This window comes from Odontesthes bonariensis, chromosome 13, assembly GCF_027942865.1.
Source record: "Odontesthes bonariensis isolate fOdoBon6 chromosome 13, fOdoBon6.hap1, whole genome shotgun sequence".
In the NCBI taxonomy this organism is placed as follows: Eukaryota; Metazoa; Chordata; class Actinopteri; order Atheriniformes; family Atherinopsidae; genus Odontesthes; species Odontesthes bonariensis.
Genome location: NC_134518.1, coordinates 11,576,279 through 11,646,031, shown reverse-complemented (window position 1 = coordinate 11,646,031; position 69,753 = coordinate 11,576,279). Strand labels below are relative to the sequence as shown.

The 69,753-nt window shown below is 41.7% G+C and overlaps 6 protein-coding genes across 10 annotated transcripts in view; 3 read left to right on the top strand and 3 right to left on the bottom strand.

Annotated features, from left to right (window-relative positions):
• The window catches only part of polr1d (RNA polymerase I and III subunit D), a 6,736-nt gene extending 2,687 nt beyond the window's left edge, over positions 1-4,049 (bottom strand). The window contains exons 1-3 of the mRNA XM_075480965.1: positions 3,982-4,049; positions 1,957-2,054; positions 1,465-1,541 (exon numbers count right to left, since the gene is read on the bottom strand). Of these exons, the coding sequence (XP_075337080.1) occupies positions 1,465-1,541; positions 1,957-2,054; positions 3,982-4,020 (214 nt within the window). The 5' untranslated portion in view covers positions 4,021-4,049. The remainder of the gene's footprint in view (positions 1-1,464; positions 1,542-1,956; positions 2,055-3,981) is intronic.
• A 998-nt stretch (positions 4,050-5,047) lies between these two features.
• sybl1 (synaptobrevin-like 1) lies at positions 5,048-10,167 on the top strand. Its single transcript, XM_075480964.1, has 8 exons — positions 5,048-5,175; positions 5,521-5,698; positions 5,837-5,894; positions 6,044-6,181; positions 7,643-7,733; positions 8,569-8,636; positions 8,786-8,878; positions 9,030-10,167. The coding sequence occupies exons 2-8, from the start codon at positions 5,553-5,555 to the stop codon at positions 9,096-9,098; spliced, it is 663 nt and encodes a 220-aa protein (XP_075337079.1). The 5' UTR covers positions 5,048-5,175; positions 5,521-5,552; the 3' UTR covers positions 9,099-10,167.
• Positions 10,168-16,928: 6,761 nt separating this feature from the next.
• LOC142397140 (uncharacterized) lies at positions 16,929-21,784 on the top strand. Its single transcript, XM_075480481.1, has 4 exons — positions 16,929-17,334; positions 18,728-20,728; positions 20,895-21,111; positions 21,552-21,784. Exons 2-4 carry the CDS (start codon positions 18,824-18,826, stop codon positions 21,782-21,784), a joined length of 2,355 nt encoding a protein of 784 aa, XP_075336596.1. The 5' UTR covers positions 16,929-17,334; positions 18,728-18,823.
• A 476-nt stretch (positions 21,785-22,260) lies between these two features.
• mtus1a (microtubule associated tumor suppressor 1a) lies at positions 22,261-39,513 on the top strand. 4 transcript variants are annotated; one of them, XM_075480975.1, is made up of 12 exons: positions 22,261-22,403; positions 23,612-23,680; positions 24,075-24,194; positions 28,814-29,007; positions 34,130-34,196; positions 36,090-36,304; positions 36,551-36,656; positions 36,833-36,906; positions 37,018-37,113; positions 37,800-37,913; positions 38,003-38,100; positions 38,412-39,513. In XM_075480975.1, exons 1-12 carry the CDS (start codon positions 22,286-22,288, stop codon positions 38,638-38,640), a joined length of 1,500 nt encoding a protein of 499 aa, XP_075337090.1. In that variant the 5' UTR covers positions 22,261-22,285; the 3' UTR covers positions 38,641-39,513. The 4 variants fall into 4 exon arrangements, with proteins under 4 accessions (XP_075337090.1, XP_075337089.1, XP_075337091.1 ...); XM_075480974.1 differs by lacking the exon at positions 22,261-22,403 and adding an exon at positions 23,055-23,274; XM_075480976.1 differs by lacking the exons at positions 22,261-22,403; positions 23,612-23,680; positions 24,075-24,194 and adding an exon at positions 25,188-25,323.
• Positions 39,514-39,913: 400 nt separating this feature from the next.
• pdgfrl (platelet-derived growth factor receptor-like) lies at positions 39,914-45,103 on the bottom strand. Its single transcript, XM_075480978.1, has 6 exons — positions 44,906-45,103; positions 44,000-44,273; positions 43,768-43,919; positions 41,673-41,966; positions 41,008-41,144; positions 39,914-40,374 (listed from the first exon to the last, which is right to left on the bottom strand). The coding sequence occupies exons 1-6, from the start codon at positions 44,958-44,960 to the stop codon at positions 40,186-40,188; spliced, it is 1,101 nt and encodes a 366-aa protein (XP_075337093.1). The 5' UTR covers positions 44,961-45,103; the 3' UTR covers positions 39,914-40,185.
• Positions 45,104-47,202: 2,099 nt separating this feature from the next.
• On the bottom strand, positions 47,203-61,181 carry slc7a2 (solute carrier family 7 member 2). 2 transcript variants are annotated; one of them, XM_075480962.1, is made up of 12 exons: positions 61,023-61,181; positions 59,467-59,844; positions 59,232-59,387; positions 57,215-57,380; positions 56,962-57,098; positions 56,650-56,872; positions 55,672-55,811; positions 51,166-51,268; positions 50,370-50,581; positions 50,111-50,277; positions 49,888-49,996; positions 47,203-48,741 (listed from the first exon to the last, which is right to left on the bottom strand). In XM_075480962.1, the coding sequence occupies exons 2-12, from the start codon at positions 59,834-59,836 to the stop codon at positions 48,554-48,556; spliced, it is 1,971 nt and encodes a 656-aa protein (XP_075337077.1). In that variant the 5' UTR covers positions 59,837-59,844; positions 61,023-61,181; the 3' UTR covers positions 47,203-48,553. The 2 variants fall into 2 exon arrangements, with proteins under 2 accessions (XP_075337077.1, XP_075337078.1); XM_075480963.1 differs by lacking the exon at positions 55,672-55,811 and adding an exon at positions 55,270-55,406.
• Between the last annotated feature and the right edge of the window lie 8,572 nt (positions 61,182-69,753).

Genomic DNA, 69,753 nt, shown 5'->3' with positions numbered 1-69,753 from the left:
CAGAAGCCCAGACGTGGACGTGGCACGTATAAACTTTTTTCTAATGGTTTTCTCGAGATAATGAGTTAATTTACCAATGGTTCTCGAGGCCACTTTTCGTCTCCAGTCCGCCCCTGTGTATATGTGTTTATATGTATTTCTGGCAAAGGTGTACCCATTTTGACCCCCCTTTTATTGAAAACTGAATAAGGTAGCCGGAGACGGCTGGCTCGACTGCAGCTCAATAGGCGTTTACACCTAAGTGATCCTGCTGATATAGTCAACTTCATCAGTGACCAGCTGAGGGGACCAGTCAGTCTCCATGGTTACCGAATAGTGCACGAGAGGTGCCGTTATCGTTTTCTCGAGATAACCAGATAAATAACTCATTATCTCGAGAAAACGATAACGGCCTGGTTGGTGTGTGTTAAACCTGATTCCATTCTTCAAATGCTTGTCACACCAGCGGGATTTGCTTTGTGCATTTTCACAAGCAGAATTGTTACACAAACGCTCCACATTGGCTACTTTATTAAGTTTTCAATGAAAGGGGGGTAAAATGGGTACACCTTTGCCAGAAATACATATATACACATATAAACAGGGGCGGACTGGGGAGAAAAAGTGGCCTCGAAAACCATCGGTAAATTAACTCCTTATCTCCAGAAAACGATCATGGTTTTCTCGAGATCTCGAATTAATTATCTCGTTATCACGGGAAAACGGATGGAATAAAATGTATGCATCTATGGCCGTTTAGGGCTTCCGTAGAAAAGTCTACCCAAAACCAAACTAAGGGGATCGAAACATTATTGAAGTTATCCTGAAATATCTCTTGGAAAGATGTTTCATACACAGGAAAACAACCAAATGGAGCCGTTGATGCCTTAACAGAATATGGGAAATCTGTGTGGCCCGAGCGTAAAAGGCTGCAACTCTCATCCTTACAAACTTAATATGTTTGGTTTTAGGATGCAGTATTTGTCAGTATTTATATTGTGGTCATAGAGGGGAACAAAAAACCCAGTGTGCTGTCTAAAGGCGGTGGACAAACTGTTTTTGTTTTTTTTCCCTGAAGCCTGGCAGGTTTCTGTGTTTTGCTGCGAGGAGAGATCCTCCGTCCATCCAGAAACTCAGTGAAACAACAACAAGAAGTTGTTTTCTCTCTCTTGTGGAGTCCTTTCATGTGATGGGGCTGCTGTTCAATGGCAAAGTGCCTGACAAATAATTCCCCCCCCCCTCCGGCTCTTAACGAGAGGGCGTGTAAGAGCACGTAAGCGACTCGGGAGTCCCGACACTGGTCCTACTTGTGCAACCGAGTGACCTAAGTAAATGCACCAGACTCCAATCAGCATGTTTACTTTGCAGCGCAGCCTGAAAATATTCGTTCTCTGGCCGTCCTACACGTGTGCAAACAAGCAAGCCTTGAACATGAGAGTTTGACAAGTAGGGTGGCGCGAAGATTGGCAAAGGCTCGCCTCTCACCTCGCGTCTGAATGCGAAAGTTGATCTTGCTCTCAGACGGATGGGTGATGGTGTAGCCGCAGAACTCCACATCCGTGCTGACAAAAGAAAACAGGAAAGTCAAAGTGAGATGTGTGATTATCATCAATGTTTTTTTGTTTTTTTTGAAAGGCGTGTCAGTGGAAAAATGTTAATCATTCTTTCGCCTCATTCTGGCAGGCTGGACCAAAACACAGGGAACAACGAGAACTCACGTACAGAGTCGGGATCGTGAACTGACATAATCATCCCCACGCATTGTGAGAGGGCAAGGCCCCTTGACACATGCACATTCGGTCATACTCTTCACACAAATGAGCCTCTCTTGTTTGTGTGTGTGTGTGTGTGTGTTTGGTTAAAGAGAGGGAGGGGAGGATAGGGGAGGGTGTCATATGCAAAAAGGAAAAGAGCTCAAACCTGTGACCTCTACATGCCGAGTTTAAAGATAGTGTGAAAAAAAAAAAAAACACTGACTTCTTCATGATCATGTATCTGAGGGAGTTGCCCAGTGTATGGTCTTCATTATGCATCACGAATGTCACACAGCCCTCGTCGGCCCCATCCGCTTGGACCTTTAACACAAAAGAAACACTTCCTTAAGAAAACAAAAATCCCTTACAAATGTACACAGAAATGGTCTTTTTTCCCCTCTCACTTTTACAACCCCTTTATCATCTGCTGGCCTCGCGCACCCATTATCGCTTACCCAGGTTAAGTAAACTCTGTGTTTTTTGGGCAAGTGGAAAGTCTCGTGCAGCTGTCCGATGGAGCAGTAAAAAAAAAAAACAACTGGCTTCATTATTATTCTTTATTTGGAAATTGTGCTGTTTTTGTAGCCACCCATGATGCTTTGTGCCAACTTTTTCTGACAGCTGCAGACTGGGTTCGCATTTTCAGGACCAATCGGAGCACGTTGTTATCATGCATTGGGGGGGGGGGTTAAACGAACCACCAAAAAGCAGTACGTCGCAATTATGAACCAAATCGACAAAGGAAATTCCTTTGGACAGGAAAGTTTCCCTGAGTCAGCTATGACCAGAAGACGACAAAACGCATCACTTCTAAGCGTCCTTGAAGGAGACAGATGTGTAAGTTTGAATAGAAATATGACAGTTCACCTCATTTCTATGCTCATCAGTCGGATGATGATCATCGCGTTGAAAACTACGAAGGCAAAGTAATAAGTTAAATAAACAAAGTAAATAAACAAATGAATAAGGTAGAGGGAGAATGGGCATGCTCAACTTTCAGACGGGTGCTGGCTCGGGACTCCAGCATATTAAATAAAACAGTCAGCAAACAAGACAGTATTATTTAAAAAAATAAAAATAAATAAACCGTTTCATCCACACTGCTGTAAAACAGGAGTGCTGCAGTTTCTTTAACGTGTGCGTAAGTATCGAGCTGCTTTCGAGCAAGCAGAGCAGCCAGCTAAGCCCGTGGTTACAGCACAGGATAGATGAACGTGCAAGGAAATTCTAATAATGTTACTAAACTGTCAGAGAACGTTTTCATGTCAAGATTTTTGACAAAACAGTAAGGTCAAACTTCGCAACTTGACACTTGCCATTTCATTTAATTTCATTTCTCCTACAATGTGGGGGGGGGGGGGGAGGAAGCAACAGGGCATTCCATCCTTTCATTTTAGTGACACAACAGTGAGGAAATTAAGCTGAAGTGGGTTTGACCAAACTTAAATCGTTTTATCTAAAGAATGGAGAAAGTTTAGGGGTTCAAAAAGGCCTTGTTTCCAGCCAATCCCACAAATGGGGCAAGGGGCTTGATGTCTCCAACTGAGAGGTCAGTGAACCATAAAACTAAACAAAGTGATTGCTGTTCGCTTTAATGTCGTGGCTGATCAGTGTACATTTGCACTGGGTCAATGGAGCCACCATTATATTCAGGGATGGATGTCACCGTTTTAAACTAGTGTGTTATTCTACAAAGGGCTGAAATAACATCCCAGTGGTTCTAATACCCTCTGATTTCTGCATTACAAAATGTATCTGAAAGAAACCCTCTTTGGCTAGAAATGATAGCTTTCCTCTAAAATGTATAAGATGAAGAACTCAGAGGCAGTTATTATGCATTACAGCATTACATGTCTATCCAACTCAATGACGAACATGACGATGAAGTGGGGGAACATTAAGTTTCCTTTAAAATATTGACCCCTCGTGGAGAAACTCTGAGCTAGCCAAGGACCAAGAAAGAAGTAGGATACTAAACACATATACTGACGGCCTTAACTACACACTAACATTAAAATGTGCCCGACTTTAAAACTGCAGCAATCAAGAATGTTTTTAGGGTAGTTTGTGTTTAGGTGGAATAACCGTTTTATCTTTGCTAGCTACTGTAGCTACCCACGTGAGGCGGTCGAGATACTCCTATTAGCTTATTATTTTTGAAAGGTTAGCTCCCCAACGCAGTTTAAATATCTCGAAGTGTACATTAGGTCAATACGCCACCAAAACATAAGCAATTGTAGCTTCTTACCATTTCTAGAACTGGTTTCTTTTCGCTTTCTCCGGCCATGCTTCACGTTCCTGTTACGTTTGTCAATAAGGTTTTGTGAGATTTTACCCATAACTCTGTCTAACAGGCAGGCATCCACTGAAAACCGTTTGTCTAATCTTTTTTTTTTTACGTTTTGTTTTTTTTTTTGTTTTTTTTTACAGTTTCCTCGTTCTGGTTTTGCTGATACCTGAGCCACTGATTAGTATTTGTTGGCCTGATTTTGGAAACGTGTAAAATTTTTGTAGTTGGTACAAAAGCTCATTAATAAAATAGGAGTTGAAGAATTACTTTGTTTAAATGAAAAATAACTAGCACAGAGACTGGGTGACCACTTCATCTCTTTGATAGTCTGTTCTGACAGCCACTGATTGTCTGTGAATGATACTGTATTTAAACCTACAGTTAACCTTAGTTGTATTTTGCCAGTGAAGTGTGTTAATCATTATAAAGCAGCAATATAGTGTTACTATAAAAACAGCAGCCAAACGCATTATGATTGACATTATGATGTTCATAACACAAATGGCTATAATAGTAGAGTGGATAATGCTGATTAAACTGTTTTTACAGAAGTAAACATTTAAGCAATGTGATTCATTACTGACACACCAATGGCATTTATTTGCATATTGACTGCGCATTCTTTCACCATAGAAGTTGCCTATGTAAGCAACCTTTTATGTGAAACAGTAATGTATTGTAGTAGTAATCGAACTGTATGATAAACTGCTGTAAAAGGTTAGGTGTTCTTACAACCATATTAAGATTAATTCACTGATTACCATGCGTATAAATGTAGTACATGTGATGCCAGCATTATCCATAATCTTTACTACAAAATTAACTGGAAAAAAATTCCTTGCCTGTAAGACCTAAACGGGGTCTAAACAAAACGTGTTTTCCATCCAGTCACATGGGCATACGGACGAAGCTACGTCACAGGTAGACTGAAAAACTGTAGTTCTGAGTGAATCAATAGCATTATAACCCACGGCGAGGAACCGAGTAAGAACTACATTACCCAGCGATAGTCTGACTTTGTTTCCGGTTTGAAGGATTTGCGAAGCAGAAGTCACTCGAAAGGGATTAGCTAGCTTGCTAGCAGCTGGAAGATTTTTAGATGTGGGAATTTGAGCTTAAATGAGCTACTTGGAACATCGCTGACACATCGAGGTAACACATTTGTGCTTGTGTATCAGTTAAGTTCATTAGCTCGGTCTCTGGAAGAATGGCAACCGGTATTTTCTTAAACAACTAACTGTCTGCCCAACGCTACTCTCTATCTTGGTCAACATCACTAAAAAGCTTGTTGTCTCCCAGCCACCCGTTATCTTACTTTCGTTTTTGTTCCTCGTGATTATCCTGTCCGTACAAACATAGGTGGCAGTAATAAGTTCATTGGCTTATAAGGCCAGTAACTACGACGCGACTCTGTTTGGCAATAGCTCCTCTTTTCCGAGCTCATTCTTCTTGCTTCAGCTCCATCAGTAACAACGTATTGTATTAATTTGCCAACAGCAAGTGATAGAGCTGAAAGCCCAGCTGTTGCCATGGCGATCCTGTTTGCTGTGGTGGCTCGTGGAACCACTATTCTGGCCAAACATGCATGGTGTGGCGGGAACTTCCTGGAAGTCACTGAGCAGATTTTAGCCAAAATTCCGTCAGAGAACAACAAACTGACATACAGCCACGGCAGGTAGGAGTTTCTGGGTGATACACGACGTCACCCATGCGTACTATTGTGTACCAGTGCGAAAAGCAATTGATAAAGGAAATATCCTTCTGTGTGACACACCTCTCACCTTATGACAAACCCTCTTCTTTTTCTTTTTAGCTATCTCTTTCATTACGTCTGCCATGACAGAATCATATACCTGTGCATCACTGATGATGTAAGTACACGCTTGGTTTAGACATGATAAATGCATTTGTTGCCATTGACGAGGATTGATATCCGTTTATGAGGGTGTGAGGTGCATTGATATTGCACGACAGGTTGAGGCTATTAAACCTTTACACATTTAACTCTTGTCTCTGGAAGGACTTTGAGAGGTCGCGTGCATTCAGCTTCCTTGGTGAAGTCAGGAAGCGCTTCCAGACAACGTACGGGTCCCGAGCCCAAACGGCTCTGCCTTACGCCATGAACAGTGAGTTCTCCTCTACGCTGGCAGCTCAGATGGTGAGTACCAGAAACAAATGCCAATGTGCCGCATTAGTGTAATCGTAATGTTTTAAGAAAACCAGAAGCTAAAACTAAACTTAAACATTCATAGAGAAGCCACACTCTCTTTTGAATAACTAAAGACCAAATGCACCTTATCCAATAAGTCCCTTTACCATTCTCTCCAGTTTAAGATCCTTTCTGAAAGCAAAGTTTGAATCCTGCATGGTCAGAAAGGTGTTTCAGATAGTGCATTGAGTTTGGCTCTTCTTTTTTTTTTAACACTACACCTGGGTCCGCACGAAGGTGAGGACCCTTTCTTACCGATTACCGTTGTCGAGATGAACAAAGCCCTGACCTCAGATGCGTTTTTGTAGCTACCCTTATGTGTGGTCAGGTGACTGAAATCTGATAATCCCTCCTCTCTGTGCGACATGGTCATTGGAAATAAACAACTATATACCTCTTGCAAAGATCACCTATAATTTGGGGGAAAGATTTTTCTACAAATTTTGCAATCTTTTTTTAAATGATATGGAACTTCACTGGTTCAACCGAAAGGCTGTAGAGCACAGAAGCCTCTTTGGAAGGAAGGTAGTGCTACACTGATTAAACAGTTAAAAGGGAGTAGTTTTAAACAGTGTATTTGGTCTACTGTTGTAAAAACTAGGATTTAAGTATTTGATTGATCAGAATTATTATCAGAAGGCTATTGAGGCATTTTCACTTCCACTACAGAAAACCCTCAGGAACCAGCACCTAACAGCCCATGTTGGGAGGTGGTACTTTTAAAAGTACCCAGTACTTTCAGGGAGGGGGCTTGCAGCCCTGAACATTTTTGATCCGATTGAACACTTTCAGTGTCTTGTATCCGCCTCATTTTCTTCTGAGGAGATAAGAGGCTTTTATAATAATATCTTGCAAGAGAGAACAGCACAGTACAAAATACAGAGTTGTTCTGACCACTGAGACAAAGACACTCAGTTATATTGCCCATTGTCACATCATCACTCATTGGGTATCTTAACGCTCATTGGGTATAGGTGTCTTTCTTCTACCTTTCCTCCCCCAACTATAGTTGAGGTTACCCAGACATAGTCGTAAAACTCAGCTTCATCCCCTTAAAGTGCAGCTATCTCATTCTCTATCTATTCTAACAAGCCCACCGTTGTAAAACAGGAATTAAAAGAAAACAGGACAGGGTGGTATCTTACAGCAAGGTCATTTGCAGGTTATACACAGTAACACTCAATACAATGCATATAAGAATTAATTTTCCATAACACTGCCGCATAATGAATGAAGCAAGGTTGTAAAGTCAAGGCGTTATTTTCAGCGAATAACAATCTCCGCATTTTTAGCCGCCATTGCCACCAATGGCTTTGCTACCAAATATTAGCTTTTGTAGCGTTTTCATTGTCAGATTCAGTCATCACGAAGTACACTTAGAGGTTTTCTCTGTCTTCTTTTCCTTTGTAGAAACACCACGCAGACCCACGGGGTTCAGATCGCGTCACCGAGACTCAGATGCAAGTGGATGACCTTAAGGGCATCATGGTCCGCAACATAGGTGAACTTCTCTCCAGTTTCCTCATTTATCTAGCCTGGGCGAAAGCCGACTGTTGACTCTGTCAAACAGTCTGGGAAAACCCAAGAGGAATCCGTTTCCATGGAGGGCGGGACCTTACCCAGCAACTTAAATTCATTGGAGTAACGGAGTTCCCTTAACCAATCATAATGTTTAGAAATGACGTTGGTTATGCGCCGAGGTTCATGCTTACTCTCGCGAGGCTCTAGCTCGCGAATCACGCTTCCCACATCCGCTTTCATTATACCGGTACCATTTGATAAATCAAACTTTTCCCAAAGCCAGTTGGAAGGGGAGCTACGACATCCTTGCCACTAACAAAATTGACGAGGCATTCCTCTTGCTCTCGTTTGTCTCAGAGTTGAGACAACTTCATGGATAGCTTCTAGCGTTCTTCCGTCGCCATGTTTATTTCCGCTGCAGTTGAACTACAATTATATGGACTACAATGGACTCCGCGCGTGAGTTCTGCGTCACCACTCGCAACTGTTTGCTGATTGGCAAAACACTGAGCGAACCGAGGTAGGGGGATTTGGCCAGACTATGTGCGGAGCCAAAATCTTTGGGCGGAAGTACGTAGGATGGCGTCGCCAGGCTACATTTACACCCCCCGCCCCATGCAAAAATACAGACTTTTCTTCTCGTCTGTATTAGTTTTTAATTCACCGAGACTGCTTATGTCTGTCCTCTGTTGAATACAAACGCACTGCACTACACTCGGCTTGTGCAGCTCAAAGCCTATTGATAGATACGTCATCACACAGAACTTTCTGTCTTTCACAGGTTAACCTCGCCTCTCTCTGTGTTCTTTTTACAGACCTGGTAGCTCAGAGAGGAGAGAAGTTGGAGCTGCTGATTGACAAGACAGAAAATCTTGTTGATTCAGTGAGTTTGAAAAAGTATTAATTGTGCTGCGTTCACCCTGTGTATTTCCTGGTGCATGATATTCAAATAAATGTATATTTTGACAGCCGTTTGGTGAGCTACCTATCCACATAATATTCTTCTTTTTTTTTCGCTCCTCGCCCCACCAGTCGGTCACGTTTAAGACCACAAGTCGTAACCTTGCTCGGGCCATGTGTATGAAGAACCTGAAGCTCACGATTGTTATCGTGCTGGCGTGTCTGGTACGTATAGACAGCAATGAGTATGGTTGAAGTAGAAATCAACTGTAACCTAATAGTCTTGATTTTTTTTTTTTTTTTTTTTTTTTAAAGGAATTTGTGCTCAGTGTGTGGAAAAATCCAACAGTCAGTGAACTTTGCGTGCTCTTTTCAGGTGGTCCTTTACATAATCGTCTCCGCTGCCTGTGGAGGCCTGAGCTGGCCCTCGTGTGTCAAGAAATGAGGCGTGTGGAGATTAAAGAGGGAGATGAAGGAAGAGGGATGAGGGGGGAGAAGTGCCTGTTCAACTTTGCTTGCCAATGGACTAAAGGAAATGCAGCTTAACCCTTGCTTTACTCCCCTACCTTCAACATCGCAGGAAGACATCGGCTTATTCTCCTCCTCCTGCTTCCTTACTCACCCTCACTTCAAAAGTCTGCACATTTATTTGCCTTCTGGACCGGGAGTCCCACCTCATGCCCACACTGATGGACAGCCTCGACGTGGCCTAACACTGATGTGGAACAATAAATTTTGTTTTTCTGGTACTTTCATCCTGTAATATGCACTTGTTGGCCTGATGTATCCATCTGCGATACGTCCCTGCACCTGTCTGTGTAATCGATCCATTTATACTGATGAACCACAGATGGCAAAGTTAAAAAATTTTTCGCTTTATTTTTGGTGTCAGCGGAAACATGGGGAATGTGCCTGTAGCATCCATGTTGGGCTGCAGGTCCGTCAGGAAGGACTCATACAATGTTTGTGTTTGGCCCTCAGTTAGGCACCTGAAAGATTGATTTTGACTAAACTCATGCAGTATATATATTTTCTGAGTTAGTTTTACCACAGAGCACAACGGTATCTTTTCAAATAGATGTTTTAAAATGATAGGATCATAAACATGAATAGTGTACATTTGATCAATAGTATTGATATTTAATGGTTCTGTTAAAGTAAGTCTGATTCGTGAGAAGATATCCCCTCTTCCTGCCTGTGAATTTGGTTGGAGACTTTTTACTTTTTACCTCTCTTAGGCTGTTCATTGTGCCCATGTTTTCTTTTCGTTAACACAATGCACTTTTTCATTGTACATAGATTGGCTTCCTAGCATCTAATCGCTTATGATCATGTAATTATTTAATAAATGTACATCCAGGTTTAAATGAATAAAATCTGATGGCATCGAGTGTCTGATCAGGAACACCAAAAAAAGCTGCTACGGCATGTTATTTTCAAGTTGAAACAAATCTTGTGATCAACATATTGTTGAAATTTTAGGGTGCATTATATTACTTAAATGTTTTGTAATACTTTACATTTCATTGTTTCATTGGGATAGGTGTATGTAGCCGATATTGTAGCGGCTCACACTGAAAATAACAGCAACATTTTGTCACATTTAGCTTCAAACAATGTTTAAAAAACTGGTGTGATTGGTTTTTTGAGCTTCACTTTTTTTGCACATTTACAACAATATTTGTCAACTAAGATATTTTAAATATTTAGATCTAAATCTAAATGTTTAATGGTAAATCTAAATGTTAAATGTAAATCTAAATGTTTCGGGTGAAACTAAATATTTAGCTAATATGCAAATTCAAATGGCGGTAACAGGAAGTACCAAAATAAAAGCTCGTGGAGATCAGAGAGTGTTTAGTGGTAAATAACGAATAAAACCCATCTTATCCGGGGAAATGGACTCTTGGACATGGATTATCGTAATAATAGCTACCAAAAATAACAAATACGGTTGGAGAAACTTTATTTGAAGAGTACTGTGAGTTTTTAGTGTCACTTTTATGAAGGGTGCTGGACTTATGACCTGTAGCCACCACAGAGCTCCATGAGGTTTTATTTTGGTACTTCCTGTTACTGCCATTTGAATTTGCATATTAGCTAAATATTTAGTTTCACCCGAAATATTTAGATTTAACATTTAGATTTAGATTTAACATTTAGATTTAAATGTAACATTTAGATTTAGATTTAACATTTAGATTTAAATGTAACATTTAGATTTAACATTTAACATTTAGATTTAGATTTAGCATTTAAATTTAACATTTAACATTTAGATTTAAATGTTTAAAATAATGTATCTCTAAGTTGACAAATATTGTTGTAAATGTGCAAAAAAGTGAAGCTCAAAAATTCAGACAATTTTACAATTATATCAAAATGGTAGTCCGGGCCTTTCACATAAAGGTTTTTAAATTAACGCAAAATAATATATATGGTTTAATAACGTTTGCCATTTTCAAAGTCGTGTTCATATTTTACAGTCAATATGTTTCTGATAACTGCTGACTGAATATGGACAAGTAATACGCCTTTGTGTCTTTAAATGGCAGTTGGTTCAAGGGGGATGCTGTGAAAAGGGGAAAAGTGACCAGGTGAAACTAATTGTTCACTGAAACCTCGTCGCTGTTCGGGTGTGACGGGCAGTTTACAAACTTGTCTTGCTCATTTCCGTACGTAATTTTTTTTCAGGATTTTATAAACCAAATTGCCTACTGCAACACTTAAATGTTGGACAGATGGTAAGGCAATTGATTTTTTTTCTTATATTTTCTCAAATGTACATTGGGGTATAAACAAATCAGGCAATAGACAGAAATTGGCAATGCTTGATATCTTAAAGAAAACTAGCAAATAGTTATGAGTCGACTTTCAACCGCTGTCGGCGCCATTTTCTTTTTTCTTTTTTTTCTCCACCGTTGAAATTCACGTTTTTTTTTTGGCAGCTCTTACAACGAGTCAGGATATATGAGACATCTCAGAGGTTAAAGCACGTAAGGACTTTAAAGAGTATTTTACTAGCTATTTGTAGTTACATACTATGTTTACTTCTAATCTAAATTTAAACCCCACTGCCTTGAGGAAGAGGCCTCACATAGGGATTATCTGTCTCTCAGGTGCAAGGGGCGAAGTTGTTTTGATCAGACGTTGACCTCAAGAGAGTACCAGGGACAGATGAGGTACCACAAACGGACCCGACAGGATTTGTTCATGTTATTCTATGCTTTTCAAATGTATTGCAATGCCTGCACGAGTGCAGTCATCTCACTGCTGTTAGACAACCAACCTGCGCTCTGACCAATATGGAACAATGGATAAAAGTATGAAAGGTCTCCGTTTAGTCCGGTGGAGGAACAAGACCACCAAACTAAACAAAACAAATTTAGTTTCATTTTAATTTTTTTGCTTTTTTGTGTCTCCAACTGTTTAACTTAACTTACCTTTCGTTGTTATACCATTCAGTTCTCATTTTGGTCACATGTACATGTACTTTAGGATATTTTGGATACTTTGTTTTACATTTTGGCTGTTTGCACCCCCCCCCCCCCCCCCTCCATCTGTGGTCATTTTATCTCATTTTGGTCAAATTGTGACTATCTGGAATATGTATTTCAAGGATAAGAAAAAGGGTCTCTCTGACTCTTAAGGCTTCTGTGCATGGTCAACCCTTTCTGTCTTTCCAGTGCAGTATTTCAGCACTGCAGCATGTCGGGCTGAGCTTGGGTTTATTCTTGCTCTTGTAATGAGCAGCTTGAGGAGAAACAGTCTTAAACACAATGGGAAGCTTGCCGTTTTTAACACTTTTGACTACGTGCTGTGTCAGTCCTAAGGTAAAATAGTTTGTTCAGGTTGACGAACTTCAGTGTTTTGCATTCGGTGTATGTTGTGCTATTTTCTGTTAAATGGGATAGCCTGGGAGCCTTGGAAAATATATTACTTGTTGCTGGAAAAGACTGATGTTCTGACGGAAAGACGGAGTGCCATTTTTCACTGGTGTGACTTTGGTCCCCTGTGCTTTCTAGAGGGCAGCTTTGTCTGTGCACCGCGCTCTGGCTGGAATCCCCCACTTTGACCTCCTGCCCCTTTGTATTGTGGGCCAGCACTGTGTCCGGGCCTTTGATGACTATCTCTGCAATTCATAACTGCTCACTGTGTGATACTAATATGTCCAGTCATCCATACAAAGCCAGAGAAAGGCCATTTTAAAACTTTCTCTGTGACGCCTGAGGGGCTTTATAGATAGAGAAGCGCTGTTCTGTTTCTCTCATTCTGAATTCAATTTGAAGACGGCCACTTGCATTCACTCCCTTTTAAGATGAACTAAGTTATACTGTGAGGCGATAACAAGTTATTTTCATTTAATCTTCGGCAGTTGTGAAGTAAACATTTTGTTGTCTTACCAAGGCTAAAAGGTTTTCCAGTAGACAGTATAACATGTTGGTGAGTGTCCAACTCACCAGCCATCCATTTAAGACTCACCGACAGTGAATCTTGAAGATTTATTTATTATATATATATATATATATATATATGTATATATATATATATATGTGTATATATATATATATGTGTATATATATATATATATGTATATATATATATATATGTATATGTATATATATATATATATATATGTATATATATATATGTGTGTATATATATATATATATATATATATATATATATATATATATATATATATATACACACACACACACATTTTCTTCTAGAAATGGACATCACTTATGCATTCTTGTTGAATCGCTTTTGATGACTTGCTTAACAAGACCCATTGATAAGGTTTCACAGGATTAAAGACTCACACTTGAAACCTTTAGGGTATAATATTCTTCATAATGATTTATATCTCCTCTCTCGTCACGATTGGACTGCAGTTCCCGGGGTCATTGTCCTTGTATACATTAAGCAGAAATAGCACCGGTCTGAGGGGTCCGAGGCTCTGGTGTCGGGATCAGATGACGAGCTGTTTGCACACAACATGAGGCCTGAGGGCTGAAAGTCTCAGCTCAACAGAATTTTCAGTGACAAGAAGATGGCTCTTATTTAACCTGGCTAGATCACCATGGTAACTTCGGTGATGTAGTGATGTCTTTTTTTAGTAGTATGCAATCAAACATATTTGAAATGCCATGGATTTGAATCTTAACTAAAAATCAGCCCTTTTGACCAAAACTGGAGACCTTCAGCTTAAAGTGATAGTTCGGAGTAGATTCACCCTGGGGTCATTTGAACTGTGACATCCAGCCAAGTAGCCCACCCGAAGTTTTTTCGATATTGGCTGAACATCAGCCGAGTTACTGAGTTATCCCGAATAGCTTAGTACAAGCGCTAATGGAACCTGGCAGTATCTCCAAAATTACCACACTAAAATCACATGCCATGACACCAAACTTCTACAGTAGTACAAATATGGTCTGTACTCACAAAATAGTGGTGCAACGGATCATCATTGATCCGTGATCCGTTCGGATCAATTATTTCGGTTCGGCACACACATGATCCGCGGATTGATTTATGAAAAAAAAAAAATTGTGCGCATGTTCAGTCCTCACACAGCCGTTATCATTCCTGCTAGTTCCAGGGACAGAGCTACTTTCCACGCTCTGGGTAAAAGTCTGCAACAGTTCCCTCTTCAATAAGCAAACAGTCCTATGGCTCGTTTGTGATTTATTGTCCTCAGCGTACAACATGTAGAACAGTGGGCATGGAAAATAAAAGTAGGCTAGATTTCGGTGACTACTGTAACGATAACTGCTGCCTCTGTCTGTTTCCATATACTCGCGCTGCCACACAAACCTCTCGCCTAGGTTACCACACAGACATAACACGTAGCTGACATAGCGATAGCTAACATAAAGAAAACCCCTAACCTGCAACACAGCGTGGTCATGGCGAGCGGAGGAACAGAAGAGCTTGAACGCCCCACGTCATTTAAATCCCCTGTTTGGGAGCATTTTGGCTTCCCTGTCAAATTTAATGAAGAAGGAAAGAGGTTGGTGGATAAAACCGTGACGGTGTGTAGGCACTGTGGCACAAGAAAGCCACACAACAGTGGAAACACATCGAGCATGGCCACGCATTTGACGCGACATCACCCCGGTGTTTCACTGACTGCTTAAATGCAGTCAGTGAAAACACCGTGGAAACAGTCAGTGGAAACAGTCAGTGGAAACACTGCGGTGATGAGCGGTTGTTTAAGCAGCCCCTTCCTTCACAATCCGACCGGGCTAAAGCGATCACAAACGCTATCGGTGTGTTTTTATGTTGCACTTTAAGTTGTTTTTCTTTGATTTATGTTGAAAAGAAGATGTTAATTGTGCACTTTAAGTTGATTTTATACATTTCAATTTAATAATTTAAAAGTGTTAATAAACAAAAAGACAAAACCTGTTTATTTGTCTTTTTTTTTTTTTTGCTGATCCAAAAAATGTGACTCTGATCCGAGGAACGATCCGAACCGTGAGTTTTTTGATCCGTTGCACCCCTATCACAAAGAGATGCATTTGGAAGTTTGTACATAGTCCAGGAGTTTATTATTATCAACACAAGCCTGATAGCTTTTCTGCTGCTAAAGCTGCGTCGACGTCACTTCCTTGATCTGGGAGCTTCAAAATAAAATGAGGGTTGATCATCTACTGTAGACAACAAAGTATATGCTATAGTCTACATGATTTTTTTTTTTTCATGAATTTTTATGTTGTAGAGTTGTGAATTTATTTTATCAATGGAGAAATTGAGCAGCCTTGCTTTGTTGTCTACAGTAGTAGATCAACCCTCATCTTACTTTGAAGCTCCCAGATCAAGGAAGTGACGTCGACGCAGCTTTAGCAGCAGAAAAGCTATTAGGCTTGTGTTGATAATATTAAACTCCTGGACTATGTACAAACTTTAAAATGCATCGTTTTGTGAGTACAGAGCATATTTGTACTACTGTAGAAGTTTGGTGTCATGGCATGTGATTTTAGTGTGGTAATTTTGGAGATATTGCCAGGTTCCATTAGCGCTTGTACTAAGCTATTCGGGATAACTCAGCTGATGTTCAGCCAATATCGAAAAAACTTCGGGTGGGCTACTTGTCTGGATGTCACGGTTCAAATGACCCTAGGGTGAATCTACTCCGAACTATCACTTTAATATCTCAGCCTCTTGACCCACCAGAGAAGCTTTGCAGTTGTAGAGAAACAACACATAGGCTGTGCATGGCGTTACCGCGGTAACCTTGCATTCAGTCGGTGAAAGCGATTGGGTTCTGAATGTGTCAGATGATTGGCGTGTTTAGTGTGGCAGAAGCATCATATGCTGTGTAAAATTGGCACTTTCTGTGAGCGCGCAGAGGGCTCGAGGAAGAAACCCTGAGTAGACGAAGGAAAGGTCGTACAGTTGTTTCCCTCTCATCTCCGAGTCCAGGTTTAGGTTTTGTCAAGTCCGAAAGCCTGGCTGAACTGGCTGAACTTGCCCTCACATAATCAGTCGGATGATGAAGCCATCTCACGTTTCAGTACAGTTTACAGTTTATTTTACAGGGACAGTGCGCATTGGCAAATTTACAGCAATATTTATTGTAGTTGGCCAAAAGGTAATTTTTCTGTTTGTCCTTGATGAAGTGTTGGTCAGCCTCAAACCAGAAGAATTGTGTAGTGTAAAACTACACTAAATGACAAAATAATTACAGCACATAGAAAAATGAGGAATAATGAGTAGATATGTAGAATTTTTAAATGCATCATTACAGACACCATTACAGACAGCTGAGAGTAAAATGTAAAGCAACCTAAAGAACCTTTCCTGTGTGGGATGATGTTGTCCATTCTCACTGCTGCTCATATAAGCTGCTATGCAGTTGTTTTTATGTTGATAAACAGACTGAGTTAAGGCAAAGTCAGGCATATACTCTCACATACATTTATGTAGTTAATCGGTTTTCCCAACTATACAAGTGTTTTGGGTTTTTTTTCCGCTGCTTTTTCTGAAAGTGGTGACGGTGCACATCTTTCTTCTGCACCTTGACTTCACTCTGCTCCCCATTTCATTTAGCCAATGCTAAAAAGCCGCCCAACTCATTCTCTCATAACAGAAGACTTTGGTTGCTAAGCAACAGTGAATGCCAACTCAGTCCTGCTGTCCATGGCCACTCCCCCCCCTTCCCCCCTCTCCCCACTGTCACTGCGCACGGATAAGGTGACATGTTGTTCCCCTTTGCTTGCTCCTTTTGTAAACTTGGTAATGCAGCTTCACTGTGAGTAGAATTCCAGGCTGGACCTTGACACGCTTGCACAGGCAGCACGCTGAGCAACATAGTCACAGACGAGCTGGGTGGAGAGACTGCTGACACACTGCTGCAGCGGGCCTGTATGGACAGTCCCATTACTTCAGGGAGGGGACTAAACTAAACTAAGCTAAGGTTTGCACAGGGGGCCATGTTCATTCAGACGCTGTTGTTATTGATGCACGGCTGACTCTGAACACGAGGAGGGAGGAGTGGTGGTAGCCGACTCACACCACTTCTGCCCAGTTGGCTGGATTTAGTGCTTTGGAAGGAAAGCAGTGATGGGACCGACTCTTAAAGGCTAAAATGACATAAAACACAGATGACCGGAGGTATTTTCTTCCTCAGTGCAAATAACAGAATGGAGAGAGGACAAACGGAGGTGTTGAAGGTTAGTTGCTACTGTAGTTTAACACTTCTTATTGAAAAGTGTTACAAATCTGCCCCACCCCCCCACATTATTTCTGTTTGTTGTTTCAACATCTTATAGGTTGAATCTCCATAGTTCTGTTTTCCAGTAAACGCTGTCGGGTCATGGTGCGCCTCAGGTGCAGCTGTACCTTACATAACACACAATGCTCAGTCACATTTCCAACCAGCAAAATCACTGTTGTTTATCAGTGTTCTGTCTGTGAATATATTGCAGGGCCGTTACAGGAGCAGTTCTATCCAAAGGTCAATGTACACAGAAGTTTGAGAAGTTGTATATGTTCACTTGCTTGTAGAGAATGTAATGTGCAGTAAGGTGGGGTTTAACTACCTCTTTAACAGTCTTAATATTCACTCAGGCCTGGACTGTTGACTAAGGTGGGAAAAGCTGTTCCAATTAATCTTATTAGTTGTGGCTTTGATGGGAGGGAAATTTTAAATATTAACTTGAAAATAATCAGTCACATGAATTTATCTTTGGAACGGTCTCAGATCTTTTTATTTATTTTTTTTTCAGTTTAACTATATATTTATCTTCAGGGTAAAAGTGGTTGAGGGTAAAAAAAAAAAAAAAAAATGGTGTCATAGTTCAGTCTTGCAGTTCTAACTTTGCACCCAACTGACTACCTGTGTCAGTGGGTCTTGAGCTCATGTTGTGTCTTACTTTCAGTGGACCTTTGTGTGGCACTTGGAGCACAGGGCAAGAAAAGGCTTATTTTCACACCCAGAACTAGCGGATTGTTTTTCATAATGTCGCAACTAAAGCTTTTTGCAATGGGAACGGTCTTGGCATTAAAGGCTGCCATGCAGGCGTGGAAGTACGAGATTATCGTACCATATATTAAGCCTCTCGTGACTTTATTATGAAAGTTCTGATGACTAAGAGACGGCATCAATCCTCTTAACTATCGGAAAATATCTTTGGTCTGTTTACTGGAACATTTTCTTGCTGTTGGAGACCTGATATGGAGATCTTTTGTGGTTTGGACCACAGTGGTGCCTTTGTTGCAGTGGTGGCTGGTAAGCTTTACAGTCTAGTATGCTTACATAAACACAATGGCAGTTAGCTCATAATTGTTGATTCTTACATTTATGCTTAACGAAACAGAGCAAAGAGAGCATCAATGAGAAAAATGGCCCTTTTTTTGTACTCAGCTGGAATATGAAGTACATTTCATAAAAGAATTCAAAGGTAACCTGTCACTAATCACAGCTGTTTCCATCCGTCTGGAGTTTTCAGGCCTTTTTTGATAACATGGAAAGCCTGTCATTCCGTCACTTTGTAAAATTACAAAGCTATGGTTTGTGCAACTGCTTGTATTAGCAAAATAATGACCTTTCTTCTCCTTTTACAGATGTTGCGGCCTGGTCAACACATTTGCCGCTTATCAGAAGCAAGCTGATTCAGAACTCGATCCACACAAGCAGGCAAAATCCCATTGAGCTCTAAAATGTCTGAGACATTCAATATGCCCACTGACCGGTTGGAGAGCACAGGTCTTCTGCCCCACAGAGGCGGGCTGTTTCTCCTCCCTCCTGACAGTCGTTGCATGTCGGTGTCACCTGACTCCAGCAGTAGTATTTCTAACCTGAGTGAAAGAGAAGCCAGCGTCTCCCCTGACATCAACATGGAGTGCTGCCTCGATGAGTGTTCCTCTCTGGGTAACTTTCAAAATGCCACCTTAGGTCAGGATGATCTTCTGAGTGTTGTAGCCTCAAACATGAATCAAACCTTTGCCACTCTTGTGAATGGCAGCATTAATTCCTGGAATGAAAGCTCGAGCCATATTAATAATGGTGAGTCTGCCGGTAAAGTGATGTGTCCAGACTCTGTCGGGAGGGCCAGCCAGCTGAGTTCATGTGAGACTTCCTGTAGAGGATCCAGTGAGAATGACTGCTGCTCCCTGAGCTCGGGGGAAATGGTGATAAGGAGCAACAGTTTCTGTCTGGAAGAACAGTCGCTCATAGCCATCTCTTCCCTGGAGGAATCGTCCGTGTCTTCAGCTGCAAGTCACTTACTGTTCCCTGCTGAATCTAACCTGCTGTCAACCACACTGCCGGGTGCATGGGAAATATCCCCAAGAAGAGTGATGGAAGAGAACACAGGCCATCCTTGTTTAGGTGTCACTTTCACTCATGCAGACAACTTGGAGCTTCTCACTGAGGAAAATGATAAAGCCACATCCAGCTCTATTGTGGCTCTGCCAAGTGAGAGCGAAGGGGGTCTTTTGATGACCTTTATCTGTGAATCTTCTACAGATCTCATAAAAGAGGCTAAGTCTGCCAGTACTGAAACTGAGCTGTTGGCTCATTTTTTAGGTCCATTTACACCAGAACAAGGCAAGACCTTTGTGGCACCTATGCAAGGACATGAAGATAATATTCACACTTCTACCCCAGTACAAAACACAGGGAACAAGACACTTAATCTTCCTTCCATGTCCCAATGCGTTGAAAGTGCAAGCAGCCCTGGACTCCAGCTAGTAAAAAGGCAGCAAATCTCTCTTACGCCTAAACAGCATCGTGTTGCCGGACTCCCGTCTTCACTAAGCAAAGTCAAGAAAATAGAAATCCAGAAGATTCCCAAATCAGACCTCAGCAGAGTGAAATCTAAAGTCCTGACAAGAGCTTCTCATCAAGTGGCAGTGCCAGCAGTGCAGGGCCACGGTCAGGCTTTACAACAGAAAGCATTGCAAGTTAATGGATCTACTAAACCTAAAGAAATGAGCAGAAGAACAAATGTCAGGATTAGTCCCACTAAAGTAGCAAGTGGCACTGCAGCTGTCTCTGCCACCTCTAAACTTTTATATGATGCTCATGGACATGTCAGTGCAAGAGGTGCTAATTTGAGTGTAACAAATAGACAATTATGTGGGCGTAATGTTGTACATGGAAAAGGCAAGACCAGAACATCTCCAGCTGACATTTATCCTGAAACTATGCAAGCAGGGTCAAGCCAAGTGTCGACCGCCTCAGCACAACGTGCTGGCAGCCAGACCTGTGCTTCATCTTTAGAAAAATCTCCTAGTAGTGGCCAAATGGATCCCAAACCAACTCCACGGAAGGATGTGTCAGACCAAAATGAGGTCAGGTCAGGCTCAGCTTTAGGTCAGGACAAGCCTGTCGTCCGCAGAATACGGCCTCGCTGCTCCTCTGAGAGTTCATCTACATCTAGGCCACCCAAGAAGAGAACAACTCTCAGAGTCGCAACTTGTTTCAGTGTTTGTAAAGGTGATGCTAACCAGGGTCTAAACAGACCAGCAAAGCTGAACTGCTCCACCCCAAATAAACTGGTTGAGGGAACTAGGAGACCTTCCAACGACTCCCCCAGAGAGATTAAGAAGATCAGCCTGGTGGTGAGTAGATGCTTGGACTTGAATAACGACAATTTATGTTAAACACTGTTAACACAACGTCCCTGTAAGTCATGATGAATCTTAAGCATTTGCAAAATTGTATAGAACAGGACACGGCGTGTTATGAGCCACCAAGGACAAATGCATCAAACTGCTGTGTTTCCAGGCAGAGTCCAACAACTCAACAACAGCAGGAGACCCATGTGATGAAAGTAAGAGTAGATCTCACGATCGACCATCTCCCAGACGAGGGGGAGGAGCCTCACTTTCACAGCCTCCACCTGCCAGTCCCAGACCCACCCCTTTGTCCACCCGGCAGAGACAGGCAAACCTGGGGAGGGTCTCCAGAATTGCAGTGACACCTCAGAGGAAGAACAACGCAGGTAGGGCTCATCTTCAGCTAAATATGTGAGTTTTCATGGAGCTGGAACGGACTGTGTTGTCTGTGAGGACACTGAGGTCACAGTCAGCATAAGCTGTATGACTTGCCTTTGACAAATCCGACACCCAATGATTTCCCAACCACCCCCCCTGACATGTAAACAGAGAGTTGAGTTTACTCAGTTTGTAATGGGGAGGTGCTCAGCAGGACACAGACTTTGTACTCTAAATGTCATGTTCGGTTGAAAGCTGCAGGAGAGATGCATGCTTTTTGGCCTTTGTACTCAAGCTGATACAGGATTCTTAAAATCAGTATTCCTCTGATTTACCGCTTTAATACATTTTAAATCGGAGATTTTCGACTTGTGTGGTATTTAACATTACAATTTGAATATAGTATCACTTCTATAAATTATGATTTGGGTATGTTGTTGTGTCACAGTCTCCCCATCAGAGGGTGACACTGAGCAGATCCTGAATCAGGCTACTGTGTCCCTCCTGATGGACACGGCACATGTTCCACAGGAGTGGTGGATACAGATGTCACTTCTGGCCTCTTGTCCAAGTCTTTGGCATAAACAAACACTTTCCTCTCTGTTGCTGCTCACAGTAATGGGAGTTTTTGAGAAGAGGGGGGACACCCTTCCTCTTGTGGGAAGCCATCTGCGCAGATGAAGAAAACAGGGGAAGGAAAGGGATATTTTCAGCTCGCTGGTGGCTGTAACATGTGAACGAATGTTCGACGCAAATGCGCTGAGCACAATAAAATCCTGTAATGCTGTCACACTCCAAGAACCCAACCCCTAACCCTGTGCAGTGTTTTTGTTTAAGGTTGATAACATTTCAAATGTTTTTTTTGGACTGAGATTTGCATGTTTTGAGTTACAGCTCATTCAGAATTTAAAAAAAAAAAAGTGAAACTTTCATGGATTTCAGGTTTATTTGCAGCTTATGGTGATGTCACCTTATGTTTTACTTTGTACTCACTCCTTTCTTTCTGAGATATCCTTTATAACAATCTAAAATAACCCATTCTATGTGATCTTGTCTTGAAACATAATGAACTTATTGTCCTCAACTGCATCCCCAGGCAGTCAGAGTGCACAGGCATTAGCGGAGCCCTCCATTGGCATTAAACCCAAGCTGAATGGATCCTGGCCTACTCGCCCTTCTCTTATGGGCCCTCAGCTTACTCCTGCTTGTAGACAACCACGCAAGACCCTGGGACCATCCAGAGGCCTCACTGATTGCACCGTTAACAGCGAGTCGGGTCAGGGCAACAGGGCTACATCAGGTGAGCCTGGCATGAATGTACATGGTGTTTGAAAATACACGGTTGTTGCGTCATGGTGTAACATCAGCTCGAACCCTACTGTTTTTCATGATAAGGTCAGGATTTATTTATTTATTTATTTATTTATTTATTTATTTATTTATTTTATTTTTTTTGAGGACACATCTGGACCAGGGGGAGGGGCTAATGTCCAAATGCTGACCCACTTCAGGCCTGTTCTGTGATGTAAATCTTCCCTGGGGCAAACATTTTTTATATGGACACAACACCTTCACAATTGTCAACATGTGAAGAGATGTTGTATTTTTCAGATTTCCCATTTTGACGCGTGTCCTGAAAGGAAGTGAAAGCCTTAAATATCTGACTGAATGAGCTGAAAGTGCTCACAGCTCATCTGTTTAAAAGCCTGGTCCTTACTGCTGCTTTTCAACCTGAAGGACCCCTTTCATACAGCGGGTCTCTTCTCCCAGAATCATCAACAGCATGCAGGTCTGTGATTGGCTGTTTTCCAAACTGGGGGACCCATCCTCACATTACCATGGCAACAGGTTTTGTTCCACTCTAGTTAACGCAGTGTTGCCTGGAGGAGTAAGAGCAGACACACCGCAGCTGATGTCGTCTGGGGTGGATAAAAAGAGCAATCTCCTCCTTTTTGATTAAAAACCGATGGCTGGCTACACCGGACCTCGCAGCTGCACTTGGACGGAATTTCCAGCTCCTGTTTTTAATAACTCTTCTTTACCTACACATGGCAGCGTAGCGTCCACTTGTGATCTCACGCTGTTGACATGCCTTCTAATTGGATCGTATCGCTTTTGTATCATCCCTTTGTTAGCGGCATGTAATAGAAAAGGTAGAAGGTTTTGGAGAAGTAAGTAGGGCTGAAAAATGACTTCTGACTAATTTTATTTTGGAAAACATGACCGTTTGTCAGCCGTTCTGCAACCTTCCCCGATCATTTTGGTCATAATGGTGGGCGTTGGTTTCTTTAATTTTTCTTTCACACTGTTTATATTTAATCTGATTTTATTGACCTCGTTGCATGTGAGGCTGCACTCGCTTCGCCAAAACACCGCAGTGACCTATCAGGAGGGGTCAGCGCTGAAGACTGAGGAGGCGGTGCATTTCAAGTGCTGTTAGAAAGTGTTTTCAGAGGTTGGTGGCACATTTTGGAGCGCCTAACGTGTTTGGTTCCACTTGTCCAACAGTTTCTGGAGGAGCAGCACAGAAAACAACCCCGATTAAACAAGCAAGGATCTTCTCAACCCCAGGAAAAAGTAAGATGCACCTCCTTACAGTTCAGTAATCAGATTTAGGACTTCTCTGAACCATTCTTGCTCTTGCCAAGAATGAGACATTGCTTTTGTATCATTGATCAAATCTACACACTGATTAGGTTATGGCTCTATTTACTCTAACTAAAGATGTAAAGCCTCCAAACTAAGCTGTTACATTCTGATGTTGCGTGGTAACGATACTTGACGAGGACTTTTGGATCTTGATTTGATTATATTACTTCTATCATTGTTGGCCAAGTGAACTTTAACCAAGTCCATGAAGTAGTTCTCATAAGAGAGTTGCCTGGGATCGTCAGTGGTCAGTGTCCCTGCTTCATGATGGGTCAGGTTAACTCCATCCTATTTTCTCACCTGGGTCTTCTGCTTGTCACAGCTTTGACCACAGCAAGCAGGCCTGCTGCTCCTGCAGGTAAAGGAGCATCAAATTCCACCGTCACTCCACTGAAGAGGAGCGCCAGTGCAAGATTTGTTCGACCAACTTCAGGTGGACCTGGTAAGAACTTTGATTGTGAATCCAGGATACAGTTTAGATGTGGTTATGGTTATGTGCCTGAATCAGAAATCTGTGTTCTCGTACAGTATAAAAGAACAGGAAATAAGAATGCAATGCAACATTATAAAATGGTTTTATTTTGCAAATAGAGAGCTGGTGTTATAAAGTAACTACATTAGTCTTAAGGAGCTTTGATTAATCTGTCTACTTAAAAAAATATTTACTTTAAAAAAACAAAAAAAAACATTCACATAAAATAATACATAAAATAATAAAATTAGTTTCTCAGTATTAGTTCATTCACAGAAACCTTTGCCAACCGTGCTGTTTATGTTTTAGTTACAAGACCAAACCTTGACCCGAGCAGTCTGGTATCTGTTGCCATCACACTGCTGGTGGCATAAGGCAAGGAAATGAATGGTAGAGTCAGGACTTGATTAAATTCCTATTGGCTGCAGCCATGCTGTTGGCTACTCCCACACTCACCCCCCCCCCCCCCCCCCCCGGCATCCTGGCTCTGCTACAGCACCGCCATCATCAAGCTTGAAGATGCTGCTGTAGTGTGCTCATGTGTTTGGCACATAACTGAAGCTTGGCTTCACCAAGAGGATTAAGGGATTTCTATTTTTCTTTCTCTCTCTCTTGTTTTTGTTTTCTCCTCTATCGCATCTATCGGACCATTTCCACAATTCATTGGCCAGCCTTTGACCTTCTGCATATTCTAACGCTCACAGATAGGAATTAGATTTTGAGTTGGGAGACCTGCCATGCTAAACTGGGTGCCCTCTCTTTTTTTTTTTTTTTTTTTTTTTTTTTCAGGGGTGTCTCGTTGGAGTAACTGTTACTGCTGCTTTGTGTTGTTTTACTTTGTTTGTTTGTTTACTTTGAGTTGTGGTCAACTGAGTTACACCACAGCTTGTGGACTGTAGCCATTATGAAATATCTACAGTAGGACAGCTTTTTTTTTTAAATTTAATTTATTATTGGCAGAAAACATTGTTGTGTGAGATGTTATGGTCTCCAAAGCTCTCCCTGTCAAACATCCACGTGCGTCTGACAGCCAAAGGTTTACTCCGAAACTTTCAGCTGCTGTCGGGATGCAGGAAGAACACTGTGGTTTTCCAAGCAGGTCTGTCAATCATTTCAGTGTTAAATGCTGCTGCTGACATTCTCATAACATTGCTGTTTTTCCTGATATTTTTGCTGTAACGGCGAAGCAAAGCCCATTGCTGTTGGCCCTCCAGCAGATGTATGTTGATAGCTGTTTTTGAAAGCTATTTTTAGTATGGCTTCTTAATAAATGGCAAAGCAGGAGGTTCAGCTTTCATTTACCTACATTGGTCAGCTAAACTTGTACCTCTTTGCAGAAGTATTTGGGATGTAATTACAGATTTAGCAACATTTAAACAAACACCAAAATGTTCAACTATCATAATGCTATTGGCTTGGGAACTGGGACATCCTGCGCTCCTGTTTCACTCAAATGCATCAAGGTTATTTAGGTTCTTGGTCTCAAAATGAATCCATGGGAACCTTTTTTGTAACTGCTGAGCAGTGTTGTGGGAATACAGTACCTTCCTGCAGTTCCCACGAGACTTGCAGCATTCCCAAAGGTTGGGACAAATATGGTAATGCAGTATTTTGTTTTGTTTTTTACAAAGGAATCAGTTTTTTGATAATTTAAATGACACCCTCTGCTATTAAAAACGAGATAAATGCATTTATCTTTATTGTCCATACGATTGACATGTTTTCATGATGTTCCAGGAATCTGGTAGTTAAAGGTCCTCAGTGTATTTCTTTATGCTCTTCTTTTAGACAGATCTCATTCTACACTGAGATTTATACTCAACCAAGCATAACAAGCGTCCAATTGTGAAAGGGCTCCTCATCAATCATGCTTTGTGCTATGATGTGACATCTCCGTAGAGAAAAAGAGCACAATGCCGTTGAGTCTCTAAGTCGCTCGTTATTCAGTGTCATGTGGGGAAGACGGAGTTGTAGAAAATGATTCTGAGTGTGGGAAGATGTGAAAGGGAGGAGAGCAACATGTCATCACTACTGCATCTGGACCCTGTGATGAAAATAGCTGTAGGTCCTCTGTTGCCATGGAGCAGTATTCAGAGGAAGGGTTGGTGTGTTATGTAAAGTCATTTCATTTGGAAAGTGCAGATTTGTGTGTTTATTGAAATCAGAGGCCACATTGTGCTCAAACACAAGCTGATTAAAGTCAAGTCTACTAAAACCCAGACCATATGCTCGCGAGAATGCAAATACTGTTTTGAGTTCAAATTGTAATCACAGCAGGTTGACCTTGGTAGAATCGTCTGAAAGAAGTAAATACAGAATGATTTCATAGATGCAATCAGACTGACTTCCCATTTATTTGATTCAATATTATAATTTGTGAATTACCAACACAAACCTCTAGATGACTGTTGAATGATTTAAACAGGGGACAACATTAATATTTTATAGTCATCAGCACATAATGTCCACTGCTGACCCAAAGCAGTTTCTCTTTATGTGGAAAATTTAAAAGTAAAACATGACTTTGAAGTGTCTCGTTTTTTGGACACGATTTGCTTCAAGCTTAAACAAATAATACTTCACATTCAGTATTAATGGACAACATGATCGATTGCATTACTGACTAAATATTTTCCATTTTAATAATCATTAAAATATTTAATCTTTGATTATAGTGAGTACCGTATGTGACTTTGCACCTCAGCGAGGCTTTCCCTGAAGAGGGAGCGGCGTGTTATTCTGCCATGTTGGTGGCGCACGTTGCTGCTCTTTGCATTGCCAGCAGAGGGTGCCACAAGTTTTGAAAAAATCCTTTCTATTTGATTAACTGCAACATCATCAAAATGATTTAAAGCAGCGCTTTTTTTTCCCCTTCTTTTTCCGTCTATCTACATGGTGCAGCAGTCAAAGAGTTTTAGATGTAGATTATATGAAACTCCCATCAATGCTGGTGGCAGAATCGGCTCAGGAGGATGAGAAGACGTCAGTGCGCATCATCTTACATCCTGCTGTTTATAATCCTCAAGATGCAAATCCAAAAGTCATTAGCAGTCACAAGGCAAAGCAACTGGGTTGTTTTGGGTGTTTTTGACGAAACACAAAATTAGGCAACAAAATACTTTTGTTGACATACACCCTAACCCCTGCTATCTATCGATCGGTCCTGCGTCACAAACATGCTGATAAATGGATTTTTTTATTATCAGAATTTACTGGTTTTTATCACTTTTGGGAATCACATGATGTTTTGTGAGACGATGTTGTGAAAAAAATAAATAAAAAAAATGGGGGGAGGGATGTAACACTGAAAAACAGTTTTAAAAGCAAAAGGTGCCAACCTTGTTCGATAATTAAAAAAACTTGTTTAATCAAAACAGTCTAGATTTTAGGTTCTTCAGTTTATTTCAGAAAAGCCCCTTTAGGGAGTCTAAGATGTCTGTCTTAGTGTGAGTTTTGTAAAAAGCAAAGCTGTGGACCGCAGAGACAAACTCAATATCCAGCTCATCATGAAGCTCGTTTAAGGCGCACTCATTGGCTCTATGGGCCGACTAGCCAGTATTTATTTATTTCTAATCATCATTCCTAACCAAGCCTGTGTTGTCTTCTAAACGGCTCCAGATTTTGCTGCGCTCCCATTTAGATCTGGGGCTCCCTCTAGCCGTGGGAACTGCAACACCCACCCGTTCCATCAGGTCTTAATGGGTTAAGAAATGTTGAGGAGTGCACTCACTCATGTTGGCTTAAATACCTCGCCCTGATTGTCAGTATTAGTCTCTGTATTGAGAAGTATCAAAGTAAATGGAGGTAGATGATGTTACTCCACAATTACTTGCTGTCCTTGGGTTTTATGATGATCTCCCATGATACCCCTCTTAGTGCTTCTAAATTTAACTCGACTGTGGTCCAGGTTTTGCACTTCATGAATGTCATGATGATAGATACTTTATGGGCTGTAGCTACTTTCTATAGAGCTATTTGATCTATTAGACTCGTCCGTGTCAAACAGCAGGCGGATCTTAATGCGTGACACCTGGTGGTGCAATATATTCCGCTCGTTAAAGCTGGTATTTCTGTTATGTTTCACTCTGTCTTTACAGCTCTGTTACATAGATTTCACTCTCAGGAGTGAAAATTCCGCTGAGAAACACTCAAACACGTGTTCACTGTCAATAACAATGGTTGTGGTGGTGTTCAGTAAATGTTCCTCTACTCTGAAGTCTTGGTAAACAATTTGCTCTTCATTAGTAGGATTGATGGTACCTATCGTATGTCACTGATGTATTTATAATGCTGATGTAAATCAAAGCTACAGTAGCACGGCCTCGCTAAAATTAGCTGTCCTTGGTGACAGTGCCTGCGGAGCGTTGTATTGAATTAGGATATGGAAAACTAATTGCGTTCGAGGAGCAGCGCCAGAAACCATCAGACTGACTGATAGGAGCGCAGAAATCCGGGGCTTTGATGCTGGGGTTTGTTGCATATGTGAACCTGACGGGACTCGTGTGGGTTGGGTGTTATCGCTGCGGTTATGGAGGGGAGCATGCTGATGATCAATGTTGTCACAACACTAAACTCGTGTTCCTTCGCAGTGGACAAAAACAAATCCAAGGCCAGCTCCCGCCAGCAATCGTCCCAGCCGAACCAGAGCACTGGACCGCAAAATGTGGTGCAAGCAAGTGTCCCGCCGGGCGAGAGGAAAGCCCAGAACCTCCAGCAGCTCCTGACGGCCAGTAACTGTAGATTTCAGGCAGTCGCCATCGTCTTGCAGCAAACTTTGGCTGAGGTAAGAAAATTCTACTTGGAATTTGACTTTACTCATAACTGAACAGTCCTGACTCTTGCAGATTCTGTAATAAATGGAAATGGAGCAAATATGGAAGCCGACTGTAACATTGAAGGCCTGCTGGCCTAGAGGTGTCTTATGTGACGTGGAAATAACTCTCCTCACTCGGTTGGTCATTTCTGGTGTTTGATAACATTTGAATCACAGTGAGACTAACATCATCTTTTCATTTAAACGAGCTACCCTGTGTACTGAAGGTATGACACTAGAGGCAACGCAACTTGTACCATTTGCACTACAAAAGGAGAAACTAACCCCATAATAGTTTTCAGTTTAGTACGGAAACCTGGTTTCTCCAGCTAAGGCTTCAGAGTTAAGATGCCCCTGATGCCATCATTGCTGTGTGACTGTTTGTTAAAGAGTTAAAGTGTATGTTTAAAAAAAAACACTATATGGGCTGAAAAAAAACATTGTGTTGGCAAAGAAAGGCTGAAGTGACTGTTATGGTGTAAAAGTGCTTTGAGTGATCACCAAGACTACAAAAGCATTATGTGAAAGCAGTCTATAGAAAAAAGATTTCAAGAAGAAATTGAACCTCTATGATTGGCATCTTGGATTACAACTGCAAGTGTTGCAACATCAAATCCTGCATGTTGATGCAACAGACACTCAATGGCATTTCTATTTCCAGCAGCTTATGAGGAGCAAATGTAATGGTATGAGAGGATGGACAGACGTGTCTGGACGTCGTCCAGCCTGAAGCATTCCTGCTGTTGTCGGAACAAATGTAGCAGCTCTGGATCAAAGACGAAGTCATCTTTGTGACCCTGTCTGTTCAATATTTCTCTGCTTTTCAGTGAAATTTTGTGTTGCGTCCATCATGATGTGATGTTAAAAACTAATCTAAAGGAGTTTATCGTGGCCAGTATCTAAATGGCCTAAAAGTAATGTTCAAATGTTTGGGGTTGATGCCAATTTTAGGGAGTAAAAAGATTCCACTATAGGTAGATTTGCCAGTATCCTTTCTAATTTGTATAATATGTTGGAGCTGTACTGAAAAGGGAAATTTATGAAGTTGTTGAGCATTTCACAAACTGATAAACGGCTTATTGCAAAGATATGGCTTTACTCTTCGCCACCACCTGCTCAGCTGGGACTCTGCTACATGTGCAACGAGGGAGTGCCAAGTGTTGTAAACAAAGAAGTCAGAGCTGCTCTGCTGACTGTGCAGCTTCTTCTAAATGATGTTGTGTTGTTGAAAACAAAGAAACTCGTCGAATAAAAGGTACATACAGCAAAATCAATACATGGTGATGACATGATCCCAAGTACTTTTCTTTTTTGAAACTTGCACATGTTGTCTTGCCACTCGTGTGCTTTTTGGCCTCCAGAACTGCGCGCCCCAAGGGATGATTCTTTCCAAAGTGCTTTACAAACAGGCTTAACAGCTATTCTCCTCCCCAACTATCAGGCTGGCTTTGGCAGAATACTTGTATAACACTTAAGCTTTAGTCTCTGTCCATCCAAAGAGTCTAAATATGAATAATCAAATCAAATGTGTTTTGTAAACGTATGGTCTGGGGAACAGACGCGCTTGTTGAGCCATGAAAGTCACAAGCTCTGCCTGTCCGGTTAACTTAAGAAACGTCCGTGTGCTATAACATGGTAGGTGTCACCATATTGAGGACTACTCAAATCTGAACTGATCAGACACGTATTTACTCATCTCCAGTTACCATTTATCAGCTTTTTATGTGAGTCATAAATGGACTTTGTACAAAGTTTTCATATCATTCTCTACAAATTTGAACTATAGATTGTTATACAGTCTGCATAGTTAGGGTTTGCTTTTGGTTTGGTCTCTGTTGGCGTCAGCAGGAGCATCTTTATCCCTGTAACATCCCTGGACTGTTGTAGGGCTATAAGTATCGCTGCTTCTTGGTAAAGGCACCTGTGTCACTGCTCTGGTGTCTTTGAGCATTCCATGATCCCTGTAAAGTGTAAAGAATAAATTAGTGTTGTGCAGTTTAACTCCCTGCAGCAGAGAACCGTTTCAGGACATTCCACCACGACCCTCGCAGCTGTAAGAGATTCACCTTTGTGTTTCACTTCCTTTGGCCCACATGTCGGCAGCCCCTGTTGCTCCAGAGTTTCACACCAGACGGATCTCTTGCAGCACTCTTCTGGATGGCTGCAGTTGTGACAGAGTTCATATTTTTCCAGTATAAATCCAACAAGCTTCTGTCTTTAGAAGCCTGCTTTAGTTATACGGACAGAAATGTTCCAACATCAGCTTATAGCTCATGTTTTGTCATTATGTGTCGGCTAAAGAACTGAATTAAAGTTGAGTCATTTAAAGAGGAACATGAATTGGTTACTTTTTTTTTTGTGTGTGTGTGTGTGTGTGCCTGATGAGGCTGATCCAGTTTCTACCCTCTCAGAAACACTTCATCTAAGATTTGATGCCATGACAGTCCCTCCATGTTAGGAATAACCGTTGTTACGTTAGATACTGTTGCTCAGTTCTGATGCCGTGTGTCACTACAACAATGTTGCTGCACTCAGTACTGATCTGCTGGAAACCTGAGCAGACTTCTAATGAATGGATCAAATCCACCTGACAGTCATCCAACCAGGACCATCTTACCATGTTTTATAAAGAAGTCAAGTCTGTGCCATTTACCGTTTGCACTTTAACTTTGAACACAGAATCTTTTTATTTCAAATTTCCAACCATGCCGTTTCATTTATTTCCCAGTTTACATGCCAAATGTGAGATTTTCCACGAGGCGTCTGATTTCTGGACTTGATGACCGTACCGATCCGTGTAAAGTGGCAGCTGGTATCCGAGGCACATGTGTGATCTTTTGTCACTGACGTTTGACTCGTATCCATCTGTGTAGACAGCGGCGTTGTGAAACCGAGCGCGTCACCAAATATTAAAAACACGCTTGTTCCTCTGGTAGAAAAGCAGCTGTTGCCGCCTCCTCCCTCTTACTCAATCTTAACTTTTGCATGTGCTGCTTTATTTTTAACCCCTCAACTGGCAGTGTGTCTGGTTGATGACAATACCTTCCGTATATGAGACAGTTGCATAAGCTGCTTTCAGTCTCATAAGAGCCGTTTCACACACGGGTATAAATTTTTTTTGGGGGGGAGGGGGGGATTGTTACCATGGGGATGCTTTTATGTGGGGCAGAATGGTATGTGGTGGTCACTCGTACCAAGAATAGGAGGCCGGACCTTGCCATCATGGGGTGAGAATGCCCCAGCTGTTGACCTGATATGGTTATGAGCAGCAGCCAAAGGCTAAGCAGGGACTGTTCCGTATCACAGTCCTTATCGTGTGTTGAAGTTGTAAGCACTGGACCGCTTTGTCCTTTCTCTTAAAGAGAAAATGTTGTGACCAGTTTGATTTTAATGTGGGAATGCAAAACACCTTATTTTTTTATTTCTGTTTTCTTTTAATTTCCTCGACTCGGGAGGCTGTTATTTACAATATTTACGTGAAACTGGACCTTGATCTGCAGCAATAAGCCTTCATGCTTTACTCTATATCTGCAGTATCATCTTTATGTACACTGGGGACTCAGATCTTAGATTCTCACTCACAGCTCTGATATCAAATTGAAATGTGACGAGCATGCACAGCCCAACGCAGCAATGTGTAAATTCCCAACTTTTGATGACTTGAACCCTACAACAATATATGGATGTTACTTAAAGAAGTCTTTGCTACACAGAAGCATTGTGATGAAAAGGACTGCCTACAACATAACCTGCTTCATAGATGAAATGAATTTATTGTCACTAAATTAAAAAAAACTAAATTGTGTTGGAAGCAGAAATGGATCAAACGTGCTCCTAAAGAAATGCTAATGTTTCTATTTACCCGTTTAATTAGCGGCTGACTCGATAATGGAATCTGCTTCACTTTTCATTCTTTTCATTGATTTTTACAATGACTGTAAATACTGCTCACCGAGGAGCTGGAAATGTGATCTGTCAGAGCATTATGTTGTAATGGAGAGGCAGTGCAGATTGTGCAGTGATGGTACAGAGGGGATGATTTAATGTGAGCTAGGATGAGTAGAGGGGGGATGGGGATGATGAAGCCTCTCTGAGTATCCCCGGGCTGGGTCACTGCACAGCACAAGTCCTCCTCCATCAGCTCTGTGAAATGGATCTGCTTGCGCCACTCTGACTTGCTTTTTGTGCCATCTTAAAGTGGCCTCTCCTTCATGGTGTGGAGGCTGTTGTAATGCACAGTGCAGCCTGCCCCTTTTTCTGGGTAATACGGTAATGCACTCTGCAGTCACAGCTAGGGAAGCGGCTTTTCCAGTCCTGCCTCAGATGTAGTCAGAGCAGTCCGGGAGGAGGTGCGTGTGGAGGGGGTGCGTCCACACGGACCTCTGCTTGTCCTGGAGCAACCGGCTCTGCACAGCTCCTGGAGGGGACTCCTGCGCCCAGACCTCAGGCTGATGCTGGACCATGGGCTGTTCTGGCAGCAAAGCATGCCTCGGTGCTCCCTGCACTGCAGAGAGGGTAACTGGCTTCTACAATGTTCTACTCTGCAGTGAGGAATAGATGCAGGACAGGGCGGAAACCTTTAACTAATGTAAACAGATCACTCAGGTGATGTTTGGTGTGTTTCCTTTGGTCATACCTGAATAGTTAAACTGATTAATGGAAAAGAATGAAATTATGCAGGCTGTGTAGTGTCATGTGCAGAGTGTCAGGCTGTGAATAGGAAAGGAAAGGGAGACGTATCAGGTGGGTGACAGAACAGTTTTTGGACCTTGTTTGCCTCAGTTTGAAGTGTTTCACTGCAGCAAAGCCTCCGACTGCAAAACTGACTCATAAAGGATGAGGAAGTGAGACTGACACGAGGCAAAGGAGTGTTGAATCTCAAGTTTTCCTCTTCTTCTCCACCCATTTTCATGTATTCCTTTCTCTTGGCAGTGGTCAAATATAACTGAGGTTTTATTGGGAAAAGCGTCATCGTAGCTTCACTTGTATTGCTCATTTGTAATGTTGATGTCACTGTTTAAGCTTGTTGATGTGTTTGGGGGGAGCCCCACCAACATTACAGATGTTGACAGGACTGTGTTTCTCTCTGCAGCGCGATGAAGAAGCAAAGCAGTGCAGGCAGCTGTCCCAGGAGCTGCTCAACCTTCGAGGAGAGCTGGGTAAGTCGGGTCACCTTGATGTCATGCGCAGTGTTTACAGTGGTTATCGTCAGACTCCTGGTTCTGGTTTGCCTTTTATGCTCATGTCTTTTTTTTTTTGTTTGTTTGTTTGTTTTGGTTCATATAAAATTAAGGAAATGAAATAAATCTGTTTGTAAATGAGCTGGTGATGGGAGAGATGGAAGAACTGCAGTTCTTCTCCTTAACTGCTGTAAATCAGATGTATGTTGTCTGACTCGTCGTGAGTAGGTTCTTTTTTTTTTTTTTTTTTCCTTCATTGTACAGATGATTAGTAGGATGGTGTTAGTCCATTCCTAAGAGTTCCAGTCCCACCTCTGACCCCACATGTAAGCAGCTCCCACTGTTGGAATGCCACCCGAGAGCTGGAGAAGACTTGGCCACAATGGTCCATGTTTAATGTCCATCCTGAATAGTCCTGCGCATTCATCCATACTCCAGCACATGTTCACACCAGCTTTCATCCCTTTTTCTTAAAGCAGCTGTAGTTTTATGGCTCCTCCCCTCCGCCACAGCCTCGGGACTCCCACATGACTGCTCTTATCGTCTGAGCGCGGTTATATTTGCTCTCCAACACATTCTTCACTGAGGGAGGCTGTGAGATCAGTACTGACCTCAGAGGGACCTTTTTTTTTTATATATATATATATATATATATATATATATATATATATATATATATATATATATATATATATATATATATATATATATATATATATATATATATATATATATATATATATATCATGTGTAGTAAAACCTTTGTGAATGTCTGGAGGCGTTGCTGTGGTGTTTTCCTTCATTAGTTTACTTCCTCCTCAGTCTCTGTATTATATAACCTGATCTTTAAACATTCTTCAAACTTTTACAAAATAGTATTTAGCTGCTTTGGAACTTTTTTTAAACCTCGGTGTCTCACTAACTGTGGACCAAACTATTGCTTCATCGGGTCCCTTAACTGTCTGAACCATTCGAACTTTCTGTGGGCTGGCGGGACACATGGTTACAGAGTGTTTGGCTCCTGTGTGTTGGGGCTGCACATGCCAAAGCCTGATAGATGCTTCCTATGTTAGCCTGGCTTCTGTTCCTGGCCTCGCTGCCAGTATTCCATTCTGGGTAAGGTGAATCCTTAAGCTCAGGTCTCTGCAGTTTAATTCCTTCCTTTGCTTTTCACTTCTTCTTGGTTGATAGTAGGAAGGAAATCTTTTATAAAGAAATGGCCTTCCGGTGAAAGTGTACCTGCCACATCTGGATTTGATATTATTCACATCATCACTGAAGTTCTACACGGTTTCATGTTTTAAATGACTCATGTTTCTGAGACCAAACATTTGAGGGGGAAATCCCCTCCCCTGCCTGGCAGCTGTCCGTCTTGGTGTGTGCGATCAGTGTTGACGTGTTTCCAGAGTTGGTTCCTGTCATCCACCCCTGACCAGATTAATCTCTTGGTGATGGAAAATAAAAATGGTGAAACTGGTTTGCAGAATGAAAATCAGCAACTGGAAATGAGACATGAAAAATGCCAATTAACATCTGTTAATTAGGTACATTACCTATGTTACCAATGTCGGGATACAGTGGGAGAATCAACCTGTTTCCCTATCTTATTGTGCCGACAAATAACTGTGCTGTAGTTGGCTCATACAGTCAAGTGAAAGAGGCACCTCCCCCTTTTGAAAGGCAGTTTTTCGATTCCTTTTTGGAGACTGGTTGATGTCGCACTTTAACATTAAGAGAGGCTTTTTACACAGGCGGTTATCGATGTCATTTCCCTCTGATTTTGTCCACACAGCTGCATGCGGTCACTGGACATGATGCAAACTGTCACACTTCCACCAAGTTAACACGCTTGCCTCCTGTGTTTGTTTACAGTTTGCTCCGCCCACTCATCTGAGCGCCTGCAGAAGGAGAAGGAGGAGCTGCGCGTCGCCCTGCAGGACGCGCTGCAGAAACTGCAGGAGCAGCACCAGAAGGACCGGACGGAGGTGGAGCGGCGGCTGCAGGCCTGCTATCAGGATGAGTGGGGCAAGGTTTGTCTCACCTACCAGGAGGAAGTCGACAAGTGCACGACTCTCATACAGCAGCAGGTTTGCTCCCACAACACTATCTTTCAGTCAAAGAATAAATGTCCAAAGTTACAAAGCATTAAACCTCCCAGATGAAATATGCTCCACTTCTCCCGACATTCTTTCAAATGATTATTTTAGAGTTCAGGAAGATTTGAGACTTTCCTTCTCCGTGACAAATCTGTAGTGCAACATTTAATAATGATGCCGTTAGATCGGCAGCCCTGTCCGTTGGAAAATAAACCGTTGCATTTTCTGGCTTTTAAGATGGAAGAACTGAAGGCCAATCATGAAGCCATGAAGCTGGAATTAGAGAGCAGCCACGAAAAGCAGCTGCAGTGTGTTAAACGGCAGTATGAACTAAAACTGGAAGGTGAGCGAAACTATTCAGTCACTTTACTATCTGCCTTTCCTTCTGGTTGGCTTCCTGCATGAAATGGCAAAACATATATGTTCTAGATGTAGTTCAACCAGAGTCGTGGCGTGAAATTGTGATCAACTTTGACCTTTGGCGTACAGTCGGTGTTTAAAAAGCTGTAAACTTTTCAGAGCTCGGAGAAGTGCACAGTCAGGAGCTGCAGTCTTCAGACAGAACCTTAAAAGATGCTGAAGCTGCTCTGTCAGTAAGTTGTTTTGCTTTATTTTGAGAAATGTCCCCCAGAAGAGCGTTTAATGACAGAACGCCTCCCAGTGTGATGAACCGGTGTGGAAAATGTTGCTGTGTTCATCCACAGGGACAGATTCAAAAGCTGACGGAGGAGAATAATGCCCTGATTGAGAAGCTGGCCACAGAGGAGAGCAGGAGGAGAGAGCTGGCTGAAAACAGTCAGGTACTTTTTGTGTGTTTTATTTTTAACTCCCCATGACTCGTGTGTCGTTTACCCCTGAGCATGAAAGGTGGAAAAACCACTTAAACCAGTGATTGCTGGAAAGATAAATGGAAAGTAAATGTTTTCTTGAAACACAATTTAAAACCTAGATTTTTTGTTTGTTTGTTTGTTTGGTTCATTTAACGACTAACTCTTCTTCACTATATAAGATGATGTGAGCTGGAATGAGTTAAACTGCCATATTTGTGTTAGCAACAACGCTGCCCTCCCTCTCTGCTCCGAGTGTGGATTTTAATTTAGCCAGAGTGCTGCTGTACGATGAAGCAGTCGCTCCTCATCAGTGTGAAGTAGCTGCCACATGTTGCTCAACATTGTGCTCTGGCACAGTGGAGCAATTAAGGTAATTACCTCGCATTACCCTGCTACTCTATATGCTTAATGGACTTATAAGAAGAGCAGATTAAGCATTTCTGCATTGACTATGTGAGGTTAATTCCAAACACTGTTTTACTCCTGAGGGTCCACACTTTGTTGGATCTGAAGAGTTCATGTTTGTAAGGGGTCAATTGCGCCCTCTGTTGTGTGGTCTGAGTTTCTGGTTGCATTATAGTCACCAAACTTGCTTTATTCATGCAGTCTTAACGTAATCTAAATGTCTTGCTGTTACTCATTTGTCTCCGCTGAAGGACCCCCACACACTGTATCTGAAACAGGAGCTAGAGAGTCTCAAAGTGGTGCTGGAGTTCAAAAACGAGCAGCTCCACCAGCAGGAGAAGAAGCTGATTGAGATGGGCAAACTGGTGAGAAAGAGGACGGCTGGGGAAATGGCTTGTTGTGATACAGAAAAGGAAAGCAAGCGAGTCATTAAATCGCTTTTTATTTGCTACAGAAGGAGAAAAATGTGCAGTTGGATGAGATCCTTATAAAGGTCCAGCAGGAGAACGAAGACCTGAAAGCCCGAATGGAAAGACATGCTGCTCTGTCAAGGTACGAGGCCACTGTTAACTCACACTCCTTTCACATAACTGTTTACCATTATTCTACCCAAACTGCACATTGTGGAGCCACAACATTAGACTGAGTGACATGTTCCTTTGTTATGATAAAAGTGCTACTGTGGTGTCATTGGACCACATCCCAGGTACCCCGCTCTGCTTCCATGTCCCTTTCCTCGTCTTATTTAGCTTCTGTTTGAGCCATGTTCATTTGGCTTTGCTCTGTAAGGAAACTAACACTAAACGCTAGTTAGACTAGAGTCCTTTCTATTCTAACTGGTCTGTTGTGTTGATGCCCCACAGGCAGCTGTCCACGGAGCAGGCGACGCTGCAGGAGTCCCTTCAGAAGGAGTCCAAAGTGAACAAGCGGTTGTCCAGGGAGAACGAGGAGCTGCACTGGAAGCTCCATAACGGAGATTTAAGTAGCCCCCACAAGTTGTCTCCCACCTCCACCTCCCCTTCCCACTCCTCCAGCCTCCACTCGCCCCGCAGCTCCGACCTCTTCTCCAGCCCTGCCATCTCACCCAGATAACAACGGGCCCCTGCTTCCAGGAAGCAGAGCCTCGCGTTACGTTATCCCTCTGGAATAAGAGCTGTTTGTTGCCGGTTCAGAGCAAAACTATTTGACCTTATTTCCTGCAGGATCAGAAAAACTCAAGAAAAAAGAAAAAGATGCTACATACTGTTTTAAAGAGAGGAAAAAAGACAAATGTTGCACAGAAGCACTTCATAAGCAAGCCCACCGTTCTTTGCCTTCGACATCAGATACGACAGAAGGGGAGGAAATCTCAGGACTTCTATGTGATGGAACATTATTTTTGTTATTTGTATATGACAGATGCTCGTTTCTTTTAAAGCTCAACACGTGCACACGTGCAGATTTCGCTTTGCATTGTGAAAGAGGACTTTGGTGTCCACAGCCATGGGAAGTCTGACTTCAGCATAGTTCAGGGTGTGTTTTTTTTTTTTTTTTTTTTTATTACAGATATCTAAGGAATCTGGGATGGTTTCATTTGGACCTCTGCACCATTTTCTTACTCGGCCACGCTCGGATTGTTCATAAGTTCGGCTCATTTTAAAGGGTGTTCTTTTATGTCTGTATTGACAGGCTGGGGGTCATTTGTGTCCCTTTAATGTCTCTGCTTTCATGTTTATTTGTTTGACCAAGGGACCAGTCCTAATCTTTGTCCACATGTTTGAGTCTTTTCAGTCGCCTCTTACTGAAGCCTCCTGATGCAGCTTTAAAGTTCAGGGTCTTTGCAGAGTTTACAGGAAGCAGCTTTGCTTGTTCACGTCTGAGACACTGCGTTTTTGAAATGTCCAAGTATTTTGTGTGGAATTGATCAAATTGATGTGTTGACCCTGTTTGAAATATGCAATTAATAAAGTCTTGTATTAAGCCTGATGTTGGGATGGTTTGAAAAGGGAGTGGGGGGTATTGTTTTGTTTTCTCAGAAACCTCGTTTGTAGCACATATGCCCAACAACCAAGTATTTAGCAAGTCTGAAAATGCAGCAAGTGTTTCATTGGACCAAAGTTAGCTCTGGGCCTGTTGATCACATTCCACATATGGAGCACATTAGTGCGTCAGCCTGGCGAACGGCTCGGCTGTAAATCACATTCAGACAAATATAGCAGAAAGGCAAATGTGTGGCTAGGTGTCCAACACAATAGAGCTGGGAATTTACAGCTGCCTGCTGCTGTGGGCAGTTTTTGGTTTTTATTAGTATTTTTATTTTTTTTAGCTTTTCTTTGTGTAGTATTACACATCGTGTGCATCCATTCAAGCAGTAGCTGTAATTCTGATTCCTTTCATTTCTCCTCATGTTGGAAATCCCTCCAGATTTGCTCTTCTGCTGTAAAACCTTCAGTTTGGCTACAGCTTGATGTGTTTAAATGTCAAAATGAATGTTTCAGCAAAGACTTTAGAGAATCTTTATTGTTCTGAAGCTGCAGTTTAGAAATACACCATGTAAATGTGCACATGTGGATTTGATCTGGTCTTGCTACTGTTAAAAGTTCAGCAACATGTTTAAAAACGACTCTACGGCATCAAATAAAACCAGATCATAGGGTGCTAGCTGGAGATTATATTGGTTGCCACGATTGTTTCGCCGTTCTGATTTTTGGCAGCACATGCGTAGTTTCCAAAGTCGATGGTCTCCATGTCTGCCACAGTCATGATGCTCTTTGAGACCCGCGTGGTGTAGCCCATACCTCTGTTAACCAGCCTCCAGGAGGATTGGATGTGAACAGGACGGTGATCCTACACATAAAAATAAAAAAAGATACCCATGAGTAGTGTTATGGAATCAGGACACAAAGGATTGATCCATTATTCCCATTGTTTATGGAATAGTTCATCAGTTTATCTCGAAGTTCCCCCTACTGTTAACGATGTGTTTATTTACCGTCTCACTTTGATGTTTGAGGTAGATCGTCCATATGGGCAGATACTGATACTAATTCAACATTTCTCATTAAGAGTGACAACACGATTGTTTTCGAACACTTTCAACCTCGTATTGATCAAGCGGCTGTGGGGCTCCCTACGAACAACACTGTGCCTTGAGCTGGCTGGTAAAACATAAGTAGATCTTACCAGAAACACCTCAAACCAACTGTCAAGCACGGTGGTGGAGGGCTGATGATTTGGGCTTGTTTTGCAAACCACAGATCTATGTGACAGACTGGTAGCATCACACAGAAGACAACTGCTGCTCAAGGCCATTCTACGAGCCGCTGGATCGTGGGTCATACTTAGTTTTTCACCCTCTGCTTCAGTTTTTTTGCGTCGTTTTCGTCACTATTAGAATACGCCAGAACAATAAATAATAATAAAAATCTGAAAAGTGATTGGATGAGCCACGTGTCTGACATCCATCACGGCCAATCTCACCTGACCGGGATAAGACCAGGTGAAGCTCACGTCCACCTCTGGTTCTCCGAGCACACTGCAGGTTACGTTGACATCGTCGCCACCTCTCACAGACTGTGGAGACGCTTCGAGGCTCACAAACGGGGGCCCGCTGGGGACTGGCAAGAGTAGAGAGAGAAAAAGAACGAGCATCAAATACCCTCTCCTCAGTCTGCCACGTTATATTCGATTCGGACTCACTTTACCAATACACTCTGCTGAAATGATGCTTTCATGAATATACGCCATTTATAGATGAAAACACTTAAACTGCACTCAGTCAAATCCTTATTCATCTCCATCTGCCAGCCCAACATGCAACTGCAGCTTAACTTTACTAAAACACAAAAAAAATCCGTCTTTTATTCGCCTCCTCCCAGCTGTAAAATCCCGCCTGTGTTTCCATTCCACCTGGCAAGCGTCCACATAAAGCTTTTGACATCTTTGAAACGCAACCCATTCCTGGAAGCTGATAAAGCAATGTGACCAGCACTGGATTCGTGCTTCTGTAAAACGGCCTCTCACAGCGGGTCTTGGCACTCTCAGTCAGTGAGCCGGCAAAAGGGAAAGGTTACTGTTGACAGTTATGGGCACAGGGAAATGGTTTGCATTCCTGCACAAATCACTGAATTTATGACAATACTCACCCTGCACATAAAGCAGCTGGTACTTGGTGGAGATCTGGGGGGTGCCCTTGGACACAGCCTTGCAGTAGAAGACCCCCTGATGCTCAAGGGTGGGCTGTTGCAGTACGAATCCCCTGGTGGGGTCGTAGCTCACCAGAGTCCCGTTTGCTGTAATTTCCTCTGGGGGGACCTCTCTGTGCAGGGTGGCTTTGGCTCGTGGCTCGGTCACACGGCACGGCACAACAGCAGGCTTGTCTGGACGCAGATACACGATCTCGAAGTGGATGGCAGATGGGACGAAGAGATTGTCTTTGTCTGTTTGCCATGACATAGATAGTGTATCTTCATTGGCAAAATGAACACATCTGCAGTTTTCAGGATCAGTTGCATACTAGTTTTGATTGCTTCTAAAGTTGATGTTTTATTCCATTCCCAAAAAGCCCTGAGCCCTGTTTGCTGTGTGCCATTAATGGACTCCATGTAGATGCATTGCAGCACAGTTGGCCAACTATAGGCTTCAGAAAACCATTTTAACTTGGTGTTTCGTTACAGCTAAAGACTCCAACCACAGGAGAACTCATCTCCTGCTGAGGCGATGGACAGGGTTAGATCTCTCACCACATACTGTACATGCTTATGTCATGGAAAGAAACTGCAAGCAAAGTAACTCGCAAGCTCCATGTGTAGCATGGCTCTGAAACCTTCAAACATTCAGATTAAGGAGCAGCTTAGTTCAATTTAATGGATACTTTGGTGTGTCTTTTCCAGCTACACCAACCACCCAGACGGGTCTTACATGTGTTTTTATTTTGGATTTTGTTTTTGGCAAGTCAGTGTTGAGCATTATGTATCAATAGAAAAATGGAAAAGACAGCAGATTTATAGGTCAAGATACATTGTATCGCTTATCTGTTGTGTAGAAAGAGACTTCATATTGGGGGCATGAATGAATATTTCTTATCTCTGTTTGTTTCATATTGTGATCTGGTGACCACGCCCTTGCCTTGAATGTGTGTGGTGTGTTAAAGCCTAGCAGGCCGGCTGGAATCCTCAGGGAAACGTGTTCATTCCTGATTGAGTTGTTTCTGTTTTATAACAGTAAATACAGGACATTGAGATCAGATGTTTTCCAAAAATAAGATGGCTGGATCAAATGGCAATAGCTTATGCCACCAAAAGTCATAGTGAAATCCATGGCCTGCCAATGGTTGCTGTCATCTTCGATCAGGTCAGACGTTCATTTTTTTTCTTTTCGTTCTGTTTTGGTCTACACCAGCTCCTGACCTAAATATGTGGTCTATTCTTGTTCAAAAGCTAGTCCCTGACTTTGCCTGCCGGTTGTTTTGTTCTGAGCAGACAGTGAGAATGTCAGACGTGAATTGGCTACAGCGCCGAAGAAGGGAGGTGAGACTGAACCAAAACAGCTGGCTGCAAAACTAAAACACGGAGCAGCAGTCCTGCAGAGTGTGGCGATAATTCTTTGTGAGCTGGGGATTTATCTGAGCAGCTGTTGATGAAGAAAAATGATCGGTGCAGATTTTAATCAAGTCTCACAACCTGGCAGCATAAAATTGTCACCTTTTAAAGCATTCATTAATTACTTGTGAGGTGTCATCCGTGTCAAGGCTTTTTTTTTTTGTTATGGAGCCAGCCAGAAAGAGGAGATTTTGTCCTACCTGGGAGCATTTTGAGCTGATCTCTTAACCTGCTGATAATCCTAATAAGGCAGGCACACAATAATAATTGTGTGAAACAGAATAGAAATATTGAGTTAATCCCATAGAGAAGGTATTGTAGCATAGCTACAAGAACACAGAATAAATAGCATATATATTAAATATAATAAACAAAATTATAGAAATTACTATTACTATTATGGTGGATGACATTGTGAAGCCACGTTGTCATTTCAGTCACCACCTGCTTTACATTTATTGTCTACTTGATGGAGCAGTCGAGCAAATGAAGCGCCATGAAGCTTCGGCCCATTTTTTGAACTACTGGGATGGAAAGCTTCAGGGCTACATGAGGCTTCATGAGGCTTCATCTCGTCATCACTAATCCATGCATAATCATCTACTTTTCAACTTAAAAAAGGACTCTTTACACAGATCACCTGTGAAATAGATGTATGAGACGTAAGTGCGATCCTGGTCCTTCTGACACTCTGTTCCATCACACACTATCACCCAGCAGCTGTAGGGCCCCGTGTCTGCAGCAGACGGCGACGTCAGGATCAGCTGACTGTACTTGTCACTTTGCTTGATGCTGCAGGTAAGAAACAAATGATCAGACGTTCACATCCACCAACTGTCTGCGTGACACAGCAGATTTGTCCTTGCAAGCACCTGAGTCGCGAGTCGTTGAAAGTGTCCAGGTAAGTCGGGTAGGACCATCCGATGCTGCTTCCTTTGCAGCGTAGCTCCAAGTTCCTCCCAGGGGTCAGAGTTGTGCTTTGGCCCAGGCGGAGGAAGCGGCCTTTATCCAACACCTGCGTCAGCAGGGACTGGTCTTTGCCTTTTCTGTCAGGTAGATTAGGCTGACGAATCCTCACCCGCTTCCCGCCTGGGCGGTTTCGATTGTCTCCTACGTCTTTTCTTTGCTTCAGCGCTTGGCAGGCACCTGCATACACAGAGGCACAGAGGAGGGAGGGGAGCAAGCCGTCCAGCTGTGACAACAGTTGAACAGGAAGTGGGAAATCCTGGCATAAAATGTCCACAAGCCTGCCTCTCCTTTCTCTGTTTCTATCGGTGGGCACTGAATACAAAACGAATCAGTGCACAGGGCAACATTCTCACAATTTGTTCTTTCACCTTTCAGCGCAGCAGAAATAAGAACTCAGAGGAAAGGTCAGCAGTGGAGAGCAGGTAATTAGAAACGCATGTTGCATTCCTTCAGATCCAGCTGGTTTCGAGTAGGTCTGCTGAAACGCTTTGGAAAAACTTACACAAGTTCACTTGCAAATGTAAAATGCAAAAACGGCAAAATGGGAGCATGGAATAATACAGAATTCAAATAAACACATTGTTTATATTTGCAGTTTGTGAAGGAGATTTACTTTTGTGTGAAGGGACCTCCCTTTCTACGCCCATCACACACTGGTTCCCCTCCAACCCAGTATAAATACAGCCTCAGGGTATCAAATCCAACCCCTGCCTCCAGGTTACAACTCAAGTAGTCCTGATGATATTAACAGTAACGCTGCTTCACTCACAAATCAACGAGACAGATGTGAAAAAGACGACTTTACTCACCATTCTGGAGCTCTATGCAGAGCAGTGCCAGGCAAAGAACAACCCAGAGTTTCATGGTCAGAGAGACGTCAACCCTGCTGAGGGGTTCAGAGGAAAAGGAGTTTAGGCTAGGAGCTTCGCTGGACCCGGGCAGGCTCCAGATGCCCTCTTTACATTTCCAACTCCATCCTCCTCACAGACTGGAATGAAGAGGGAAAATAACTTCAGAGCTCTTGCGTTTCCTCTCTCTCCTCAGGCTTCCAGCGGGGAAATATGTGGCTCGAAGCCCTCTGCTGGAATTTAGGGTGAATTATTCCTCTTTTAAAGGATTTGTTCACATTTTTTCCAACAGTCCAACAGAAAACCATAATTTAAAAAAAATGGATGTTGCCACTGGTTTGTGGACTATCCTATAGAAGCCTTAAATTCAGCATTTTTAAAAAGCCATTTCGGTCCTGGTTTTTGTGACGAGCCATATGACTCAAATGAGTGGAAAGTCTCATGAGTTTAGGAATTTGGAGAAGTTTTACAATATAAACTCCATGAAGACATTAAACTAGCCACAAAACCATAAATGGAGAGAAGAAGGGTGATTTCCAAATGGATTGCGGTTTAAATTGACTTTTTCTTTGCATGAAGAGAGCCACCTTCTGCTGATCATTAGAAACATCCATCTTTTTCACGCAGCCTGTGCTTCAAACACATGTACATGAAGTCAGTCTCAATAATTGTTGCTTCTCACCATCACATTTTTTTTTTTGTTTAAGTAATGATTTAAAGGGGAAAATGTCAGAAAATGACTGCTTGAGGTCATCTATTATTGTTGAAAGTAGTGTACATCAAGATGCAGCCGCACATAATTTGTGGATGGGGCTGTTCTGTGTAGTGAAGTGTGTGTCATGTTGTTAGGTTAAGATTCAGGTTCAGGTTGCAGTTCAGGTTATGGTTACATTCTTTGACTCATTTCTATGAGCTATGCAGCCAGTTTTACCCTTCCTGTCCCTCCACCCTCTCCACTCTCTGTCAGCAGATATAAGGAAGTCCACTCACGATCATGCACTAGTTCTGCTGCTAAAAACAAGAAGGAGACTGCCCCGGTCAACACTGCCAAACTTTGCGTTTTACCAAGCATGACAAGAAAGCCCAATGCTGAATTTGTAAATCAAGAGGCCATGGAACACAGAGGGTTTTGTATTGGCATATTGGCACAAGTTAGAATTATCTATCGCATTTACAGTAATATGATGAGTTGCTTTGTTGTCAGGCGCTGCTAGATGACGATCCTGTAACGACCGGAGTGACCGAGTTGTGACATAAAGCCTTTGTGAGAGCATTCAAGTAGATGGGAGCCGATCCATTGCAATGTATTCACTCTTTATTACTTTCAACAAGATTATCTGAGGACTCGCAGCTCCAGGTCACTGCTTGAAAAGAGGGATTGCAAAGTAGGGCAAGACAAAGAGGAAAAAGCACTTTTTTTAAAAACTAAAAATAACTTTGTCCCGATTCATTGATGGAGTAGCATCAGACCTTTTGATTGGTTTAGTGGCAAAATCCGACTGTTTCTGGGTCAAATTTACAAAGCAGCTGCCCAGAAAATGAAGACTGCTCTCTGCTGTTTTTTTATCGGACACTGTCGTGTCAAGTCAACTGAATCCATATTTGTTGTAATTTTACATCTCTGGGTAGGACACAAAGGTTTACAGAATCAGATTTTTTGCCATCACAAACAGTAAACAGAACATGTCAGGTCGGTCATCTCCAAAACAATAACAAAAGACAGCAAGTAGCTTCTTCCACTGGTTTCTCATTTCATCGGATCCTCACAGCTCATGCAAATTAGCAGCAAACCCTCACTCGGCCGGTACTGAGGATTAGTTCCTCCGGTCTTCAGCATGTAACATCCGGGCTGTCTGACCCGTCTTTCTAAAACTGCAGTTGGTGCTCTGCAGATTTGTACCAAGAAATCCCCAGCCATAGCATTAATGGCTGAATTTCATAATATAATATCTCTTTTAACAACAATAAACATCATATGAACATGTTGATGGGGTTAAAAAACTTTGGCTTTAATCCTTCTTTTTATTATGAACCGAAGTTATCTCTTTAAATGTATCATGATGAATGAGTTCCAAGTTAAAATGTAGCTCTCTCTCTCTTAGTAGCCACATGGTGGCAGTGTCTACTACAAAAATCTAGTAATATTATCTTGCTTGGTGCTTGTTTTTCAGGTCAACATTTGCAGTACTGATGTACTGATATACAGAACCAAGTAGCTGACCTCTCTGCGGAAGTATTGGAAGAAAAGAAACATTAAGTACAAGAAAATACATTTTATTTTTTTGTCTTTGCGCAGCTGGCAACACGGGACACTACATCGGTAAAACATGATTACTCTACTTTATCCCGGACCCTCGTTGGAAGACTCAGAAGTTCAGGCCATTCCACAGTTATTCAAACCACTGAACACATTGCTCAACCTCATCAACCAATACCCAACAATCTACAGAATCAGTGTGTCTCACCCCGATAAAAAAAAAAAAAAAAGTAGGATATCTCCATATCAGATCAGGTGGGGTAAAATACTGGCAGTGCAGGTGACTGATCAGGCATCGAGCCCATTTCTACTCCACAAGATGTGTGGCAAGACCAACCCACTTTATAAAAAACTATGACTTGTAAGTAACTGTTGAGCCTCTTGTCTGGTCCCAAGGTACTCTGGTAAAGAGAGAACAGTGTCATAAGGTTACATTAACAGCAACTGTATCAAAATAACACCAAATATCAGCAGAAGGCAAGAAAATACAGCACGTCATAATTGTGAAAAAGTGAAAAAAGAAACCACAAATACTTTTTTGAGAAGAGTTCTGTAACAGTTCATATTCACCATAAAGTCACAAACAATAAAAAAAAGTAAACCTGTGCTAAATTAGACCACAAATACAGAGACTTTACTAACTACAGCAAAGATTTGAATGATTTCTTACAGAATACGACACAAGGTGGAATATTTCAACCAGCACTTCAACTGAGTCTAGTCAAGTGTGCCTACAAATCTATATAAAATATTGTACATTGGTCTCTATGTCTTCATGATTTCTTTATTTCACATGTAGTTATGTTAAACAATGATGCAGAAAATAGTTCCAAAACTATAATTAGACTTGTTTACAGGCAACACATCTTCTACCCTGATGCTGGCCATCAATTCATTGATGCATTGGCACAGATTTTCCATGTAAAAATCCACCTACATAAACCTGCTTCAAATCTAAAAAATTAACAGATAAGACAAAATGCGTGTCATGCACTAAAATCTCAAGTCCCAAATGAAACAGAAAAGCTTTGCTGCAGCCCTGAACTGACTGCCTGTGGGATATAAGAAATGAGCATCGCTCTCGAGTGTGTTGCCTGTCTGTTCTATTCTTCCCCCGTGTGGGCCGTAAAGCACAAAGGGACCTTGCAGGACGTGGTCCAATCACAGTAATAGAGCGACTCCTCGTCATGTGGCCGCTGATACAGAATACTGACTCTGCCTTTTGTAGACAGAACGTGCTTGTGAGAGAAGCACACATGGAGAAGCCGTGAGTACAGGTGCATCAAGGCATCGCTGCTGAGTGCTTTTATGCATCTGTTGCCTCACAGACTCTGCGAAGGAGTTGGCAAACTTTAACACTGGCTTGTCTTCTCTGGGCAAATCAAGCACTCCTGCTTCTTTCCCTCTGCATTTATGTCAGCCTGCTTGTCCCGGCTGTTTTTGAGGTTTTCTTGGTCGGTGCTGTTCTTCTGCTTGCCCTGAAGTAGACGCTGCCGCTCGACGCTGTGCCACATGCCGTAACCAAAGTAGATCAGAAAGCCTGGGAAGATAAAGGTTTTGGAGGAGATATGGGATATCTGACAAAACAGCTTTACACTGTTAAGAAACACAACTCCGTTTTCAGGGATATTAGAAATGTCAAATGTGAATAAAAATGATTTCAAAATGATAATAAACATGTTTTTAATTGAAAATAGCACAAAGACATACTATCAAAGTTTTACTTGGAATTTCTTTTCAATCCAATATGATATCAGCAACATATTTCCAATAAGTTTGGACTTTGGTGGCAAGCGAAAAAGTTGGATCATCTCACAAACCAGCTATCAGCGTACAGTTCAAAGACCAGTACATATCCTCAATGATATGTACAGGTTTTGGAGCAACATATGCTGCCGTTAATTGGATGACTTTTTCAGAGAAGGTCTTGATTGTTTCAGTAATACAATGCCAAACCATGTTCTTAATATAAAACAGTACAACATGACAGTTGAGTTCAGGTGATAAACTGGTCTGCCTGCGGTCCAGAACTGTTGCCCACTGAAAACATTTGGCCCAAAAAAGGGGCAAGAACGGAAGAACATTTTTCATTCTGAACGATAAAAATTGGTATCCTCTTTAAACAGTTTTTGGGGGCACCACCTTGTCTAATGTGCCTGTGTCTCCCTTCTCTCGATACATGTTGCAAAAGTCAGCATATATCATAAAAACGTTGTTAAAAAAAACTTAAATTTCAACATTTGATGCGTTGTCCTTGTACCATTTTCAATAAGTTAAAAGGATGAAGACGATTTGCGAATCCTTGCTTTAAGTTTTAATTTACATTTTATACATTGTCACAACTTTGTTTTTTTGTTTGTTTTTTTATCGAAAAAGTGCTTGCAGCTTAAAGTAAGAGTCAGTTGAACCCATTAAATTCCCTCTTATATCTGTCTGTTCAGGTAAAACAAAAGCTGATTAACCTAGCATAGTGAGAAAAAAAAACATCTCGAGCTGCTCTTACACAAACACTGAGATACTTATCTGTATCCTTCTGACTCCAGTCTTTATGCTAAGCTAAGCTAAGTTAAGTTAAGCTAAAATACCCATCACCTAGCTGCATCTTCAGTTTTTTGGGTCATTCGTTTTTGTTTTTTTTAATGTAACACTCAAGAAAATATATCCCAAATTGTCAAACTCGACTCACCTACAGCCATCCAAATAGAGAAACGTATCCAGGTGTCTCCACTCAACTGAACCATGAGGTAAATATTGACAAATATGCTCAGGATAGGCAGAAAAGGCAGAAGGGGTACCTGTGATGATAATAATAATAATAATCATGCAGAAGTTGTCAGTTTCAGTGTGTGGGACAAACGTCTCTTCACAATTAGGGACCTGGTGTTAAAAATAACGGAGACTCTACATACCATAAAGGACACCTTCTTTGTAGTCTGAGGCTGCCTGCAGACCATGAAGACGCAGGCACTGAAGACGAGGAGACACACAGACAGCAAAACCAGAATCCACACTTCCAAATGAAAGAGGGAGCTGATGTGGTACGTGGTGAGATAGCTGATGACACACACTACCATCACTGTGGTTTGAGAGCACACACACACACACGGCAGGTTAAAGAAAGGCCTGGAGTCAGTCAGGATAAAATTTCACGAGACGCATGATGCATACCTAGCACACCGATGGACATGTTGACCACACTGGATGAATGCTCAGAAGGTGAGACAGGAGGTTGCAGGACAGCCTGCAGGGTTGAGTTACCATCTTTCAGCATGTTGAGGTGGGACTCTGACTCTGTCAAGTCTGACTCGCCTTCCTCAGATGGTAAGTAGTCCCTTTCCCCTTTTCTTGCCTGCGGCTGCAGAGGTCCATCTGGCTGGTACCTGAACGTCAAAGTCATCAAAATCTGTGCTTTATTGACGGTTAAAGCCCCAAAAGCGACGGTACTGTCCCCAAAGGCAGTGTTCCCTGTTTTTTTTTTTTTTTAGATACTGTTGTACAATAGAACAAAAAATGTATTCATGCCCCTCACGTCTTTACACCGTATAGCCTTCGCCCAACAACTTAAATCGTGAAATAGCTCAAAACATTTGGTTCTACTCTGCAAAACAAGTGAGGTCTGAATCCAATTTAAACCAGAGAACGAATGGACAGCGTGCGTGTGCATGTGTGTGTTTCTGAGGTTGTGGTGATCAGTCTGCACTGTGTTACCAAAAGGGTTCAGGTCCAGGGTTTAGCTAGTAAAAAAAAAACTTCAGTAAACACCTTCATTTACTCAAGCAGCCACTTAACGTTCATACAATGAGAGCATTCACAGCTCTTACATCACCAGCATGATGCAATACAAAAACAGGGAAATCATGCCTGTGGGCATTTGAAAAACCTATTCGAGAAGCTCTTTCACAATGTTGTGCAAATACGATTTATTTCAAGGTATATTCGACGAGATATTTGTAAATGTACTCACCTGAGGATCAGTACACACACAGCAACCAGCGAGTACGCCAGCAGAGTTCCAATGGACATCATGTCCACCAGGGCTTTAAGGTCAAACAGGAAAGCCATGATGGCTGTGGGAAGCAAAAGATTCAATTTCAGATGAGCAAAGACACTTTCAACCTTCAGAGAAAAATCTTCAGAAATAGGAGCATTACAGGTCATTAGAGTAATTGCAAAACACGTTAGTTTACACCCACATACACACATTACACATACAGCATTAATGTTGTTGCAATCAAAAATAGAAAAGCTCTTTGCTTCAGATGCACCATCCAACAAATGCACAAGAAATTCAACAGATGAAAAAATTAAGTATCATGCAAACATGTTTTCATGTTAAATGTTTCCCTGCTCTAACGTGACAGCTGTAATCATCTCCATACCAAGTGCCATTTGATGTGAGATACACTGCGTGCTGCTCTCAGCTCTACATCTTGTATCTCAGCACTCGGCTGCGATATGGAGCTGATCTCAGCGGCACGGTTCAAACACAAAGCAGTGGTATGTCCGCTGCTCCTCACAACATTATATCATAACAAAAATAGCTATATCGTGCTTTCTGGCTCGGTGCTGTCAGGTGCTTAGTACATGACCTGCGGTGGGGGTGTGCTGGGTCCCTCCTAGTGTTCACATCTGCCAAACACTTCACTAGGTCATTTACCCTTCAAGTCTTAGCCACAATGTCACAGCACACGATGCCGCTATATACTAAACAACTGGAGCCTACCGAGCAGGAAAGCTTTAGAAGTAGATATTCTTAACACAGCATGAGCATCACATCCATCCACAAAGGCCAGACTGATTGAAGTGAACTTTACTTTATTGTTACATAAGCCGGTGGATACCAGTATGTGTGTGAGTGTGACAAATGAAAAATAAAGTACACTTTCTTTCAATTGTCAGGTTTTATGCATCAGGACACCATGAACTATCATAAAAACCAATTAGATATAATAAGAGGATAGAATTTTTTTTAAAAAAAAAAAATCACTGGGTCGTTACCAGGTCTTAAAATCGTGTAACCTCAGAACAATTCAGTGTTTGAAAAACTAGGAACACTGTGACTGCTTCCATAGGAATTAAGAGAGTAAGCACCCAGGTACTTCTAGTCAAATGCTCCTCAAAAAAAGGATAAAAGACATCATCAAGCATTTACATCTGTCCATTAATCTGGTGAGGCATAAAGGGCCATTCAAAACTTCAAAAAGTCCATCATTCTAAAGTGTGATGATCATTCAGAAGTCCATCCATCCATTTTCTATACCCGCCTAATCCAAGAAGTCGAGAACATTAAATATAGACGCCAATCTTCCCTGGAATCGATGTCCCAGCAAAAACCCCAAGGTCAGACTGTACGATTCTAAGAAAAACTGCTGAAAAGAAAAAAAAAAACCAGAGCTATCTCTGAGACTTTACAGGTCTCAGTTAGCATGTTAAATATTAACATGACAGTACAACTAGAGAAAGTCTGCGCAAGTATTACTTGTTTGAAAGGGTAAGAACATGGCAGCACAGCTTAGGTTCAGGTTTAGCTAAGCTACAAGACTTCTGGAACAATGTCCTTTGGACAGAGGAGACCAAGGTAGAGATTTTGGGTCATACTGCACAGTAGCATGTTTAGTGAAAACCAAACACATCATTGCAGCACAAACACCTCATACCAACTGTCAAGCACAGTGGTGGAGGGCTGATGATTTGGGCTTGTTTTGCAGCCACAGGACCTGGACACCTTGTAGATATTGACTCCACCATGAACTCCTCTGTATACCAAAGTATTCTAGAGTCAAATCTGTCTGACAGCTAAAGATCGGCTGAAACTGGGTCATGCATCTGTCATGGTCTATGAGTTGTTGTGTTTGACTTTGTCTTTTGGTTTTCCTTGATTCCTGTTTTATTTTGTTAGAGTTTGCCCCCACGTGTTTTCTGTTGGTTTTACCTCTCATGCAAACGTGATCTTCATGATTGCCACACCTAACCCTCATTAGTTATCACCTCCCTCAGCATTTATGCTCCAGATTTTCCTTTGTTCAGTGCCAAATCATGATATGTTGTTTGTTACTGTCGCTGGTGTTTTTCTTGTTGATTTTCAAGTCTTGTCACTTTGTTATTCCTTTGTTCGTGGTTTATTAGTCCTGTCTTGGCAGTAATAATCTTGGGAGACAATAATTGTAAACACAGCAGCAAATATACATCAGAATGTCTGAAAAAGATAGGAATAAACATGTTGCAACTTTCCCTTCAAAGGACACAACTCCTCAATGATTTGAAACAACACTGTAAAAAAGAGTGGGCCATAATTCCTTCACAATCATGTGAGAGACGGAAAATGTCATACACACAACAATAACTTGAAGTTAATGATGCTAAAGTTGGTTCTCTGAGCTGTTGAATAATGGAATGTATTTTTTTCCACACTGCTTCCACATTTAAGTTTAATCTATGTACGTTAATAAGGACACAAATATATATTATGAATACTTGTTGAAAGCTGAGGTTTTATTTGCCGCATTTTAAGGCCTTGGAAGAACCAGATTATTTTCTGATAAGTAAAACCATAGAAGTGAAAGAGGGTGTACTGTATAAGTGTGTACTGTATAAGTGTACAGAGTGCAATAATTGTGCGAAAGATGATTGTGTTTATTTTAATTCCAAAATGGCAGGGCATTTAGAAAAAAATCAAAGCTGTTTTTGAAACCACTTAATATACCTGCAGTACGTTATGATTTGTCCTGTATGTGCTGTGCAGTTTGCTGTAAAAGCTATTAATGCATTAGCTAATCACGGATTCCTCTATGTGAAGAAATGTGACAATGGTACGGAATCTGGTTCACTACCATTGTCACATTGTGGTAGAGTAAATGTATGTAAATGTGCATGGAAAATCAGTAATATCAACCTTTACAACTTTTCAAACTCTTTTAGGGCATAGGAGCATGCTACATATGACTGTCTATAAAAATAAGTTTATAGTTTCAAACTGCATTGTACTATGGAAAAGTTTTTTTTGGCATGTTTTAAGGGTGTTTAAATGCAGCCAAAGAGAGTCTAAAGCCACATACTTTAACAAAACTGTGCTTTGAGCTAGCAGCAGCTTACTAATGTAATGTTCTCGCTGTGACAATGCTAATATGCTAATGTTTAGTACAATGCTAATCATGTTTGCCATTTGCCATGTTACATGAAGCACATTTTGACATTGCTAATTACCACAAAACACAAAGCTGAGGCTAGTGAAGCTAGCCAAACAGCAGTTGTTATATGAAAATGTACAATTATTGATGGCACAAATATACAGAACCCAACAGTTGCTTTCACCAACACAAATCTTACATACTTGCATAATTGGGGTGCATAAATAACATGCATTATTTTATCTTCATCCAAAATTACATATAACTTTTAAATAACTGTGTGTTACTTTCAGTGATGTAATGAGTACCAGGTCAACACAGTTCAATCACCCCCCCATTGTGTAGAGATAACCTTGAAGCTAGCTCATAGGTTGACAGCAGACGTAATTGCCTGCAAACAGTGCACTGATTTGCATCTTGGTGCAAATAAAATAAACCTCATAAATATGATGATGATAACATAATAATAAATTAATTTCACATAACTATTACACGAGGTGCTGTGTGACTAGGATTTTACATATTGACGTGAACAAATGTGAGAGGATCTTTAATGGGGCAGATTTTGATAGGATATTTTGTTTTACCAAAGTGATACAGTCTGACTGACATGAAACTTTTCAGTAGAAGTTGAGGACTTGTAATTGCCTACTTTCCGATATCTGATCTGCCTGTCTTTTTATCATTCAAAAGAATTATTAATAGGCCAGCTGGACTTGTGGACCTGTGTGGTGAACACATCATTTTTTAATAAGAGCTCTGAGCATTCTTTAACTTTTTCTATCTTTTTTAACATGCTTTTGGAAACACCATCACAAAGGTCATGCAGTCACCACCACCACCACCTGATCACAAGTACAAAGAAAAAAAAAAAAAAAAAAAAAATCAAACAAGTCCACAATACAACCCAATGTTTGGCGAGTCCTTGTCCAGGAGCTTACCCGCAGTGGTACCTGCTGCCATGGTGGCAGCCACAGGTGACTGGCGCTTACTCACTTTGGACATAAATTTGAACAGAATACCATCTCGTGCCATGGCAAAGAGAATGCGCGGCAGAGGGAACATGGAGCCCAAAAGGCTAGGGAGAAGAGGGTTCATGGTTAAGTTGAGGGCATTCAGGGAGAGAAAACATGACACCTGCACAACTGTGAAAGAACAACAGGCATATACAGAAGCAAGCACTCCTATAGACTACAGAATTTAAAGCCGATGGTGCATTTGGCCAATTTCACCAAGACGAGAACCAGCTGATTCATCTACCTTCCCTCCATTGTGTCTTTCACAATTGATTGGTGGAGAAACATTAGCTGAGTGATCTCACTTGGATGCTCCCCGGCTCTCACCTGCAACTACACCGGAGCTCATTGTGGCAATAACTGGGGTCTTCGTCTTAGGATTGATTCGGGCTAAGGCTTTGAAAAGCACCCCATCCTCTGCCATAGCATAGATTACACGAGGCATGGGGAAAATGGAGCCCAGCAGACTGCATGAGACAGCAGAGACATGCAAGACCAACACGTTAGTCAAGAGCCCCAAACCCAGACGCACACAGATAGCGACATTGTCAAAGCCTCAGTGAATTATTAAAGTCAATAGGTGTCTTTCTTTCTGGTCAGTAATACCACCCTTGTCATCCTCTTTTAATGTATTAGAACACATACTGGAGGTGCTCTTAGAGGAAAGTCAATTATTATTGATGTCTTAGGAGCATGCTTCCAATAGGCTTTGAACGAGTATCCTGAAAGATGTATGTTACAGTAGTTTCACATGTGACTGTCTTACATAATAGGACAGACGGGCCTCACATTGACAGCATAAACTCCAAATGCAGGCTCTGACTTGTCCCACATTTGACTGTTTAAAGTCCACACTCCAACAACAGTCACATTAACGTAGCTCATGAGATGAGTTGATGAATGACACCCACAAGGGTTTGTTGATAGAACACCGAAGGGGGCAATTTATACTGACAAGAAAGAAAGACCAGATTATGTTGACACTGATATACTGTTTTGAGACACTGTCAAACTTGCTCAGCAAATTTCAGCACATGCTGTAACATGTTGGTGTCTCAAAACAGAGCAAATTAAACATTGCACCCACCACATGCTTTAAAGATACAGGAATCAATCCAATTACAAGACACTTAGAGAGATATGTGGTCAAAACTGTTGACCAAATCTCAATCACCATTATCACCAGTTTATAACATCTACATCAACCAGAAATGAGAATGTACACGCTGCCTTTATTTTCTAAAAATGTATATTGGTAGCTGTTATAATTCTAAGCTTCTCTCAAAAAAGGAAAAAGAAAATTACCTTGTCGAAAGAGCACACAGTGAACCCACAGCGACCACATATTTGGCAGGACCCCAACCCACATATTCAAAGGCCATTGGAAGAGGGCTCTTCTCATCCAGCAGGTAGTAGGGCATCATCAGGGTGAGTGCAGCTGACACGCCAAAGTACGCCAGGAAACACACAGTGAGCGACACTACGATGCCAATGGGAATGGCCCTCTGAGGGTTCTTCACCTCCTCCCCTGTCACACACGGACACGCAAATGCACATTATCATATTAAGTGTTGCTAAAGGGAAGCCACACTAAATCACAGCCTATCAATGACCAACCTGTTGTTGCTATACAGTCAAATCCAACAAAAGCATAGAAGCAGGTGGCAGCTCCGGCTAATGTCCCACTGAAGCCGTATGGCATGAATCCTCCAACACCATAATCACTGCTTACGTTGGCCGTCACTGACAAGTTTCTGAAACGTGCACAGTGCCAGTTCATAAAGATGGTAGAGGGTAATACTGACCCGTGCATGTTGTCATAGATAAGTGACTGTGCAGACATGCAGCTGCGATCAAATGAACCCTTTACCTTGTGATTATGGTGACATTTACAAGGGATTCTTCTGTAATTTTCCAGTTGTGTGTGTCCCCTTTGACGAAGCCAGAGATGATGACAAACAAGAGTACGAGCACGTTGATTGAAGTGAAGACTTTATTGATCCAGGCTGATTCCTTCACTCCGAAAGACAGGAGTCCTGATAAAGAACAAACACAGCAAAGCTCAGAAAATAACTGTGATTCTCTAGTCGCTCTAGTGGATTTTAATTAAATAGTAGAGACAGGACAGTGGTCAGAGAGAGGGAAAGGACATGCAGCACAGGGTGTTCAGGATGTTTAGCCACTGTAGATGGGGGAGGGGCTGCTAAACCAGTTACGCTACATGGCTCCTCATCATTGTTGTACTTTTGTTGTGCTTTTTTTAGTCCAATTTTTTCTAATATAATTTTTATCAAATAATCTAATCAATTTGGGTCACTCTTAAAACCGAATACTTCATGGAGTTGGCCCAGCCGGCCAAAACTGGTTTTGAACCACAATGGCCCAAGTCCAGCAGGCCAGAGAATGCTGGTAGATTCCATTTGAATTCCAAGTCACACACACACATAGAAAATAGCAATTTCTGCAGTAATAACCCGTTTATTTGCAAGTCTATCAGTTTAAAAAAGTTGAACACATAGTACTGTTCAAACTCTATCAGGGAGACACATCCCTAAGATTTTTGTACGCTAAATACAATGTAATCCATTGTTCTCAACATACAATGCTAAAGATAGCTAGCCTGGTCAAATAGCAGTAACAATGAGAAAATTCTACTGCTTTTTCCAACTTGTAACAGCTACATTGGCAAGTCCGGCGTGACGTACTTCCCAGCTCTGACTTCTGATGCAAATGAAAGAATCAGCCCAGACACACTAGCTGAATTCTGGGTGCAGAAACCTAATTAGGTCTTTATTTTACTCAAATTCATGTCAGCACGCAAGGTTTTACCATCACGCCAAATGGAGCTTAAACCAATCCTAATAAATTATTCAATCATTATGGGGCCAGAGCTGGTGAGCCATTGCCAGACTGCAGCTTGCTAACATTTTGCTTCAATTTGCTCAGTTCAGCAAAGTGCACTTTCGACAGTTGAGGTTGTTGCGCTTAGAAAATTGGAGACTAAAATTTTACAGATAACACATTAGCAAGCATATGTGAGCATAATGTTGACATAATCCAGAGTCTGGCTAAACTAGTACAAAACGTTTGCCCCTCTGCAACCTGTAATGGTCATCTGAATCGTGTAAAGCCATACACCGTATCTATTCCATCATATAAGATTGACATGCGTAGGTGATGATGTAATATTGCATCTGCTGTTCTTTCAGTTATATCAGCACAAACAGTCCTAGCTCGCTCATGTCAGAACAGCACCTGGTGAACTTTTCACTTTTGTAGAACTGTAAACTAAAGGTTGCAAATGCTTGTTTTGGAATACATTTCAGTGAGCTTGTCAGTCATCATCATGTTGTTTTGGTGAATTTTTGTCCTGCCATCTGCCATCCTCTTGAAAACAACCAAACACTAGCAGATTGTTTCTGGGACCACTGACCTAATGTAATCATCTCATTGGCAGACCAACGGATAAGACCCATGATAACTTTTTCAGTTTTAACCAGAAGTAGAATGTAAGAAAAATCTTTCTGGTTTGGACGATTGCACTGTCATTAATTACTCTGCTGGATATAAGTAATGGAGTAGTCTCTTCAGTGCAGTCTCTCAGGTTAGTGCATTCATCACGAAGTTGATACAATGGGCATTTCTCTGCTGTGACTGCAAAAGATAAGGAGTGTATGTGGGCACCCAGTGGAGTCTCACAGCCCTCCAGAGTACATGTGCTTTGCCCCCTAACCATTTGTCACGCAATGTCCTGCCAATTTGTTATTAGATTATATCAGCCATGGATCATGAGTTGAGTTGTATCGATTAAAAGATTTTCTTCATGCACTGTAGCCTCTGTATCATCACATAATTTTACAATTGCCGGCTTTAATTTTCTGGCTTACCAGACAACAGCAGAATCAGGCACACAGCAAAGAAGTCGGGGTACTGAGCCAAACCGGGAGAGTTCATGCTGAAGTAGGTTTTACAGAACTTCTCTATGTGTCCTCCTATCATTTCATCAAATGTGCCACTCCACGCTCTGGCAACTGAGGAGGTACCTGTCAGAAAACAAAGAACAGTCTCCATGGGTAACCAGCTTCTTTGATTAATCTAATCCAATGATTGTCAGAAACTCACCAATTACATAGGAGAGGATTAGGTTCCAGCCGGTGATGAAGGCCCAGATCTCCCCGACGGTCACATAACTGTACAGGTAAGCAGAACCAGTCTTAGGGACACGGGCACCAAACTCAGCGTAACACAGGCCGGCCATGACGGACGCCAGAGCGGCAATCAGGAAGGAAATGACAATGCTGGGACCAGAGTTTCCCTTGGCCACCTCTCCTGCCAAGACATAGACACCAGCACCTAGAGTGCTGCCCACTCCCAAGGCAATGAGGTCGACGGTTCCCAGGCAGCGGCACAGCTTGGAGTCCTCCAGGCTGTTCATGTCGACCACTTTCCTGCGCACCAAGGAGCGGGCGAATGACAGAACCTGGCCCAGCATGTTGCCACCTGTTGACAGGGAGAAAAAGAAAAGAAAAAAAGTGAAAATACCTGATCTCATGCTCCAGGGTATCCAGGGGTAATTTGAATGGATGAGTTACAGTGTACAGTCTGCATACAGTATGAGAGGCTCCGAGGGACACCCACACACAGAGAGAAGAAATATACAGATAGTTTGTGTCTGCTTCCTAAATTCACAGTGCAAGCAAGTGGAAACAAAATGAGCCCGGAGATTGCTCTTAATCGTCAGTGGATCCATATTAATATTAATTGCTCAGCAGAGGGTGCTAGAATAGTGAAACCACAGGTTGGTGCAGCTTGATTTAGCTCCGCTGTTTTGCATTCTGAGCTCTTGCAGCTGATTGAAAAATGCTGAAAAGTCAGTTATATAACATGCAAGCAGAAAGGCACATTAACTCTACAAACTATGACGTGCATTTCAAGAGGCGCTGCCAAGCGCTGCAGCGTGATACAGTTCATAAACTACGGGTCTCTTTGAAAACTATTGTTTGGGGTTATGGTGCAGATCTAAGTAGTCAAAGGGCCGGATTAATGAGGAGACCACGGATGCAACAAAATGACAGAGTAAAACATTCCAGTAGCTATTTCTACTCATTACAGAGAAAGGACTCAAAAAAAAAAAAAAGAAGAAGCTGCTTCTTTGATGTCATTGTCTTGTACATAAGAATGTTTGCTTGCATTCATATGATAAACGGAGAGGCTGCTGAAAATACTTGCACTAATGCAATATGATAAATGAGGACAGAATATCTCCGCTGCTCGCTGAATAAAGCTCTTTTTCTAACCTAAACTGTGATGATCTTAACCACAAATGAACACTGACAACCGTCCAAATGTGCATTGAATTCTGCTGCCGGGTGGAATTTTACATCAAGGGGAGTGAATTTTGATTTGACACCTCATTAACATAATAATGTTGGCTGTATTACATAATCTTTATAAATACAGTGCACTGGAAGTGAAGGTAGAGAAGAATGAAATCAGGTTAAGGCAAGTGGGAATTCAGCTTTGCAAAAGGGAAATACAAATTGGACTTTGGAAAAATCTGCACTGTTAAACTGTCAACTTTCACAATAAAATATATGCATTAGTCATTCTAAAAGTACGCAGAACAACACCAGCGGATGTTTTACACTATTTCTATTCAATTAGAGACATGCACCTACCTTTGAACGGCACTGATGACAGATCCAAATTCAGGCACACAAAAAGGCTGTCAGAAGTCTCAGCGCTTTCCCTCCTCAGACAATTCAGCTGCACATAAACTGCAGGTACAGTTCAGACTACATGTACTGATCTGATGAACTGCCGCCTCAAACCTCACCAGTGTGCTGAACACTAATTCACTATGCAAGCATGTTAACTGTGCAGGGCAGTAATTTTACTCCTCCCCTCTGTCCCTAGTGTTTCCTAATAGGATCTGCCCTTGCCTTACCCCTAAAATCAGTCTGTGCGCCACAGCCAGGGGAGTGACGTCCCCAGAGTAAAGAGGCAAGAAGGGAGGCGGGAACCCAGGGGGGGGGGGGGGGGGGTTTGGCTGGAAGGAGTGGGGGGGGGGGGCATTTTACCTTCATGCTTGTGGTTTGGAGGAGTGAAACTTTAAGACGGCAACATTGCTCCATAAGCTCTCCTCTCAGGGTCGCACAGCAAAACAGAGAAAAAGATGGGCAGGAATCTTTTCTTTTTTTTAATTGTTTTTGGTAGAAATGATTCATAATGCATACTCAGATCCCAGCTGTCCAGATGCTTATTGACCACAGATAAATGGTTAGGCAACTTTCACTGACAAACAGTGAGGCAGACACTGTTTACCTAGTGCAGTGTACAGGAGCGCTGCTAAAAGCATGGGTACTGATTGGTCAATGAAGGGTGGATAGTGCTGGGGTGGTGCGTCGGGGGGATAAGTCCTCCTAATGGAAGACAGGTATTGCTCAATGTACCCTGAGCTATTGGACCCGTAAACATAATAAAATCAATTACACAGCACTCTGTGCTATGCCACCAAATAGCCTGGCATCTCCACAGCAACTTCAGCTACAAGCTTGAGCGCTTAGAAGGAAAAAAAAAAAAGAAACAGTCCATTTTTTTTCCCACCATCAAACACAACTGCAGAATCATACGTAAGGTTGAGTTTACAGTGGAGAGTACTTTTCCTAAGACCAGCTCAAACCAGCTCAAGACCTCAGTGGGAAGGTGGCAGCTGGCCCCAGGAAACACCGTCCACCGCAGACCCAGAGACTCAATGGCATGACAACAGCCAACTTTTTCTCAGTTTGTCTATCCAGCCAAGCAGCCAAATATCATGGACGATTGCCCACCAAGCCTTGGCTGCTGGGGCTCATTATCTGACCTGCATGCTGATGGGAAAGCAAATGCTTTCCTTAGTGGAGGGCTGACAGCAGACACTGTAAGATCCATCCAGCTAAGTTAAGTCAAGGATCAAACAGCATTTTGAGATTGTGTGTTCACAGTTAAATTATCTCCAATGCAAGTTGCAGCTATTTTCAACCATTATTAATTGTTTGGTATTGTTGTCTAAATAACATACCTGACAGAATGTCACTCGGTTATAATAGGAGGAGTAAAGTACCCGGTCTTTTCGTGAGCATTCTTCTCATGCAGCCTTTACTGTAACCATGGAAAAGATGGATAGGAGTCAACTGGCTTTCAGTATTTCATTGTTGACATGCGCTAATAGTGTGAAGCCAATTGAATGCATTTGGTCTCCGATGGCTGAGTGACCTAGCTTCAAAAACATGGACAACAGATTGAGTGGTGTTTGCCATGCAGACAGTGGGACTGCTCGCTCCAGTTAACACTGTTGTCACCAGGAAATGTTAGAGTGAACAATTACTGATAAGGCAGATAACGGTGAGAGTGGCATCCAGATTTAGAACATGAGCAGTCTTTGCACCTGGAAGATGCTGAGGTTTCATTTTGATCAAAATACAAGAGTTTTAATGCTGCAAAATTAGGTGACAACATGACATAAAAGTAAAGCAAATTGCCAACATCAAGTGTACTTATTTTCAGATTAGAGGAAAGAATTTTTCCTAAATACCCTTTCGTGGGACAATTTTGCAAATCAAATAGTAACTCGTCTGTAAGTGTAAGAGCAACATTTCAAATATTTGTAAAGAAACAAAAATACAGTATACTCTCAAAGTAAGTAGTTAGCTTTGGAGGTTTCATTGTGATGACCATTAGGTCCAAACTTGACCCATAAATTGCTGTTGACCATAAAAAAGTATTGAACTTGAACGAGAATTCAACTTCAAGCAGGAGGCAGTGAGTTTCATTCCTAGCAACAGTACATTCTGAATTTTCAAAGAGATTTCTACAGAGCCGTTTGTTTATATATGATTTATAAGCCGATTTATTGACATTTTATTCCTGAAAATGTATGTATTCTGGTGGTTGTTGTTTTTCTTTTATTGATGATGAAAAGATAAATCCAAATAATTCCCTCTGTGAAAACCTTTAATCTTATGTACACTGATCAGCCATAACATTATGACTACTGACAGATGCAGTGAAAATGTATCTTGCTTAAATGGCACCTATTGGTGGTGGGATATATTATACAGTAAGTTAACATTCTTTTAGTTGATGCATTGGAAACAAAAAAAAAAAATTCAAGCCAAAGGATTTGAATGACTTTGACAAGGGCCAAAGTGTAATGGCTGGACTTTGTGTCATAGCACTTCTAAAACTGCAGCTTTCGTGGAATGCTCCTAGTCTGCAGTCGTCAGGATCCACCAAGAAACTGGTGACAGGGTCCTAGGCACAGTGATGCATGTGGGGAGTGAAGGCTGGCCTGAGTTATCTGGTCCAATAGAATAGCTACTGTTGCTCAGTTTGCTGAAAAAGTATGAGCTGGTTCCAAACAAAAGGCGTCAGCGCACAGAGTGCATCACAATCTGTGACATGTGGGTTTGCATGGCTGCACTCTGTTCAGGGTGTCCATGTTGGCCCCTTATCCTCTGCTGAAAGCGCCAACGGTGGACAAGGGAACATCAGAACTGGACAACAGAGCAATGGAAGAAGGTATCCTGGTCTGATGATGTGTTCTTTTACAACAGGTGGATAATAAGGTGCTAATAATCTTGTGTGTCAGTTACCTTGGGGAAGGTGCAAGGCTTTCTACACTGCTCTGCTGGGAAATCTTGTGTCCTGCCTTTCGTGTGGATCTTATTTTGAAACCTTACTAAACTTTCTTGAAAACCAAATACATCATGGAATTAATTATTCAGCCATGGTTTGAAGAAGACAACAAGTTTGAGGTCTTGACTTGGCCTCCAAATCCTCCACGTCTCAATCCAAACAAGCACCTGCGGGATGTGCTGGACGACCCAGTGTGATCCATGGAGGACCCCACATCACAGATTTCACGACTTAAAGGATCTTATTCTGATTTTGCTGACAGAACCACAGTAGACACGACTACTGAGTAGGACTTGAGAGGTCCATACCTCAACGTGTCAAGGTTGTTTTGGCTCCAACACGGGGATCAATTCAATTCAGGCGGTCAGAATTTTATGCCTGATTGGTGTATCAAGAAATTTAAATTTTTAACATCCCTCTGCAAAATGATGCAAGTAAGCTTATTTATCTGTATAATACTCACATTTAATTATACTTAATTTGCATATTTATGTATACAATTTCATAAAACTTATTCTACCAAACATAATTATAAGTATGTAATCAATAGAAGTTTATTCAAATATCAGTTGGGAAAAAAGTCCCCTTTATGAACAAAACTATCGGTTAAATCCAATTTTTTTTAAAAGTTAAATAAGCAAAATGGAATTTGAATAGTCCTGTATAGAAACAATTTCCATGCGAAGATGCTATCAGACCTACACCAACTTGAACACCATCATCTATTTTCATGATCAGTGTCAAGTTGGGTGTGGGGAAGGTAGGACACAGATGCGGACTTCAAAAGTAAACTGGGTTTACTTACCAGAAAAACAAAGTACAAACAAAAGGCGCGGCTGAGCCGGATTCAAAAGACTAACTGTGCAAAACAAACAAAAGGACTTGACTTGGAATGGCAATAAATACTTAACTTTAAGGAGACGAGGAACATGGGAAAAACAGGTAACATCGGTGGCAAGGCTTGGTTAGACAAACAGGGCATGAATAACAAACAAAGAACCGACGACAAGACAGGGGAAACTGCAAACTAAATAGGGACTGAGTGATAGGTGACTGGGTTCAGCTGGTGGGGAACGAACAGGTGCAGTGAATGAACTAATTAGCTGAGTGAGGTAAGTGAGGGGAAAAACAATGGCAAAACCTAACACATGACATGACTAAAACCAAAATGTAACCTAAAACATAAGTCCCATGGCATGACAATCAGCCCATGGGGAAAATGAAAATTATAGGTTGGAAGTTGTTTAGGGAGGCCTGCATTACTTCTGGTTGAATTGCTTAATTCTATGTACAGCCCCAAAATCTCTTCATATTATATTTAAAAAAACAGTCTGGGCCCCAGAGCATGAAGATATAACCCTTACTTATTTTGACCTAATACTCTTTTTATTAAGTAGAATCATGTAGCTTTTTTTTATGTAGACCACGACTGTCGACAATCACTCCAGGCTCTGCTATCGTGATTTCCTGTCCATATCTAGGTCAGTGTACGGGCCTGTGTTAGATAAATATCATGAGGTTATACTATGAGAAAAGAAGTACTGTGTGCAAGAATGTTTTACGGTTTTGGAAGATTAAGGGGCACTGCTGGGGGAGGCCTCCTCCTATCTTGTTAGTTTAACCTTGGATGCTGAAGAAGGCCTCCTATCTTTGCTCGTTCTATCTTCTGTATGAACCTTGATTTGCTGAACAAAGAAATCTCGTTATGCTATTAACTACACTGAACTCATCTAACAAAGATCGTGATAGGAGGGCACTACAGGAATATCTCATAACCATGTGTGGCTAATGATTTTGTAGTAGAAAGCAGAAATAGCAGAAATATCATTTTAGAACTCAAACAATGCTGTGTCAGCTTTGTGATATGCTGCGCAGACTTGTCTCCTTGCTGCAAGATTAAACCTTTGAGTTAACTGACTCCAGCAACTCTGAGTCTCATTGGGAAAATTTTCTTAACAACTTGGTCCTTTGAGCCAGCTGGAGTCCGGGACTCCTAATGAAAGACCTCCAAACTGAATAGCTGCTAGGCCAGCTTCCACTGGAAGGGGGAACGGTGACGAGATCGTATTTTTAAATCAGTGGCCAGACTCGCTGGATTTGTGGTAAGAAAAAACTTTGAGTGACTATTTTTGAGAAAAATAGTGTGATATTTAACTAAGACTTATAAAACCAGTGAAGGTAAATAAAACTGTATTTAACTAAGACTTGTAAAACTAGTGAAGTTAAATAAAACTGTATTTAACTAAGACCTGCTCATCCAGTGAAGGTAAATAAAACTGTATTTAACTAAGACTTGTAAAAGTAGTGAAGTTAAATAAAACTGTATTTAACTAAGACTTGTAAAACTAGTAAAGTTAAATAAAACTGTATTTAACTAAGACCTGCTCATCCAGTGAAGGTAAATAAAACTGTATTTAACTAAGACCTGCTCATCCAGTGAAGGTAAATAAAACTGTATTTAACTAAGACTTGTAAAACTAGTGAAGGTAAATAAAACTGTATTTAACTAAGACCTGCTCATCCACTGAAGGTAAATAAAACTGTATTTAACTATCCAGTGAAGTTCAGTATTAATGTGTAACACTTGACTAAGACCTGTAAAAAGCCGGTGCAGTTAAATACAAGCGTGTGAGTAACTTTTAGCCAAGACCTGTAACAAAACAGTGTCAAAAAATTGAGTTGAAATGTTAATGAGTCTGTGAGAAGTGTGCACGTTAAAAACAGAGATGAGAAATTGCGATGAATAATTGTTTGCTTGCTTGTATGTATATGAATGTTGTATAAACTGTGTTGGGTGGTAGTGTCTCAGTGAAACAACAGATGGAGGAAACCTCCCTGTGATAACAAACCGTCTGGCTGTGAAAAAACTAACGGTGACAACAAAAGCAGTGTTTCACTGATCGGACCAGTTGCTCGGGTGTACTCCATATAATCTGGTTGGCCACTGACGGGATAGAATATGGGAAATACTTGTTTTAAAGCAAACAGGGATTTAAGTGGGAATGTTAAATACATGTTTCAACTGGACCCAGATAACATAAAATACTTAGACAGATGGGAAAAGAAGTTTGGTTTTGAAGGAAATCTCAGTGTGGAAGAATGCACAAAATTAGTGAAAGCAGTGAAAGAATGCCTTTCTGAAAGGCTGTTTACCACAGATAAGCAGCTTTGTGACCAAGCACATAGTAGGTCACCGTACTGCCAGGTTAACTAGTTTAATGGACTACAGACAGTAGCAGAGGCGGTAGAGGAAGAAAAAGAGGCGGATCAGGAAGAGACGATGCATGTTTTCTGTGTGGAAAGACGGGACATTGGGCAAAGGAATGCAGGCAGAGGAAAGACAGCCAATCTCAAGGAGAAGGGGCAGGACAGTTATGACTAAGGGAGAGAAAAACAGAAACCAAGCATGTAACCAGGATAGAAAAAGAAGAGCCAAAGGAAGTGTTGAACTTAGATCGAATTGAGATTATGTTGCAGATTGAGGTCAAACCAGAGATTACATTGAACGTGTATGGAGCGGAAGTAACTTTTCTGTGGGACACAGGTGCATCATGTGCTGTAATACATCCTGACAACATTCCAGGAGTTGAGCGATCTAGTGAAGAATATTTTTCTTGTAAAATCAGCAATCTTACAAGCACCAAAACCGAGAACTAAGCAACAGATGATGTCTTTTCTGGGAACAATCAGCTATTGCAGGAGTTGGATCTCCAACTACGCCCTCCTTACAGCCCCCTTGTCTGCATCGATCTATGACACCCCTTTGGCTGCTACAGATCCCTTAGTGTGGACACTAGAAGCTGGTGGGGCATTTGGAAGGATATAAAAACTCAGTTCAGCTGTTCTAGGGGTTACCAGATTATTCAAAACCTTTTGTCCAAACAGTAGATTGTAAAGAGGGATATATGACATCAGTTTCAACTCAAGCACATGGGGGAAAGTCCAGACCAATAGCCTACTACTCCTCCAGATTAGATGCAGTAGCCAGAGCCCTGCCACCTTGTGTTCAAGCAGTAGTAGCAGCATCTATGGCATCCGCAACTTTAGTGGTATTTCCCCCCATTAATACTCAAGGTACTTCATGCAGTTTCTGTGATATTGTTGGAGAACAAAATAGAGAACTTATCCGTTTCCCTCCAGACATCTCTCCTGCATGACAGTTCTCCTTTCTCAGCCACACCTCGTTATTGAAAGATGTACAACACTGAATCCATCCACACTGCTGCTTACTCCACGAGATAGAGAGCCTCATGATTGCATGTCAGAAATAATTATCAGTGTTTTACCCAGGCCGGACTTGACTGACACACCTTGTGAAAACGCAGAAATAACCATGTTTGTAGACGGGTCAAGCAGGAAAAACCCTGATGGCACCAATTCTACAGAATTTGCTTTAGTTGCAGAAACTGAAGTTCTCTTAAAACGACGGCTACCAAAAAATGACTCTGCTCAAGCAGCTGAATTGGTAGCTCGAACCGAAGCTTGTAAATTAGGGAACAAAAAGGTTGTTAACATTTACACTGACAGTCAATATGCTTTCTCAACTTTACAGGTGTTTGCACAACAGTGGAAAAAAACAGAGGTATGGTGACATCCACAGGCAAATCAATAAACCATAAAGACCTGATTTTAGCATTATTAGATGCTATTCAACTGTCAGCTCAGGTAGCAATTTGTAGATTGGCTGCACATACTAAAAACACTGATCCTGTCTCAAAAGGAAATAGAATAGCAGATGATAAAGCAAAAAAAGCTGCTCAGTTACCAGCAGAAAACCTACTTTCCACTCACATAGAAATAGACCATCAAGTGTTACGTGATATGCAAAAAGCAGCTCCACAAACAGAATGACAGATGCGGCAGAATAAAGGGGCCACTTACATCGCACAGTTAGACTTGTATGAATGACCTGAAGGAAAACACATATTGCCAAAAAAGCTTGTTTAAATATGCTGCAGTATTGAGCCATCGACTATGGCATGTCTCAACAGGAGGGATGGTAGCAACAAAACAACATTTTTACAACATATGGCTTTACTAATTACTGTGCCAAATGTCAAATATGTGCAGAACACAATCCACAGGGATATCTAAGACCAAAATGAGGACAATTCCCTAAACCAGAGTACCCTTTTCAACACATAATATGGATTACAGGCAAAGGCCGTGGCATCCATTTAGATTACCAGGGTTTTGTGGGTTCAAAAGAACCAGCTGTGTATTGTTAATCATTACTCTTATTATAGTATTCCCAATTTTATGGTATGAAGCGTGGATTAACATAAAGAAAGATGATGCAGGACAGAGAACCACCCCTGCTTCCTCAACACAGGCTGACCACAGAGATAGTAGGTCACTTAGGTCCAGTAAACAACCAGTGAACCTACATTTTGTTGCAGGAAGAGATGGTGTGGTCAAGGTTGAGAGTTGTCACATATGGAGGTAACCAGAAAGGCCATGTATGGCCTGAGAAGTATTATGTGAAACTATACTGATCCGAATGAATGGCTGAAATAGATGTACAGTATGCTATTTAGAAATGTTTGTGTTGGGGGTCACACTTCAATTCAATTCAGTTTTATTTATATAGCGCCAAATAAAACAAATGTCATATCAAGGCACTTAAATAGTATAGTCCAATTCAAGCCAATTGGAGTTCAATTCATTGTAATCATAATTATTTTCAAAATAATCCAATTCATTCATATAGTGCCAATTCAAAAACAATATCCT

Excerpts from the sequence above, each read along its gene's own strand:
- pdgfrl (XM_075480978.1), bottom strand. The coding sequence starts at position 44,960 with ATGAAACTCTGGGTTGTTCTTTGCCTGGCACTGCTCTGCATAGAGCTC. Across the intron at positions 41,967-43,767 it reads CTCATACATCTATTTCACAG|ACAAAGACAATCTCTTCGTC; the intron begins GTGATCTGTGTA and ends CATGGCAAACAG. Across the intron at positions 40,375-41,007 it reads CCTGGTCTTATCCCGGTCAG|GATCACCGTCCTGTTCACAT; the intron begins GTGAGATTGGCC and ends TTTTATGTGTAG.
- mtus1a (XM_075480974.1), top strand. The coding sequence starts at position 23,070 with ATGGCTGGCTACACCGGACCTCGCAGCTGCACTTGGACGGAATTTCCA. Across the intron at positions 23,275-23,611 it reads AGGTAGAAGGTTTTGGAGAA|TTTCTGGAGGAGCAGCACAG; the intron begins GTAAGTAGGGCT and ends CTTGTCCAACAG. Across the intron at positions 23,681-24,074 it reads CTTCTCAACCCCAGGAAAAA|CTTTGACCACAGCAAGCAGG; the intron begins GTAAGATGCACC and ends TGCTTGTCACAG.
- LOC142397140 (XM_075480481.1), top strand. The coding sequence starts at position 18,824 with ATGTCTGAGACATTCAATATGCCCACTGACCGGTTGGAGAGCACAGGT. Across the intron at positions 20,729-20,894 it reads TTAAGAAGATCAGCCTGGTG|GCAGAGTCCAACAACTCAAC; the intron begins GTGAGTAGATGC and ends CTGTGTTTCCAG. Across the intron at positions 21,112-21,551 it reads TCAGAGGAAGAACAACGCAG|TCTCCCCATCAGAGGGTGAC; the intron begins GTAGGGCTCATC and ends GTTGTGTCACAG.
- sybl1 (XM_075480964.1), top strand. The coding sequence starts at position 5,553 with ATGGCGATCCTGTTTGCTGTGGTGGCTCGTGGAACCACTATTCTGGCC. Across the intron at positions 5,895-6,043 it reads ACCTGTGCATCACTGATGAT|GACTTTGAGAGGTCGCGTGC; the intron begins GTAAGTACACGC and ends TGTCTCTGGAAG. Across the intron at positions 8,637-8,785 it reads CAGAAAATCTTGTTGATTCA|TCGGTCACGTTTAAGACCAC; the intron begins GTGAGTTTGAAA and ends TCGCCCCACCAG.
- slc7a2 (XM_075480962.1), bottom strand. The coding sequence starts at position 59,836 with ATGCTGGGCCAGGTTCTGTCATTCGCCCGCTCCTTGGTGCGCAGGAAA. Across the intron at positions 57,099-57,214 it reads AATGTCACCATAATCACAAG|AAACTTGTCAGTGACGGCCA; the intron begins GTAAAGGGTTCA and ends TGCACGTTTCAG. Across the intron at positions 56,873-56,961 it reads TGACTGTATAGCAACAACAG|GGGAGGAGGTGAAGAACCCT; the intron begins GTTGGTCATTGA and ends CGTGTGTGACAG.